At 40.3% G+C, this 72089-nt stretch overlaps 1 protein-coding gene across 1 annotated transcript; it reads right to left on the bottom strand.

Moving 5' to 3' along the window:
- Positions 1-19373: 19373 nt before the first annotated feature.
- On the bottom strand, positions 19374-71395 carry MYZAP (myocardial zonula adherens protein). The gene is given in 16 exon segments (XM_030228371.2): positions 19374-22623; positions 23444-23666; positions 24324-25016; positions 32478-32578; positions 33011-33066; positions 33069-33093; positions 42976-43081; positions 45234-45319; positions 47113-47241; positions 48100-48225; positions 50959-51111; positions 51968-52081; positions 54431-54523; positions 56832-56990; positions 65426-65515; positions 71268-71395. Coding segments are annotated over 16 exon segments (2376 nt in total). The 5' UTR covers positions 71352-71395; the 3' UTR covers positions 19374-22485.
- Positions 71396-72089: the final 694 nt, after the last annotated feature.

Genomic DNA, 72089 nt, shown 5'->3' with positions numbered 1-72089 from the left:
CAGATATAAGAACTTTCTGGAACTTCTATAGAAAAAAACTAAAGTTCAAAATATTAGGAAATAATACCATTATATTTCCTTACATGGACCTTAAAAAGTCAATTCACCCTGGCACATCACCTTAAGAATGCTGTGTTTTGTTGAAGTGATTTTCCAACTCTTGTTAAATTAAGTGTTGTTTTTTCCTCAGCAAGGTTTTTCCCACCACAAGAAGAGATTACTGGAAGGTACTAATGCTGTGGATTTAGTCCTAAGTACCCACTTATCTTCAGCTTTGGCTATTAAAGAACACAAGGACCTTGTTTTAGGGCCCTTACCAACATGCTTTACAAGAAAGATGCACCTCAGGCTTCATGCCATTTTATTGCCAGCTTTTTGTCGTTTCATCTGTGCATTTACTTAGGTAGACTTCCTTAAGTGAAATAGATACAGTATGTTCCTCTCCTATTTTTAAGTCCTCCAAAGGACTCTAGGTCTCATCCTTGTAGCTAAGCCTTGCAGAGATAGAGACACAAGGGAAGGAGACACAAGGAACCTCAGCCATTTCAGTTATGAAAGCACAGCTTTTAAGCGGTGAATAAATTAAATTTTTCCTTCCGCCATACACAGCCTACTGACAACAGCCAGACCTTCCACATACAGTGAAAATAAATTTTTGGCTGACTTAGCAGAAAGAACTCAACAAATGGAGTGAACAGAAAAAAAACTTTTGTAACAATATTGGCAGCCTACACAATCAAAGCTGACAAAAAGATATTAAGGGAGAAAAATGCTTGTATCTTCTGTAGGGATGAAAATACACATCTAAGGATAGCCAGGAACAGGGCCCAAAAATTAACCCTTATTTGCTTGCTGAACATAGCATTTCCCTGTTACTAATGTTACAATCAGAGATACCAGTTTACTTACCAGACTTAAAATTATCTGATTAATATAACTGAATATCAATTATCACAACTACCACCTGAGGCACACGTGGGAGTGAGGATGTGGACCTTAATGTCCAACAAGCAAACAAGACAGGAGTCCTCCCTCCACATACTGCCAAAGCCTGTGTGCCCCAAAAGCAGCCCAGGTGACAGCACAGGCAAAGGAAGGTGACAACATACAAATAAAAAGAATGAGCAGCACGAGACCACTGCCAGCCATAGTACTTGTACATTCTGTATTTCATTTCCATGGGTAAGGTAGCATGTCACTACCAGGAGCCTAGCCAGATTAGTGAACATGGTTTGCCTTTAATTCCATGCTTGCTAGGCAGAAGATGCAGAGCACTAAAAAACGCCTATTTGCCCAACTATGAGATTTTGCAAGGTTTAAAGAGTCAGGAACAATACATTGCACAACAAGGACTACTCTGTGAAGTTCCCTGAAGTCCACAGTAAAATTCCCATTGACTCAAGCAGAGCCAGGACTTCCTATCAATTCCCCAGAGGTCAGCTGAGTTCTCAGTGCTGAGAACTGTGAGCTGTGTGCATTGCAGAGAACAAGTATCACCAACCTCTCAGCTTGCACTCGCTCTTCTTGGGATGGTTTTTGCATGTGGTGGTTTCAGCTTTGTATGCTTTAGAGATCAAGAAACTACCACAGCGTTCTGGGTTTGTTTTATTTATTGCATGCAATAACAAAGCATGGTTACTTTCTGTTTTCCAACAGAAAGTGCTACAGGAATGGAAGTTAGAAAAACTTCATCATTAATCTGGCTTTTTACCATCTAGCTCTTTTTAAATGCCCTTTATTGCAGCTCAGTTACTAAAACTTCCCTGCTTCACATCAGGCTTCAAACCTTGCCTCTTTAGCTTCAGTTACACATTATCCACAGAGCTTAAACTCTTCTTACCTAATACATGGGTGGAATCTGAAGACAAACTTGGATTTGGATGAATTGTTGTCCCCATGGGGACAGTAGCTGACCCTGCAATTCTTTGACAGTGCTGCTCCTGACAGCTCCCACCATCACAACCTCTCCACCTTCAAAGCCTCCACAGCCACGTGACAAAGAGAAGACCAAGGTAATTTTCATAAATGAAGAGACCCTGAGCTATGGGAAATTTTGCAAGTTTGGTTTGCTCAGGTTCTTGTGAATTTTTCCTGCAATTTGTCTGTATTCTATGCATTCTTTTGCAACTCCTAAATTTCACTTGAGTTTCACCTTCGAACAAGAATGTTAAAAGCTCAAATTGAAATGCACTTGAAACCATCAGTTTTCACTTGCAAAACTGTAAGTTTTCAAAGGTGTAAATTAAGGAATTCATGTGAAAATTGCAACCGACACTTTTACAGCTGAATGAAAGCAGGCAAGCTTTGCGTGGCTCTGTAGGAAACATTCTACCCAGCAGTTCTCGGGTTCTGCTCTTATGGTGTGTGCAGAAATGGGCCCTTTACATCACCTAAGATGTTGCAATACTCTAATATGCCAGTTGACTTTTTCTTTAAACTGCTACTTGAAATCTCTCCTCCTTACTCCCTCTGGAGCTGGACCAACCCCAAGACCTTTGGGCAGTGAACTTTTATGCCCCAAAATCTTTTTCCCTGTTTTAGGACTAAGGGGTTCCCTGCTCGTGGTTATGCACCATCTGTCATTATCTACAAGGACTAAAATGCCTAGGATGGCCTTTGGCTGTCAGCTCTGCCCCTCTGAACAGGGTGTTACAGGATGTCTCATTCAGCATTTGCAGTCACAGGAGAGGGGAGATTTTTATTCAGAGCAGGGAATAGCCTCCACAGCTGCAGAGCACAGGAGGCCCAGGGAACTTCCTAAGACCAGCAGCTGTGGAAGAAAATTTTGGCTGGATTGGTCCATTATTGTTGATGCACATAAGGCCACAAAATCAGTGTCAGGAAATTGTGCACATGCAGAAAGGTCTGATTTTTCACATTAGGTATGCAACTGTGTAATAGTTAAACCTTGCTTTGATGTTATGTTCAGCATTGTTAGTACTAATAAAAAGTTATACTAGCTCTTCCAGTCAAGTCATATTTAAATGAAAACTCAGCCCTGCCATTACCTCCCTTTTCATCTAAACCAGTCCATCAGCGCAGCAATCATGAAAAAGTCGTCACAAGCATGATGTTAAACCAAGTCAGCATCTCTTCTTTCATACTACAGTATGCATGAAGCTAGGAATACTCATTTTTTACTGTGTGACTTAAACACCAATTATTTACAATCCCAAAACACCCAGCAGAATCACTATGTGCCCAATCTTTTTGCAAAAAAAAATGCAAAACTTCATTTCTTAGAAGTTTCCTAGGAGACCTACATGAAGACAATGAAAACTAACCCAGCGTTCAGCACTACACTTTATTTAGTACTTCTGGCTCTGTCATTATGCACAACCCCGAAGATGGGGAGATTTCCTGTCACTCTGCTGCCAAATTGCTTGAGCCTTTGTGTAAACTCTGAGCTAACTCATATGATTTTTGCACCTTGATTTCAATCCCTGTAATGTAGAGACAACTCTTGCCTAACTTTGCACAGGTGTGTGTTTAGCTCATGACCCTCTGATATTCTCAGATGCAAATTCTCAACATAATTAACAATACAGTAACCCCAGCAAGGGCTAGGAAGACATTTTTGCACAACCTTCATGCAGACACTAGACACAATTTTTCTGTTTTCTTCCAGTTTCAGTCTGAGATGAAGTAGCAAAGACTGCCCCTCCAAATCTAATGTTCTGCAAAGCAGCAGCTTCAGCATTCCCTACTTCATGCCCTGCAGAGCAAGCCAAAAGCTAAGAAACAGACTTGCTCAACAGCTGAACAACGGAGGCAGAAACAGATCCATTCAGCAAGGAGAGCCAAAGGAGTCAGAGAGAGAGCCAAAGCCACCAGCTTCCTCCTGCTGGCTATGCAAGTAAGAAAGAACCCCAGAACAATGGAGAGAGCAGAACAGCATTACACTGGGGTCATTTGGTTTAGTTCCTAAACTGCTGCTAACAGATGCCTTGAGGGAAAATTTGCTGTGCATCGCTGCTGCCTCATCACCCTGGAGCCATGTACCCCATGCTCAGTTTGGCAAACTGCTTCTCCTTGTCTGCTTCATCTACCCAGGCTGAGATCCAGGCATCAATGGACCCATGTGGGGGGCCCAAACTCCACTGGCTCCCCTGTGTTTTGGATCCATCCCTAGAACTAGTAATTATTCCTTTGGCAGCATTGGCCTGACACAGAGCATCTCCCAGCCACTCCATTGGGGTCATGAAAAAAGTGCAGTTAAGAAAAGGTTTGATACAGAATGGATCAACTGACAGGCAGAAAATGATCAAAGTCCACTTGATAAGGCCAGGAACAGAGGATTGTGAGGTGGGAGAGGTCACTAAAGAACACCAAAAGGAACAGATCATGGGAAAGGACAGAGAGTGGGGAACAAATACTAAGGGAATAGTAGGACAAAGTGGCCCCCAACCTACAGATTGAAGGCAACATAGTAAAGTTGCATGTGACACAGGAAATGAAAAGAGTCTGAAGATGGCATGGAAAAGAAATTACAAAGTTTCTAAGGGTGTGATAATTGCAAGTGTTATTGACGATAACACAGGTTGGGGAGCACAGCTCCATCTCCCTTCACTAAGTTAAAATCACTCCTCTTGACTCCCCTCCAAATTTGGGGTGGGGGAGGTGAGCTGCAGGGGTGTGTGGAAAATAAACACCCCTGGATAGAGAAGTTTGTCTCTGGAGCTAGCCAGTTCTAGCTGGCTACAGCATGGGTAGGCACACCCTGCAAGATAAAACAGTCACAGCCTATTTTCCTAGAGACAAGCAAATGCCACACAAAATGTCCCCAGCACTGCTTGTGGCTGAATTGGCCTCTAATTCTTAGTGCTGCTCATTTTGGTGCTCTGGCAAATAAGAGAGTGACAGACATGTGGGAAAGTGTCCAATGCTGCTTTCTGGGCTGATCCTGTCTCAGAGTAGGATCTTAACTTCCAAAAGTACAACTCTGCCACACTTGACAAGTCCCCAGTAAACCACAAAAAAACTTAAAGATTCCTGCTGGAGATCAGATGAAGGAAAGGACCCCTCCTATGAGAAACAAGATAATGAAATTTCTTCATTTCTAACCAAATAAACACTGGATTGTTTATCTTCTTGTCCCTATTTCATGTACATTGCAATTTTGAAATATTTCTGTTTATTTTATAATATGCAGCAAAATGAATGTTCCTTACATGCTGAAATAAACAACCCTTTTCTCTCCCTGCCATACACACACAAAATTCTACACATAAGAAACTTCCTTCCACATCCTTCCCTTGTGGTTGTGAACTCCTCTGGGGCTGATGGCTCCCAGCAGAGCCAACAGAACACTTGCCATTGCTTTAGTTAGAATGTGATTGCACACTTTTCTTATAGCAGGCAGAGAGTTAATTGAACAGAGTTGAAGACGTATTGTAGGAGACAGGAGTAAATCAAATTATATGAAAACATTCCCACGGTTTTGATTTACTTCACAGAAAGAAGCAAAATATTAGACATCTTATATTTCTTCACATTTGCCTGGAGGGCAAATGTGAGGTAAATGTTCAGAAAATTCTAAAAATGTAGCAATAAGCCCCTTCTAAGTTCTCTATGAAAAAAAACACATTACTGAGAATACAATATTATTTTAAGATGCTAAACAGAAGTCTCTAAACCCATTTCAGAGGGCAATAGTTTCCACTGGTTTAGACGGGATATTCCTTTGAATCTGAAATTGTGAACCAATAAAAATTGTAAACAGAAGGGCTCCCAAAGCGGTGAGCTGGGCAAATTTGTAGTGCTGCTGACATCTACTGAGAGAAAGCCGAATTGCACAACTCTGCAAAGGGATGAGCCTCCCTTGGCCCTTATTTGTGGTTTGCTCTTCTAGTTTTCAGATGCATTTTATGCCTTCTTGCATATTTATTAATTATCTTGTATCAATACTCACTTGCTTCATTTAAGATCAGTGAATCAACAGATACACTAAAGGAAACCAGGGAGGAAATAAAAGGGGCCTTCAGGAGAGGGCTGTATCCCTTACACAAATGCTGCAGACTTGTTACAGCTGCCAGTCTGAAGGCTCAGATTGACACACAGCATCTGATGTATGAGGATGCACTTCCAGTTCACACTGACTGCACCGAAAGCCCTCAGACTGGGGCAGCTGAAGCCAAAATCCACACAGTACAAAACACCAGATCTAAGAAATAGCGCTCCAAAAGTAATATCGAAAATATAGTATCATTTTGTTCCTATAGGAAATGAATCATTTAGCTAAACTATGCTGGAATAAAAATATCACCAGTATGAGAACTGTACTCAAAACACCAAGTCAGAAATACTTTTTGATGCATGTGTCTGTTGTCACAGTGACATATGGCAGTGACACTATTGAGGCAATTCAAGAAAAAACTTTGCTGGTATCTTGTGCATTATAAAGTGTACTCTTTCTCCATGCTGAACAAAGAATTCACAGCTATCCATAGAGCCACAGAACAACAACCACTACTACGGGTCTCATGTCTAGGGATTTCCTTCTACAACAGGAAAGGTATGTCTACCTCAGTTTGGGTAACAGTAGTTTGGGGGCTGGGGGGTAAGAAGCAACATAAAATTCTAATAAAGTTGGAGTGAGGGTGATCATGATTGAGGGCATGTGTTTCTCCATCTCTGGGGCAATTTTCTCATCACTGATGTTACACTGAACTTACAGGATTATAAATAAAAACTAATTTGGCAAATAAATATTTGCAACACAGGGCAACACGATAAAGCAGCATAATTGATTTTATTTCTACAAGAAAAACCTTCACAGTCAAAATTAAATATCACATTACAAGATTTGATCTAAGTTGTTATGAAATGCCCCTGTGACCTTGACAGGGCCAGGATCTCAGTGTCTGCAAGACATTTCACAGTTGTTTTCTGCAGATTCTGAAACAGATATAAACATCAGACCTTTGGCTCATGTATCTGTTGTATAAAGTATCTCCATCATTTATTTTTGGTCACTCAGGACTAAACTCCAACTTTTTTAGGTGAGTAGGTCCAATCAATAAAGCTGACACACACTCAGCTCCCACTTAGGTTCTGCACTGAAAACCACACATAGGTTCAAAACTGCAGCACAGGGTTGGAAACCCTCTCCTGATGCTCTCTCACCAAAGGAGCTATGCCTCAGTTATCACCTTGAATTTGTCTTCCTACCTAAAGCTTGGCTTCTCCATGCATTCTGACATGCCACATGGGAGGACTGTGCAGCTCAGCACTTACCAGCAGGATTCATGCAGTCATCACTAGTGTCTGATCCAGAATGCATTCCTATTGCTCACACTGGCCTCCCCAGAAAAAGCAGCTGCAGCCTTGTCTGCCTTCCTAGAGTAGGAAGAGGTGGGTCATACTGCTTCTCCACCAAGGTAATGCTTTGAAGAGCAATCAGAACCTGATCTTTCTCTTGAACACCTCAGCTAGGTTTGAAGCCATGTTCTCCCTGAGGTTTGCAAGACTGGGTAACAGCTTTCCCTGAGGATATCAGCCTGCACAAGTACAGAACAGCTTGTGGACCCCTGGCTAATGAACCTTTCCAAGACATTCAACAAACAGACTCAAAGGGCACAGGCTCTGCAATAAAAGGATTTAATCCCAGCTGAATTCTACAGACACCTAATCATTTGATGGTGTGATTTCAGAGAAATGACAGTCACTTAGCTTCTGAAAATAAATAACCAGGAACCTTATTTCCTTTCAGATTGCTAATCCAGAGCACCCAGAGGTATTTCCTTACTGATTCTCCTTTTGCTTTCTGGACTTCACACAGATCTTTCAGAGGGGACTTCTCACATATTTTATAAGCCCCGGCACTTAACTCATGGCTGTGCCTTTCACTCTGCACTCAGAACTCTAAAAACTGCATAGCACAGTGTTCAACACTGTTATATCTGAGTCTCAGAAAACCCCTTAATGAAATGCCATTTATACACTCATATCAATGCACTTACAATGGGCATTCAGGAGGGTTAAGGATCTAGTAAAGAAAATCCCACGGCCTGGTACTTGGATGGAGTTCTAACACGCTGTTATGTTTAAAAATACACAGATCAGAAATAAAGATGAGGGAGCAGACATATTTGAACAACTGTTCCTGTACAGAAATAATTTCCTTATTCTATTATAAATCTATTTCTGATTACCTAAAAAGAATGTTGAAACACATGACTGTCTAGAAAAATCTTGCTTCCAAAGATGAATCTCTGAAAAGGCTCATTCTGGCTAGCACTCATCGAAAACCAAGGCACTCAATATCAACATTTTGGCAATTCTAATAATAAAGACTGCCAAAAATATGTTGTCTATCAAACATACACGGAAGAAAGATGTTAGAATATTAAGAACAGATGTCACAGATATCTTTGCAAATACTCATGCTCCCCCAAGTACTCTGCAAGGCAATATGTACAAAACCTCACTGAAAGATTAAATTAATGCATCTTGTTCAAATGCTTCCAAGTGTCGGATATGTATTTAAACTTACTTATGTATGTAAACATAATAAAATATGTACCTTTAAAGCTGTTAGAAAGGAGGATTGTGTCATAATTTGATATGGCCTTGTATCTTAAAACTTGAGCTTTAACTGTTCAATAATACAGCAAAGACTACTTTTTATAGGATGTTATTTAAACCATTTTGTTGTGTGTGTTTGCAAGGCTTTCCAGTTATTGAATATTCATTTATTCACATTTTAATTAACATTCTACTGTGAAATAAAGTTTACCAAAAAATTCCTTTTAGAAAAGCATCTAAACAACTTAATGAAAGGAATATTTATATAAGAATAGCTTGTTCTTTAAAATTAAAAGACCACTTAGAAAACAAAATTATGTTAAAAGTTCATTTGATCAGGCACAGAAAATGCTTTCTTCCTCTGCTGTATTTATTTTCAGTATTAACAACTCTAAACAGTAAAAATCTAGCATATTTCCAAAGAGAAAATCATGGGAATTGGCTGATTTATTTATCTATTTGTAAACATAGAAAACACTGGATTCTTTGTAACTGATAGAATTAAGAAAATATTTTACCTTTAGGGCTGATGTTCTGGATTTCAAGCATAGAAACTCACCTTATACAGCTGAAGCCAAGATTTTCGTGTATGATTGTTTTTCTTTAACACTATCACCTGAAACAAACAAACACACACCAGCCCCCAAACCCTATTGAATATTTTGAAGTTCACAATAATGGGCAGTGACACCATTGTCTTTCTAATGGGATGACATTTTCAAGTAACAGCCAAGAAACCAGAGCGCAGCAGTTTGAACGAATGATTCTGACGTTTCACGTTTTTTCTACTGAAGTCAGAATGAAGAAGTGGATCATGGCTGTCTAAGTTTGGCCACCAGAGACAGGCACTCATGTGAACACGCAAAGCCCAAACAGACTTGTCTTTAAATAAAGTTTAAACGTGTCACCATGCTAAACTCAACTGAAGATTTGGTGAGGTAAAAGATTTGCTATTTGATGTTAAAATGACTGTATTGAACTCGGAAACGTCATGTTGTGGATGATGTAAGTGTAAGGTAATAATGTTACAGTAAGACAATACACTCCTAAAATGTAATAGTAGTAACAACACTGGCATTTTCTGTCCTTCAAATTTTTTAAAGCAGGGCTCATTTCTTCTTACCGCGCATTGCTGACAGGATAAAGCAACAGAGCGCTGACAACACAAGACGGTGCTTTGCCGGCCCAGGGCGCCCTCAGCGCCGGGCTGTGGAGCCCCAGCCATGGAGGCTGGGCTGGGCCGGGCCGGAGCTGCTCCCGGCACAGCCCAGGGAAACACGGGCTCTGTCTTTGGCCACCGGCATGTGCGAGGCCCTCGTGGCACACGGGCACATCTAACCTTCTTTTCGAGAGCACACACTGACAGCTTTTGCCGAACCAGACTCTAAAACACGATTTTTTTTTTAAAACCACCCCCTTACAATTAACAGATGTGAAGGCAAACTTGGCGTGTACAGATAGCTTAATTTTTTTCCCCCTTTGAATAACCTGGTTATATCCAGTTCCCGCAGCAATTGTAAGAATGTTTACATTGCGGGGTGTTGGGTTTTTTTGTGGTTTTTTTTTTTTCCATTTCCCTCTTTTAATAATAGAAAGCAGACGCGGCTGCCCCGTGCCCTCAGGAGGCCGCGCCGAGGAGGGCGCTGCCGGCTCCGCGCGGCCGCTCGGGCGGCAAGGGGCGCTGCGCGGGGTTATTTATTCTGTTCATATCTGCAGAGCCCGAGGGCCCCATTCCGCCCCCCCCGGCTGCGCTCCAGCCCAGGCTGTCAGCCAGGGAGGGTACAATACCTCCAGGCGATGGCCCATTTTAAGTTTTCCCTCAGCTCTCACTGAGCTCCTCGCAGCCCGGGGGAGGTCACACCATCCCCTCCGCCTGGAGCTGCCGCGGTTGCTGTCCCTGTGCCGCCCCTCACAAACGCGATCCCAGAGCCGGGCCGCTCCCCACGGCCCAGTCCGGGCTGGGGAGTGACTTGCGAAGTGTAACTCCCACTTCGTGGGTCTCTCCTCTTCTGAAGCTCTGTAAGGAGGTCTGATATTTAATTAAAATATCGGGGGAAAACTAGATATTTACTACATGATTATATCAGCTTGACTGAACATCACAAATCCACAGAAAATTGTGTTAGAGTTGGACTTGAGCCGTCAGTCGGAAGCTACAAACAGACCAGCTATATTCCTCAAGCAATGGGAGCACAAATGGGAGCAGGCGATGTTGCATATACCCATATTATCAATAAAAATATCAAAAGATATTTTCAAGCCCTCTTAATATCCAAACTTTATCATGGTTAGTCTATTGACACAAGGTTACGTAGCACAACACTGTTCATTAGCAGGGCTTCTTTAACCCATGCAGAGCTTGGTGCTAATGAGATTCCATTGCTTCCATCGCCCTGTCAAGGCAGGCAGGGCTCTGGGGTGCTGCCTGGTGCCACACTGGTGCCTCATGGCATTACACCAGGAGTGCATTTATTACACAAAACCCTAGTTACAATTTTCAAACCCTAAAACAAGTCCCAAAAAAGGCCGTTTTTGTTGGAAGGAAAAAAAAATTGGTTTCTCTCTACCTTAGATTTTAAAATTACTATGGCAGCCTTGAAACATTGGCATAACAACAAAAGCAACTAAATGTCTTGTATGGCACAGCTCTGCAGTGGCGAACAGGGTGATCACAGAGGGGACATCGACTCTTCAGATAGAAACAAAAATTGGAACTTTCCTGAGGACACGGCTCAGTCAGACATCACCTGGGGGTTTAAGCACCTAGTCCAACCACAAACAAAGCAGGTGAAACAAATACCTATGCTGATTCAGACTGATCACATACATCTCAGTTGTTCCAGCTGTTCTGGAAAACACTCTTCCCCTGGCAGGCTGTGTGCCAGATCCAGTATTGTCCTTACACAGCTCACAAAGAATCATAAAGGCAGCATAGCCATCACTCTGGAACTGCTCCAGCTAAATAGAAAATGTTGCGTATCCACATAGTAGCCTGGTTTAACTAGTCAGTACTAGTTGGTGGATCCTGTACTATACATCTCCAGCTTTGTTAACAGTAAAACCATAACCTGGGAAAACATTTCCTGCTGCAGTGGCAGGCTGTAAGTGGGTCTCCTCATGCTCCATGGGCTAGACATGGCCCCGTGGTCCTTGATCAAAGCCCATGTACAATGTATTTAAATGCTATTTGATCCAGGGCAGCCCTGTGACATATAGCACTCCTACAAACATCCTGTTGCATTACTACCACAGATATCCATCTAACTGCACTGTCCAGGGAACAAAGTATGGATTTCATATCAAGTTCTGTGATGAAGTGTAACCTGACTCTCGTGTCTCCTCTACTCCACCAGTAAAGCTATTTACTTAGACATCAATTTAGCAGGGAACCTAAGTATAGGCTAGGTTTAAGAATGAGTGTCATGCTGTCCTTCCTTACACATCTGGAAAAAGTATACTGGGTTTTCATCCTAATCTCTACATCGCAAATTCTTAGTGCCTCCAAATATTGTGGAGCTATCCTTTCTTACACACGAAAGCACAAAAAAGAGCACACAAAGTCCTCTGGAGCACTTCCCTCCAAAGATGTGGCAGAGAGTTATGGACCACATACACAAGTCAGACAGATGTGACACAGACTGAAATGCAAACTGCTGCTCTCTCCAGACCTATGAAACTTTCTCTCTCCTCTCCCTCTTTTTAAAAGATAGGAAGAGTGCAGTTCAGGTGACTCTCCCACAGACCCATTCCACAAGTAAAAGCACAATCTGATCTCTGGAGAAGAGGGGGAGCACCTATTCTAGGAAGAAGTGTGTGATACTTCATAAGACAGGCATAATGGATGAAATATGACATGGCACTTTGCCAGTTACCTTTATTCTAAAAGCCAAACACAATTGATAACCATGAGAACTGTTTGCAAGATAGAGAACAGAGCTCTTCTTAACATCTGTCTAATATACCTGACCTGTACTCTTTTCTGCAAGAGGATTCTGATAACCTAATAACAATACATGCTCTTTGCTGCTTTGGTCTCAGTTGTGGGGTTTGGTTGGGTTTTTTGATTGTTTGTTTTGAACAAAGTGCTATTGATAAAGAAATTGAGAGCTTTTCCATCTAATGAAATCTTACTTGACTTTTTTTCTACATCTTGCTTTCATTTTTCAAATTTATCTGCATATAAGAATGTGGCACATGAGCACAAAAGTCAGCTTGTAATGTATGTACTACCTAGAAGTTTGTTGTCTTTGGATCTCTACAAAACTTAATAATCCTTTAGGAAATAAAAACACTGAAATAGAGAAATGAGTTAACATTTTAAATGTGCATTATGTCAAGTGTCTCAACAGCCATTAAGTACAAACCTATAAACTTAATTTCCTCTCTACTGTGTAGCAGTTTGAGTCAAATGAAGGGTCAAGATAGAGCTTGACCTCTTTTGCCTTTAGACAAAGCACAAAAAGAATGCATAAAGAGAATTTTCATCTGCTACAAATGATTTGAAACTAATTTTATTACTGTTTTTTATCAGCATTTTTCCTCCTTGGGAAAACATAAGTTGGAATAGGGCAGCACACACAAAACATCCCCACATGCCAATTATCCATTCACCTCTCCAGTGCAGAGCTGTTCCCTGCAGTCAGCACTCTGAGAGCACCTGCAGATGAGAACTGAACACATTCCCATGGGGGATCATTCAACAGATAATTCCTCTGGTACAAGAGCTGCTTAACATTCACAACCTACATTTTCCCCTTAAATATAACCATTCTGCTTTTTTCTCTGTCTTTGCTCAAGTGCACCTCTCCAAGTAAGAAAACTCTAAATAATTTGTCTTCCTCCTCTGTTTTCCTATAACAATGAATAAATTAAACTGTCTGAACTATAACACTACAAATTTCCAGTGCATAGTTTTAGCAATAAAGAATTAGGTATTATAATAAATACACAAGGATAAAACTAAGGAAAATTAATTACTAAGCTATAGATCAATGAGCAAGAGCTGGAACTGCCAAAGAGATGCTCTTATTAGGCTATCAAACTCAAGGCTGATTTATAGCTTTCACTGTACTTCCTTATCCATCACTTTTATAGTATATAGAAAGGGTTACAAAGCACAAATTGCCTTGTTTTAATTAAGAGTGAAGTTTTGGATAGCATGGCTATCCTGATCTGAGTCCAGGTTACTTTTTTGTTTTCAAAATATGAAAGCAGAAAACATACTTTATTAATCTGAGAGAGCTGTGACAGAACCAAATACAATACAGCCTACAACTTCCTGACATGCTTGCCTAGGATTTACCCAGAAATGACAAGCTGTGGAGCAGCCCTGCTGAAAAGGCCTTGAGGGTCTTGGTAAAGAGCAAGCTGCTTGAGCCAGCAGTGTACCTGTTCAGCTTGGAGGAGACCTCAAAGGGATTGAACAGCATCCTCCAGTACCTATAAGGACATCAGCAAAAGATACAGCCAAGCATAAGCTGAAACAAGAGAGGCTTTGTCCCTGGCCTCACAGGAGGACAGCCATACTTGGGAACAGGTTATCTTGAGAGATTGTATGGTTCCTTCCTTGGAGGTCTCCAAGACCAGTCTGGATTAAGGCTGAGCAATGTCTCCTGGCTTCAGAAGTGACTGCTTTGCACAGGATCCTAGCCAGGAGCTCTCCTGAGGCCCCTTCTAACCTGAACTGCCACAAGAGCCCAGCCTGATGCAGGAACAACTTTGTCAGCCAGCACAAGAGAGACTTTCTGAATTGCACTCACTGATGTCTGCCTCTCCCACCTCTGAAAGGGATGATGACCTGTAGGTCAGAATAACACAGTAGTCCCCTAAAACTTTCTTAATCCAGTGGTATAGCACAACTCGGGCAGTGAGTCAGTAACACTGGCAGGCAGTTCACACTTGTGCTCCTGCTAGTGACAGCCAGGGGAGGGAACTGCAGAAACGTGCTGATGTTGACAGGCTGGGCTGTGGGGAAGTACAAAATAAACTGAAAGTGGAAATTGAAGATTACTAAATACTGAGTACATTTCAGAAGAATTCCTCATTTTGTCCAGGGCCCCCAGCAACAAAGGTACATATAATCTCAAAATAATAAATATTATTATTATTTTAAAAGCATGAATAGAGTAATTTTAATATAATGTGGAAATAACTCTTCAAACTCAGTGACATGATTCACTCCTCCTGAAATAAATGGTTTTGCAATTAGAGCCCACAGTAGAGGCTTCTCTAAAGAATATAGAGAAAATACAAAAATTGAGCATATTTTTGCTAGCCATTGACTCCTCACAGTTGTAATACTAGGATCAGATCTGGGCTGCAACCAGTATTCCATTCAGTCTTGTAGCTTCATTACTACCTTTTTAAAATACTTTGGTAGATACAAACATCTCTTCACTATTTGTAAGGGATACCACATTCTTAGCACTATCACGTTACCAAAAGTAAAAGAAGATAAAGGAAATATCTTCTAAATATTGAGAATAACTTTTAAAAAATATTATTTATCATTTTCTTTTCAGCACAATTTAAGTGGTTACCATAGCTGGACTGAAGTACAGTGCACTGCCAGGAATTTCAGAAAAGCTCCTTCCACCCCAGGAATAGTTCAGTTGCATTCTACTTTAATGGCTTCTGGCAAGCTTGCATTATTGTTTTTGTACAAACAGAAGTAAGTTTGGTACAAATAAAAAATGGAACTTTATGTGAATGAAGCAACCATCAAATTCCTTAATCTTCAAAAGAAACTGTATCCCTGAATAATTAACTATGATATATTTATAAAACTAGAATAATTGAAAACAGAATTCTAAGTTGATTCATGTGGACTGCGCTGAAATATTTATTATTCCAAGTCCAGAAGATCTGTCTGGGTTTTGTCACTGGAAATGTCTAAACTCAGTGTCCAGATGTTTATTTAAGTTGCTCCCACATAGTTCTAATGTCAATTACCAGGGGTTATCAGAGAGCATCACTGTGTATCTTCCTTGACTAATATTCTCATTTCTTCTGCATCTTTGATGTTTTCTTTCATTAAAATTCCTGGCTCACAGCCACAAAAATCTGCCGTGCAGGCAAAAAAACTGGTCTGTAGACATGACACATGATGATGCCCAATGTCTGTGCACGGATAATATTTATCATCAGCTACCATTTAAGCAGCTCTATAATCAGTACAATGCCAACTTAAAGCAGTTCTGAGAAAGACACATGAAACCAAGGCTTAGGAACTTCTAATCAATATGGGGTCAGTAAAGAAAATCTTATTACTTATAAGAAAGGCTTTATAAATCTGTGTGGCTTGGGTTTGGGGTTTTTTTTCCCCCCATAAGGAAGAAGCAGGGAGAAAGTCAATGACAAAATAATTTCACACATAATTACAAATGGAATTGATGGATCTGTAACTCTGGAAACCAGAATTACATCAAGCCTTTTATAGTAACCAGGAGACAACACAGACCACTCGTAACAGTGACTTAAACAGAAAGAGCTTATCACAGAGTCCCTGAAGGTTTCATACATTCAAATACAAATAATGGCCACAGAGCCCAGCTTATGTTTAAATATATGTGTACATATATATACATTATCTGTTACCCAAAATCAGGGGGTTCATTTCATTGTAGGCAAATTCTGGAAGATTCATTTTTAAAGATTTGTAAGAAAACAGAATAAAATCAATGTTAATTTAATATAAGTGGCATTAGAGCTATAAGATGGCTGAAGGAAAGAGCACCAATGGCATTTCATGTTTTCAAGTTAGTACCCAGGTACTAATACCAGGTTCCTCTCTTGGTGAGGAATTTTAGTTCTCATTGATCTATAAGAGACAGGCACCTGGCAACTTCAACGGAAAACTGCTTCAATGACTTGGGACTGTAAATCTCATTGACTGCATAATTTACTCTCCTTACAGTGTCAGTTTGGGAAGGTGCATCCACCTACCAGGCAAAGCCCTAACAGCTGAGCATTCAGCCTTGCAGAGTCTCCCTCACCAAGATCTCCTACAGATGGTGTCATTGCACCTCCAGACTCAGCTGTGATTCTGCAGTACAAGGTTTGTCACAGTATTTGGGCCCAGGGCAGCACAGGTTGGGCAGGGCACATGACAGCTTCGATTCAGAAATGGGTGCAGAAGATCTTGTGCTGTTAAGCCAGAGCTGCAGTACTCCCACCACTGTCTGACTACTCTCTGAGAAAATTTATTGTGTATGTTACTGACATCAAGTAACAATTGAGAAAACTTTTTTTTTCAGGGAAAAGAAAAAAAGAAAGAAAAAATGTACAGAAATTTTACAACTGAAATTTCTATTTAGAAGTATGTAAAGATTATCTCCTATCTGGTACTCAGCTTCAGAGACTCAGCAAACCTTGGACTGCAACCACTTGCCACATTATATCACTGTCTTTATCTAATAAGCAAGTACATTAATACCAGCTGTGTGGAAAGAGGGAGGAAATAGGAATATATTCATTAAGCATTATGGCTCCACTTATATCCCTCAAGATTTCAGTGGAGATTTGCCAATTCCTGTATGACACAATTATGCTCTCCAATATAAACCTGAAAGAAAAGCAATGAGGGTGTCAATACAAATTCCTACAAATTTTCCTGTCAAGAAACCACTCTTAAACTTACTGCTGCAGGACACATTCACTCATATTTAGGTGATTAGAAATGAAAGGCTTTGTTCAATGATTCTAGCAAGTTGAAAATCAATTTGCTTCCCACACACATTTCACTGGGTTCATTTGTGTCTCCTCACATCCAGTAACTGCTTCACAACTCTTATTCACAAATTGCCTTGCACACAGAGATTAAACAATACACAGAGCCAGTATCCCAGTTCAACAGAGCACTTGCACATAAATGTTCCTAGAGGAATCCAGCTTTGACTTCAGTATTACAGTGAAGCTTTCATGCTTCACCAAATCAAAGGGCAATTTAGTGAAAGCTTAATAACCAAGTGATAAGAACAGTTGCTTTAAACAAGAGATTACTAAATGCCTCTAAAGCTTTGCACACATAATAATAATAACAGTATGGATTTACAAAGGAGTCAAATGCAGTTGTGCATTCATATCCCATGAAAAGTCAGTGTGATTGGAAAATGTTTGGGTTGTAGTCAGCTAACATTTGCCCAGCATAGTGCAGCAGTGACATTGCACTGCAGAGAATGAGAACAAAATACATTCATTAGCTGACTGAAAAACAAACAATACTACAACAAAACAAATGTATTCACACAGGCGTCTTTTCTACTTCCCTTTCCGTCCCAGAACGTGGGAGTTCCCAACCTAAATCCAAACATTAGGAGACCAGGAAATCTCAATGGTGATCTCCACACATACCACCTAAAAGCAGTGAATTTGCAAAAAAAGCTGTAAACCACAAACTAAGGGAATCTAAGGGAGAGTTAGCAGCTCCCTGGAACAAGGCCACAACATGCAACACCTACACCCTGAAAAAATTTGTCCTTACAAAACTCTTTGGAGAAATTATGCTTCTTCCTTATCCTGCTATGAAAAAGAAGCAGAGCTGGGAAAGCTGGGAAAAGCTGCCTTGTCCTACAGCAGAGTTCACAGGATAGGACACAGCTTTGCTCCAACACAGTACTCTGATTGTCCTCTTAAAGCCATTCATTTTCATTTGTAATAAAAGGCCAATAATTCCCCTGGCCCAAGTACATTCCTTGCAGGCACTAACTTGCTAAGGATGTTAGCAAGAAGGTGAGCCAGACACCACCCAAACTGTGCCAGAACTGGATCCTACTACGGATCATTTTGACTGGCAAACCCCGCACGGCACATGACTGAGGCTGCAGGCTCCTGGATGCCGAGCTGGCTCTGCAGTGGAGCTGCCCAGAGGAGCAGAGCAGCAGCCGCAGGCACAGCCACAGCCGGGGCTGCTCGGGGCCCGCCGCGGGGAGGCTGCTGAAGGCTGCCAGCTTGTGGTGTGCCTGCAGACCCACACAGAAACCCCACACTGCTGCTGTTCATGCACCACGGCCAGCTCTTGCTAGGGCTTCCCGCTCAGCTTTTGATTCATCAGTCAGTAGTGTCTGGGTATTGTTCTCCCTGACTCCTGATACTGTGTCCCTGGGGCAGATTCAGGAATTCCACAGCACAGAGCCACAGTTTCAAAGCCCTCTCAATTTACCGGCCCCGTTTCCTGCATACAGGAGCTCACAGCTCGCTGATGGTTTTGATCACATGGCCCTTAGTAGTCCACAAACCAGAACACTCTCAACAGAACTCTAAAAAACAGGAAAAGCATCTGTGTCTTTTCTACCCTTAGCTGTTCTCAAGTCTGCCAAAAATAATTAAAGTCCAGCAGTATTTAGGCTTTTCTTCAAATGTTATTTTTTAAACACCTAGCATAAATTTTTAGGTGGCTAAATCCTCTAGATGATGTTATCACCATAGCTGGCAAACCAGACTACATGTTCTCTCCCTCAGGAAAGGTTAAAGCTGCTGCACAGAAAATCTGTAATAGGGCTTTTCTTCTGAGCAGTCTGGGAATCAGATACTCCAGCAATGCAGAAATCAAGGGCCTACAGCTGGTGCGGCACAGATCCTGCCTCACATGCTACAGCTCTCTGACCCACAGGCCGCGTTTAAACTGTGTCTCTGTGCCACCTCTCAGACCTGCAAGATTGGCCAGCTTTAGGTCTCTCAGGTCTTTCCTCATCCATTTGCATCCCTAGTTTTCTTTTCCTATATAGGAATAGTTTCTTAGCTCCATCTCCATGTTTTCCTTGTAAAGCACTGAAGCAAAAGAGTTCCAATTCTCTTCTAAATTTTACATGATCAAAACAAAACATTATTCACGTGAACAACTTCAAAAATATATTATCCATTCTTTATTTTTACTGTGTTAACAGCCCATTCCAATACAGCAGCCCATTCTCAAAACAGAGAATAAGCTCCTCAGCTCTCAATATACATTTTGACATGATCTGGAACTGGGAAACAATGAAATACAGAACAGTAGTACCATACCCAATCTGATTTTTTTTTCAATGTGACTAAACCATTTAATGAGTCATCCTTTCATTATCCAGCAAATTCTTTCATGATCCTCTTGTGCTCTAACCATTCAGACTTCAGGATTGCACGTCCTCAGCATAGGACTCCTTCCTGATTTTGCTTTCTCATCATTCACAGAATCTTAATTCAAAGTTCATACCTCTGCTCAGATGTAACAGCCCCCAGGAAAGCTTCTAGGTTTTGCAAACTTTGAAATAAAAAAATAAAATTCATACCTTAAGCTTAGGTTGGTATTCACACAAGACTCTCCTCCATACGAACTCCCCAAAACTGCACTGACCAGCTGCTGATTGTTTAACGAGCACATAATGAACTTCACCTGTTACCACAGTGATTGCCACCCCACCCTACCTCCCCTTAAAGGGGAAGTTTGCCCATTCAGGGTTCATTTTGGCAAAAGCCCAACATGTTGACTGCTATCAAAATAAAGGTCAAGAAAACTGCCTCTGATTTACAAAGTTTAGAGAGCAAAAGTATGTGTTAATAGCACAAAAAAAAAAAAAAAAAGGAGTTGGTTTAGTTAGCAGAAATGTGTGCTCAGCAGAAGCCTAGGTAGAGGCAAATTTCAGTACTCTAGAAAACAAGCCCCTAACTGCATAGCTTTGTGTGAATTCCTTCAGCACAGAAAAGCCAGCAGAGAAAAAACACACACACAGCATCTCACAGAGGTGTGACAGCACAGTCAGTACAGGAAAAGGGCAAGGATACCAAACAGCATGGAAGTGGCAATTTATGTTTCATGAAACAGCAAAGGGAAAGGCAATACAATTCTGAGGCTGCTTGTCCTTGAGCAGTACAAACTGCAATAATGGGAGGGCTGATGACAAGATGCAGCTGGACAAGCAGGTGGCAGCATGGAAAGCATTGATCTGAGAGATGAGCTGCACCCACACGAGATCACTCCTCTGGCCTGTGAGTCAGAGCCACGTGCTGAACAGAAATAGACACAGCTGAAATCCACTGGGTCGTCAACAGGGATGCTGAGGGATCAAAGAAAATGGCTGAAAACAAGCCAAAGAATTGTGCTGACAAAGGCAAGTGATGGTGAGAAGCTGGGAGGATGAAGAAGGAGCACAGACAAGAGAGGAGGGAAAAAACCCTAAGTATGAAAAGAAGGTAGAAGGGTGAGAAGGCCTGGAAATGACAAAGACCTGGACAGTCTGAAATCAAATCAGGAAATAAGGAAAGCCTCAGGAGAGCAGTCATGGCAAAACTACAAAGATATTGAGGTCTCTGTGAGGTGTTCAAGGGACTGAGGCACGGTAGGAGGTGCACAGCTGGTATTTAGATGGAGTTCCAGAAAGCAAGGTAAGATAGCAGTGGCAGGAGGATGCATGACACATGGCAGGAGTCAAACACAGACACACAGAGCAGAATGTCATTGGAAAGTGAATGGGTAGTGCAGGGAGGCAGAATATTGGGTTTAGTGGCAGCAGGTAAGCCTAATGAGAAAAGGGAAGAACAGCTGATGAGAAGCCAATGGACAATGAGAACCAGAAGGCTGCAAGAGGAAAGGGTTCAGGAAAGAGCAAGAGATGACCTACTCAAAAAATATCACAGGTAGCTTGGCAGCAGTTCCACTTGTCCACCTGCAGTGCCAGGGTATGGACTGTGCCACAGGGACTGCCCAGGAGGGCTTGTGGAGCACTTGGGATAGAGTTCCTGCCTGCTAGGGAAGTGCTGCCTGCACTCAAGAAGTGGCTGAGACCTTCCTCCCACATTTTCATCCCATGCAGCCTTTTCAATGTCTTGCAGCTGGAGCAGCCTTGGTTTCCAAAGACATCATTCCTGCAGGAACATCCAGGGACAGCCCTGCACACACAGCTGTGGCAATATCTTGGAAAACAGGTTGCCAGCCTATACAAGGAATCTCTGAGGTTTGTTTTAAGGAACTGAACTCAAACTAGGCTCAGAAAAATCCCAGTCCACAGTGAAAATACCATTGTGAAATACTTTTCAGATGTGTTCCTTATCTTTCAAAATTTATATTTTCATATTCATGGTCATGTAAGGAAGGTTGTTTTTTTTGTCTTCAAATAACAGCCAAAACTTAAAAATACACACAACACTTCCTCCAAGAAAACCAGAGGGTGGATCTCTTAATTTACAGTATTGTACTATGAAAAACAGTACATCCAAAGTATGAAAGCAGTGTACAAAAATACAGAAAAACATAAAAATCTTTAATAAAAATAGTAAAGTCTTCAGATGAACTTGATCTCTTGATGTGCTTTGCCATAATAACCAAACACCAAACAGCAGAGTCCCTTAAAGCCCAAACAGAATTTGAGTTACAAAATAACTTTAAATTTTTATCTATTTACAACATAAGGGCAGCAAGTGTTATTTTAAGGTGCAGGCAGAGAAGCAAGTTCTCATGTGGTAAGAAGTAACCTTACAGCCTAAAGATTTACTGTAACTCTCTGGGCAGGTATTTTCACCATACCATGAAAGGTAGTATTAAATAGGTAAAAGAAGTAGCTCATTTATCCAAGACAAGAGCTTTCATACATATGAGCAGTTCACAGGCACCTCAGCTTTCTTTATGGACATGTTTTGTGCCAAAGCCCTTTGCAATCACATTTCTGCACAGAAGAAACTTTCTCTTATAGCTGACCCATCCTAGCCTGCAAAATTGTATTAGAGAGCTTACTTTGCTAAAGCTGAGAACTGTGGGGCATTCCACAAGAATTAACTGCCCCAAGTGCTCAAACAACAGTCCCCAAAGAAGACTGATAAATAATTGTGACATGTATATTTATGATGTCTACACTGAACCCTTCCTGGAGCTGTCATGTGAAAATTTTAAGAAAAAAACTGACTAGATGAAGCATTCTCAATATTCAGGTTTGGGTTTTAAGAAGTACTGCATAAAATTCACAGCTCATCCACAGACGCCCTTCCATGCATTCAGTCTTCTGCTGAAAAATAATCTTCATCTCTCACTTCTCTGTACTGCATTGAGGCCTCCCCCTCTGGTTCAAACCTGAGCATTTTTATATTCAGTCTCTCTGCAAGCTTCTGTGCTGCAAGCTTGGCTTGCATTTCCTATGTCAGAAAAAAAGGACACAGGTTAGAAAAAGTGTTCATTTGTCATTCTCATTAATAAACTAATATACTAAAATATAAACTTGGAAGAATGATAATAATAATAATAATAATAATAATAATAATAATAATAATAATAATAATAATAATAATAATAATAATTAATAATTCCAAAGTGGGCTTAATTAAATGTTTTAGCAACTAGCAAAGAAATTTCAGGTTTCTTTTCACACTTATACATAACTATGCTATTAATATTTGACTCTTTTTAATAAGAGTAGAAATTCTCCATGTGGCAGCCCCCACCTGTGATACAGTAGTGTCATTTTTAACAGAACACTTTTGCAATAGTGTTTAATTTAAACATTAGACTGACACTACCTGGAAAGTCAAAATCCGTTACAACAGAATTTGCAGAACCTCAGAACCTGGATTCTTCAGACACAGCATAAAAAAAGGCAAATGTAGATACTTGCATATTTTAAGAATAACAAATACTGCTAGGCCTTCATTTATGCAAGGACAAAAGCTCTGTCATCACTAACAGGGAAGGTGTACATTTAAATTTCTATCAGAGGTGAAGTGAGTGCAATAAGGTCAGCATATTAACCCACATTGTTTTTTTAATGTGGGACTACCACTTTCAGAGAGCAATAATACATTCTTTAATTATATCATTCAAAGAATCAAATACAAGATAAAGTGACTTTCCTCAAAGTCTTCCCATCTCAATTCACCTTTATGAAAAGATCCCTTTATCTTTTCTGTTTAGAGAGTGATCCTGTTTATATAATTTTCAGACCAGACTGTAAATTCATACCTCATAAGCTTCTTTTTGCTGTATCTGAATTGCTATGGATTCCTCTATGGATAACAGCTTGGCAGGGGAGTGGTGAAGTGGTGGCAGTCGAGCTGCTGTGATGTCATCCAAATGTTTCCTATCTCTGAGTCTTCTCTCTTCTGGGGGAACTGGAGAGCCAAATCCCCCAGGTGATCGACTGCATGAGGAACCATGAGATGATCCACTCTGCTCTCCTGATAGTCTGGAAGACATAAAACACCTATGTTGTGATCCAAAGTTGCATCACAAGGTTGAACAACTCCAGTTTCAAAACTTACTTTTAACACCTAAGAGCTGAAAATAAATCTGAAGTGCTATGGAAACACAAACAAATAAAAAGTAAACAGCACTCAGAGAAAACAGAACTATTTCTCTGCAGAGAAACAGTATCAAAAGTTACTCCTGACAATGAACCAAACTGCTTTGCTGATTTATTAGCAAACTGAAGTAGCAATGTTGAAGGAGTCACACAAGGCACAAACTGTTACTGCTACCAGAACAGACAATGTAAACTGTAATTTTCCTTAAAGTGCAGAAAAAGCAAAACACTTCCAGCTATTGAAGTTCTACGTGTTCTAGAACTGATCCAAAAGTTTTACCAATTGTTTAGTAATTTTGCACCTTAAGCTATGAAATTCTATGAAGATTCATGACAATTGTTTTAGATGGGTAGAATGAAACCACTGCTGAGCACTGAGTCTCTGTGGCATTTAAAGCTACAGAGCCAACATATGAACCTTGTGTGTCATGAGGCTTTAAATCTCTTTAATCATCACTAGAAAACAAAGCCATCATGCTTGTTCTGTACCTTTCCCATTTTATGCACATACAAAACGTTTTTCTATGTCCCAATACTCACGCGTTTGTTTTAAATTTGGGTTTTTTTATGATTGGATTCTTGGCTCTGGCCTCTAGAACTTCAATATAATGTGGTGTCTTGGGATGCTGGCTTCCAAATACATTGCCCTTGTGTTTTGCCACATCCTGCTCTTTCTCCACTATTTCTTCACTGTTTTCCCCATCTGCAATTGTAACTCTTTGAAAGGCATCAACCAAGGCTTTACTACTGTCCAAAGCAGCTGTACTTTCTGTCCCATCCTCAGTATTGCTCTGGGACACTTGCTGATCATTGTTCAGGTGATTGCTTGTGGCTGACTTGGAGACATCTTCACAAAAACTATTCTGATCCTTTGTAACAGTCTTTACTTTATTATTTTTCCTCTGAGTCCTTTGATTTTCCAAAGCTGTATTTGTGGCATCTTCTTCAATATATTCTGCCTCCTGCCTTTCAGCAGAAGTGTCAGAAATGTCCTTAATGTTAGAGTTTTCATTAATGACTGAGGAATCTGCACTGTTCACTGTGTCCTCAGTTAGGACAGCTTCCTGTTTGCTTGTGTTGATCTCCTCCTGTTTTGCCTGAAATTCCAACCTGACAGCAGATAACAGCTCAGCTGTCCGGGCTACTTCTTCCTCTTGGGAAATGGCAAGCTTCAGCTTTTCAGCAAAATCAGAGATCTTCTTACCTTTATCTGGAAGCCGAGCAATGAACTTCCTAAAACAAACAAACAAACAAACAAAAAGTATTATAAACAATCCTATTTCAACCTGAGATACAGAAGTTTTATTAGAGTGGCTAAATGGGGCAGGTTTCACATTGCAACATCAGCTTCCTATTTACATACTAAACTGCTGAAACACAGCAAGATGCAAAGCACTTGCAGCACAGCACTACCTACAAGTTGTCAGTGAAACATATGAGCCATGAAATGGTTTGGGTGGGAAGTGACCTCAGAAATCACCTCGTTCCACCCCGTGCCGCAGGCAGAGACACCTTCCACCAGGCCAGGCTGCTCAGAGCCCCACACAACCCTGAACACTTGCAGGGACAGGGCAGCCACAGCTTCTGTGAGGGTGGGCAGCCACAGCCTCCCCACCCTCACAGGGCATAATTTCTTCCTTCTGTATCTAATCTAAATCTACTCTTTTTCATTTGAACCCCTTCCCTCCCTCGTCCGTCGCGACATACTCCTGCAAATGGTTTTGCCCCATCGTTCCTGTAAGTTCCCCGCAGGTTCTGAAAGGCCGCACTTAGGTTACCCCAAAGCCTTCTCTCTCGCAGGCTCTCCTCACAGGACAGGTGTCCATCCCTGTGCCAGCGGGCAGCAGAGCCACACGGCCATGTACAGCCTGAGCGCTGCCCGCATCCCCGCCCGCTGGAGCCCGGGGTTACCCGTGCCCTCCCCGGCCCCGCAGGCGCTGAACGGGAGCGGGCGGTTCGTCCTCTGCCGCCTGCAAGGGGACGGGAGAAGTCGGCGGGAAGCCCGGCCCGCTGCTCGGCGCCCGCGCTCCGGCTGCCCTCACCGGTCGGCCAGCAGCCGCTCCTGCCGCCTCAGCATCTCGCGGAGCTCGGGCAGCGCCCGCCCGCGCAGCCCCGGAGTCGCCGCCATGGGCACCCGGCAGAGCCCCGCGGGCCGCCATCTTGCCGGAAGTGACGGCACGGCGGCGGGGCCCGACTTGCTCGGAAGGCGAAGGACGGCGCGGCTGCGGGACAGCCCTGAGGGAGCTCGGGGGCTGCGGCAGCGCGGACCCGCCTTCGTCCTGCGAGAACTGCAGCGGCAGCTGGGAACGCTGCGCTCTGTGCCCTGCACGGCACGTGTGACACGTGCGGAGCGGCGCTGAAAGCCTGTGGCTTTGAGTTTGAGAGCAATTTGACATCTTTTAGCAATTTTTTGGGTCAGCACTGCGGCAGACTCTGACTTTTCCCCCTCCCCGGAGACCAATCTGGTATTCTGTCGGTTTTTCGACATCTTTTATCTGTTGCGCACTGCCTGGATCATCTGTGGAAAATCCACAGGAGAGTTTTGCCTAAGATTCAGGGAAATCCCTGAGTTTTTCCCAGCAGGAGATCCCCCGCAGTTCCAGGACAGGAGTTCATTGAATTGTTCATTGAACCTCTGTTACACAGGTTTAAGTCACGCACCTGTGTCACATCTGTGCCTCTTGCAAGAAGGGACACTCGATCCTGCAGGTAGGAGAGTGGGGAACACGGCACGGGACCCGCTCCTGCCAGCGGGAAATGACAATCTAGAAGGAATAAACTCATTAGACCACTGCTCTCACAAAATGTTAGCTGCTTTGTGACATACAGAAAAGCAATGCCAGTGTTTACAGTGGATTCAATTTATGTGCTCAACTGCATAATCACAGAAAAAAGTAGAGCAAAAAATGAAGAGAATAAATTGTTAATAACGTGGCTTCTGGGAATCACACCGGATCATTCTGTACCTCACTTGGAATACTGTTCACTAAGTCTGTATTTGTCCAAGTTCACTGGAAAGGAATATTGTTCATCTTTACAGTTTGGGAGTGTTAAATTTTGGAATAACATTGTCTGTTTACAGGTAGCCCACAGCTCCAGAATGATGAAAAAGCAGCTGAAATTTGGAAGGTGCTGGAACAAATATAGTCTTGGTTGTGAACAAGAGGGCGGTATCTAGACACCGTGCAACAGAGACAGCGTCAACTTCAGTACAAACTTGAAGAAGGAAATATAGATGTAGTAATTTAATATTATTTCTGCAAGAAAAGTTGTTATTTTCTGCTTTCTTCAACTTTATAAAATGTTACTTCTTTTCATTAGGAAAAGGAGCAAAAGAAACTTTAGATTGCAGGGTTTTTTTGGGGGGGGGTGGGCAGGAACTATCTTTAAAGTTTCTCTGCTCAGGAATATTGAGGAGGAGAAGAAACAAGTTCCACATACAATGCAAATCGCCTCCAAAATGACAAGAAAAAATGATATGAGTATTTGGAATTAAATTGAATAAATTTGACTTCATTCAGGAAAAAAACTCATTTCTTATCAGCATGATGCACCTTTATAATAATTCATTTTATTTTCCTTAAAAAACACAACTCCTCCCTTAAACTGATTTCTCAAAAAAAAAGTCCCAAACACTTCAAAAGCAAATCTATCTGTATTTATACCTATCAATGTACTGAGAAGCAACCATCAGATCATTGCACTGCCTACATACCACATGCCTTTACAGAATATTGTAACTTCACAGATGTTCACTTCTATGTATTTTCTCTTTAAATCAATAAGTCCCTTTTTCTTTTGAAAATATTCACATACCTTGAGTTGTAAATGGCTCCTGTGTCCTTCTTTTCTTGTGCTCCTTCTATGTTGTGCTTGAGGCAGGGCTGGAAGGGCCTTATCTCAGGTCTCTCATGCACTTTTCTTCTATTACACATGCAAATAGCCCCAGGGGCTGAACAAGAATGAAGTAAAATGTAAGTAGAATGAAACTTTCAGCATGTACATCTCCATTCTGTGGAGCAGGGATTTCCTGTGCAGAATTACAGACTTCATGCACAGAGTACTTACTTCTCACCTGTCCATATGCAGAAATTTTCAGATGTCAAATATTTAAAGCTCTCTGAAAAGCATCTGTATCCAGCTCCCAGAATCCCATGCTGTAGGTTCAGGACCAAGCACTGCCCATCTCAACAAGATTTTATCAGGGCTTGTTGGCAATCTGAGCTGAATACACATAAATAGGAAAGCATTATTTGAGTTAAAAACTTGACATTCTTCCTGGGAGCATTACAAACCCGTGACACTATGATTATTGTGTTCGCTCAACCTCTTCTTTAGCTGACATGTATATTGCTTTATTTTTATAGTCTTAAAAATAAATCTCTATTATCAGTAAGTGGATATAAACTGTAAATAAAGATGTGCCACAACCGTCCCAGTCTCATCCTGCTGAAGCCTGGAAAGCATCATCCCAGATGGATTCAGATGTTATCTGGATGATCTGAAGCTGTTGGGCTTTTTTCCAAGAGCTGTGCTGCCCAGTTTTTTTTTTATCCTGTGCAAGTCAATAGTTTTTTATTTCATGAAAGAGTTCATCTACTTTTGTGACTTGGCTTTGAGAGTCTTTAGCCAGGGAGTGCCTTCCTGTTCTCAAGAGCCCGTGTGCCAAAGGAAACACCGACTAGAACATCGAGGCTCTGCAGGAGCCGCTGTCCATTCCCACATGTTTGGAACAAACAAGGTTGTGAACAGTTGGAGTCTGCAACCTTTTAAGGCAGGTTTATTTCCAAAAGACTGTTGACACAACAGAACAACAAGTTTAAATACAGTGTTTATTGCAATTTATCCTTTTTATGTCCTACATACAGGATGTATTTAAAGCATACAATGTAATACATCATTTGTACAGCATATATGAAAAGGGTATCCCAAAATACTTTCCAGAGTATCTGGAATAAATCAAAAAAGAATACTTATCATGGTACAAATGTAGTCATACAATTGACTTATGTTTAATGTACTTTCTGGGACCTTCCTATATGGCTTTTATTGGTGTTTACACAAATTTTACTTCTTTCTAATGTGATAGTACTAATTAACTCAGTCTCAAATTGAGAAAATTTATTCAGAAGTGTTACAGTCTTTTCAGTCAGGTTTGTTATTATCTATGCTAGTTTACATTACTGCTCCTTTGACTGGAAAGCTCTACATTTTCATGTAACACAATGATATAAATACAGTTCCTCTCCTGTTCTTCACACTTGCAAAATTTGCACTAGTAGTCCAATCAAGTGATAGTCATCCAGCTCGCTGCATGTCAAAATGCTCTTAAAATACATCTTTGACTTTAGTCCTTATTTGGTTTAGAAAAAAATACTCTATTTCATCAAACAGTCAAGACAAAATTTACACAGAACACCTTTACAGTAAAAACTTAAGGCCGTGCTGCATTCCTCATAAAGTCTTGAGCAGATTATCATAATGTTGCAAGTCTCAGAGTTAAAAACAGCTTGCAGCATTTTCAGGAGATCCTCAGGAGTATGTTAAAAGTAAAATGAACTACCTTTGAGTCTGTGTCAAAACAGTATTTTGATACTTACCCTGCCCTCTATTACCATTCACTGAGCATCTCACAGTCATCAGGCTCTGTTTTTCGACTTCTGGCCAAAATCAGAGGTAAAGGATTTTCACTTTTTTAAACTTGTCAGTTAATGTCTTTTACAGCAACATGCATTTCCTTTTATCTAAAACTACCACATTCATCCATTCATCTTAAGTTTGAAAGTAATTTTCACAAAACATGGTCCAGAATTCAAGTCCTGAATTACAGAGGGACTGTTTGGGCACAGAAATGCTAAAAAACATTCTGTAAGACCTAAAGTTGCATCCCTAATGGACATTAATATACCTGTTGGGATTAGTCTTTTTCTTCAAAAACAGATCCTGTCCAGATATTTCCTGTTATCAGCCACTAGATGGAGATAAGATTTCATGGGTACAAAGCTTATACCTGAAATCAGAGTTATTATTCATCTTTTTGTGTGTTCAACATTATTATTTTAAATACAACTTTAGTAAGTGTACTTGATTTGAGTAGACAGGACTGAATTGCATTAGGCTGGAGATAAAAGCAATGCCTTTGTGAAGTTCTGTGGCAGGGGGAGCACCTCCTGGGATTGACACTGCATGCAATATTGATCATACAGAACCTATGTTGTTTGTTTTCTGTTGCAGGTACTGTAATTAGAAAAAAAAAACCAAGGTCCTTCATTCATGTTAACAGAATTTAAATAATATATTCCTACTTCATTTTAAACTCACTAAGAGTGGAAGATCAAACCAAGATGTAAATAATACCCTATATATATATTTAAATTAGTTCAGTACTAGATACAGTCACTCCTGCTGCTACTTGGAAGCCAAAGATAAGATTTTAATTGGTCTGGACAATAAAAATAAAAAAAAAAGGTACTCAAAACCCCAAATCCTGATTCAGGATTGCTATTGCTGTTGGAATTGCAAGGACTGCTGCAGGTTGTAGTAGGCAAACTTTTGTTTGATGAAAACTCCTTCCTTGAATGGAAAAGTAAATACATAAAGTGTCAGGGATTTTCCTACATAATTGCTACTGAATGTGTCACCCATTGTCACTCTGTCCCATGACTGAGGAAGTGCAAACCAGTACCTCAGTCCAACAAAGCAAATTCCATTATAATCTGCTCTATCCCTTACTGTTTTGAGCAGCAAACACAATATTCATCTGCCATGTGTTGAGGGAATTGTTCTAAGCAGCCCAGTTCATCTCTCCCTCCCAGACAAAGAGTGCTGGGTACAAAAGAGCTGCTCCCAGGTGAAGAGAGCCCTCAACTGCCCCAGGTCTCTGAGACAGGTGTGAGCCACCCTCACTTTGGACAGCTTCAGAGCTTCCACACAAACTCCCTCTGCCAGCACAGCGGCAGGTACTGCTGCAGTAGTACTGACAACAGAATACATTAGAGCTTCTTACTTAAACAGAATTACAACACAATAGAAGGAAAAAAAACAACAACTGTACAGCTATACAAGTCCTTACAGGCATTTGAAATGACACATTGCACTAGACAGCTTCTAAAGAAGCAATATTGCCTGACTGCTGCTTCTCTCAGCCTGCTGCCTCCCTATTCCCTCACAGTTAACATCAGTAGTAACTTCAGGTACAAAGTTACTTAAGAGCTGCTTTCAAGATAAATTTAGTAAGACTCCATGCTGCTGCTCTCCTCTAAACTGATAAAATCTTATCTAACCAAGCTGCAAAGGCGCCAAGATCTGCTCTTATTCGGAAAGCTGGCTGAGCTGGGGTCTCAGGAGGTACTGCTCCTTGTGCTGAATTCCAGCACTCTCTTGAACGGCGTGTACGTCCTCACCGGCCTCGGGCTTTCAGGAGCTCTGTTCTCAGAGCCTGTGCTGTTCAGGAGACAAGAGAAAGCTTACAGTGTAAAGGTCAGAGTATCACACAGCTGTAATGCCATGGCAGTGAACTTGTGCCCTTGTGTTGATATTGACAGGCTAAAATTAAACTTATCAGTGCATTTGGTATGTTCTATATTTCTTTTCTATAATGCCACAAAGAGTATTTGATAAAAACTGTGGCAGATACTGACATGTTTACAGGCCAGCATTTGCTGGTGCTCACAGTGGAAGGGCCAGCAATAAAGTTATTAGGATTAAGAGTCCTGTAACAAAAAAAGATAGTGATATTGCATTTAAGAACAGAATTAATCATTAAGAGTAATTCCATGAAATCTAACCTGGACAGAGGTGCATTCCTCATAGAGGAAAAAGAGGAAAAATATCAGATAAGTAGGGGCTGTGCTTACATACGGAGGGGCCCAAGAGAGGGCGACAAAGATAGGTTTCTATTGACAGTCTAAGGGAAAAAACAGTGTATTTTAGGTTCCAAAACACATGCCATTAAAATATGCTCTAGGCCGAACTCCAAAATGGGTGTATTTTTAAATTATGAAGGAAATTTTAGTTTGCTTGCTGATTTCATATGCTAATTTACATTCCTTCAAATGAAACAATTCAATTTGGAGAGTGGTTACAATGAACAAGTTTACTCATTGGTAATAAAAGCAATGTGAAGTGATCCTCCTTATTTTACTGGTTTGTTTCCTGTTTTGACTTTCCCTGAGGGGCCTTGTGGGGAATCCTAAAGTGCAAGCACAGAGCCCTGCTCCCAGGGCTCAGTGCCCTGCTGCAGGCTCTGGGCAGACAAAGCAGGGGAGAAGGGGAGGCAGCACACCAGGCTTTGCAAAGCCAGGCTGCAGAGCCCCTGGCACCACACCAGGCTTTGCAAAGCCAGGCTGCAGAGCCCCTGGCACCACACCAGGCTTTGCAAAGCCAGGCTGCAGAGCCCCTGGCACCACACCAGGCTTTGCAAAGCCAGGCTGCAGAGCCCCTGGCACCACACCAGGCTTTGCAAAGCCAGGCTGCAGAGCCCCTGGCACCACAGAGCAGCCACAGCGTTCCTGTGCAGCTGTGGCCATGTCATGGCACTGTTCACCTGGCAATCCTCCACCATAAATCACTGATGTAAACTGCACCTAGGAGTGAAGTGCTCTTTTAAAACTCCAACAGTTCATTAGCAAAATGGAGCACTGATAATGGACATTATGAGGAATTTTCCTACAAACAAGCAGAAAAAGTAAATACCTGTATGGAAGATCACATTCTACACCAGTATCTCTGGTCTCTATATTGGTCTTTTGTTGGTTTTCCATTAAGTAGTCCAGTTTATCTTGCAATTCTTTATTCTGGGAAACAGTAATTTTCATCACAAGTTTATTTTATTTGTGGTAATTAAACAAGGAAATAAAATTGCACAGTGCCCTTTCCCTAAAAGAAACAGTGTAAAAGTATGTATTGATAAAATAAAGGAATCCTTAATTCTGGAAAGAATATAAATTAAACCAACAGTTTTATTCAGAAGCTTCTGGTCTAAGTCATTATAAAACCATTAGAAAATTGTAAGTTAAGAAACTTAGACTGAATATTGAGACTTTATTACACACAATCCTGACTGTATGACTGGTGTCATATGTTTAATTTCCATTTGAAGAACAGCAAATGTATATTAGTACATATACTAATTGTACATCCAGATAGCACTGGATGACATTGGTTCAAATTAAATTTGCTTTCATAAAATAATCACAATAACGTAAATTTAAAATGTAATGCCTTACCTCACATTCTAAGAAAGAGATTTTGTCTAAAAGCTGTATTATAAATAATTCCTTTCTTTTACTTTCTTCCTTAGCATTTCAATCTATGAAGAAAAACAAAGACATTTAGTCTGATGGGGATGGGAAAAGGAAGAAAAGGATAAAAGGATCTAGGTATCACAGGAAGGAAACTTATTTAATATTATTGTTCAGAAACATCTGAATACCTCTAAGTATTCACAAACGGCTTTAATCCCTGGATTAGCTACCAGATTTAGTAGACTTTTACTAAAGTGAATTCATTTTGCAGAACAGCTAAACTGAAATCAAGGAACACTCAGAACACATTCATTTTTTTCTGGTAGTCATTGCAAGAATGACCATTTCTGAATACTCTGGTCAAATTTTCAATGTATTCTCACCAGTCACTTTTTAACTCTGTACATTACAATCTCTGCCAAAGGAGAAGGATAAAATACTCAAGGCACAATTGTGAAAACAATACTCTCCCAAAAATTTACTGCTATAAATTATAAAATATTTAAACAAAAACATACAGAACTGTGAAAAAAAAGAAGCAAAACAAATACACATATTGAACTGAAAAATGAAAAGCTGTAACACCAACTGAACTTGAATTCAGTCTCCATTACTTTCAGGTATCACATGTCACTGACACAATGATCAGTAGTTACTTGGAAAAGCTAAGACATAAAGGCCATACAGTGTTTTCAGCTGAACAGTTACAGAATACAGGAGTGGTCATCATCCATCTTTCTCTAGATCAGGTCTTTCCTTTTTTTCCTCTTTCAAAGGCCATAGAAAAACTACCCATGTCATCTAAAGCTATTATCATTTCAGTTTTCAACTCACAGAAACACAAAGCTTGTAGCATTTTCAGAGAATCTTAGAACACACCTTGATCTTCATATTTAATCACAACTTTGTTTAATAGTGTGACAATTCAGTTATGTTTTCCCTGGTTCAGTAGCTTCAGTCCTGCCAATAAACTCTACTTTAGAAAAGATAAACAGTTCTCTTAGGACTTTCAAGTGGTTCTTCTCTATTAATATTCTCCTACTGTGCATATAAGGAAATATTACTAACCAATAATCAGTGCCACACAAAGAAGCCCAAAGCCAAGCACAGCTGTGTGATCACACTGGCACTCAGCCATTCTTGCTTGTTATTGAAAATAACTCCATCAGCTGCCTAGGCTGGTTTTTACATCAAACATAAAATATTTCTGTTTCCAAATAAGTGATCAAACTATCTGTCATCCAAAAGCAAGACAACTTTTGTGTTTCACATACATTTACTTTAACTTATATTCATTCTATGATAGAAAGATTCTAAGATGTGAAATAAACTGACAGTAACCAGTATGTTCACCAGTATCATGTAAAAATTGATTTTGTGTAAGTTAAAATTCAAGTTCTGCTTATTTTTCACATTGGCTACAGAAAGACAGCTCCCTATGAATGTTTTGGAGTTATTTTAATTAAAAAAGTCTGAAGGCAAAGATAAGCATGGATGCCTTAAAATCTAACAGAGAATACAAAAAGGAAGACTTGGAGAAACAGCTTCCTCCCCTTCCCAAACACAGAACTGAACTCCAAAGAGACATTTTGTATTTTGGTGAGGATGCTCTAGGGACCAGCAGACTGAAGCATACACAACAGTACCTCCAGGCTCTCTGTAACATGTTTACATAATACCAGACAGAACCCATTAAAACCTTGCCCTTGCCCCAGAATTGCACCAGATTTTTAAAATCAGCTTCTTTTTTTTCCCTGCAGAGAATATTGTACTTATCAAGCTCTGTGTCTCAGTCTAGCAGTCAGACAGAATGGTGTGGTTAGACCATGTAGGTTACAGAATGATTGGGCCGTGAATTGTGTAATCTATATAAAACCTTTTGGTGGCTCTTTAAACATTAGGAACTCAGACACAGCCACACATCCCAAATGCATTTCAGGAGAAATAAATGCAGCAGTGAGGCTGCATTTGAGGTGCTAAAATGAGAGGCTGTTTCAGCACCAGGAAAATGTCCTGCTGTTCTGCTCCCTGGACACAGCAGAGCCCCTGTGTGGTCACTGTGAGGTCACTGCCGAAGGAAAGCAGGCTCAGAATGGAGCAGGAATTCTGCACCCCCAGACACATGGCCAAACAGCTGCCCCAGTAGCTACTGCAGGCCAAGGGCTGAAACATATGTCCTGACACAGATGACACATCCCAGCACAGTAATTTCCTATAAAAATAAGTTTATTTACTGAATAAGGACATGAGTACACATCATCTTATGCCATTAACATCAGGAACAAAAAAGCTGATTTCATTAATCCTTGAGAGGGTATGTCACAGGGAACCAGGAAAAACAGGAATAACTCTAAGAGATTATATTAATATATTATTAAAAATAAATTTTAAAAACCCACAAATCCACATCTTGAGAATTTCTTTCTTTCTAGAAGCTGCATAAAGCAAGGGAACATCTCGCAGGTGTCAGAGCAATAGATTTTGACTTTGGGTTGAATACAAAATAAGGAGAAGAGGAGAAGCAAGATGGGTCAAACACAACACTCAACTCCAGGCCTGAGTGGTGGCCAGAACAGTCAAAGAAATCCGTGCAAGCCAAAGACTCCCAAATTCCAGGGACTGACTCTCGTATCCAAATAATTTCTGGACTGACTTCAGGATAAAATTATCATCAAGATGTTCCTATGTTTTCTTTGGTCAATGCTCATAGTCTACAATCCGCCTCATCCTTGCTGTGTCTGCAGACTTCAGGAGTTTTTGCTCACTGAACTCAGCAACTTGCTTCCAAGCCTGGCTTTTGCACAACTACCCTCTCAGATTTATTAATAATTTTCTACAAGCACTATTCAGGTGCATCCTTCAGGCTCTCTCTGCCAACCTTTCCAGAAATGTCCAGACCGACTTTCCCTAGCCCTTAATTCTTGACCTGATATTGTTAAGACTCCACATTTCTACCTGTATTTCTATAACCTTCCTGTCCACATTGAGCACTCAAAACTGGCAACCTACTTGAGGCATGCCATGCTCTCAGCCCTTCAGCCATCCCACCTTGATTCCTGGCATTTCCCTGCCAGGCAGAGAAAGGGCACCAAATCTCTCCCCATCCTGGCACGATCCATGAAGTTCACTGCCAGTGGTGCTGGGTGGGCAGCTTGCCTTTCACATACCCACTGCAATTTCCAATGGTCTGAATCAGCATGCAAGGTCCAACATGGAATGTGAATCATCCTGAATTTATCCTCTGACTCAGGATTAATATGGTCGCTGACTTCCTTTTCAGATTTCTCATCCTTGTTTCTGCCCTACTGCTGTCACCACCTCTGCTTTTGCCCCCTTCAGAAAACTTTTCTCGAACTGCCTCAGATTGTCACTTTTTCTTGCTGCATCTCCCAGAAAATTCAATTCTTCTTGTCCATCCCATTGATGAAGATCTCTTTCTTTCTCATTTCTGCTCCTTACAGATTCTCCAAATACCAAACAATTGTCACGGTACTTGAATGGGCTGTGTAAGTACTAAACTTTGCTTCCCTAAGATGGAAAGTGAGATGAAACAGTCAACAGCATTAAACTGATCTCGTGGACAGAATACCTAAGAAGAACAGTCAAGAGAAGAGTTGGAGAACTGCAAGACCTAAAAGGAAGAGTCTGTAAAGAAATGCTGGATATGTGACTAATGGTATTAGATTGAAAAGTCAACAGAATTACAAAGCTATTAAAGCAGAAGGGAAAAGCATCTTGAGAGAAAACTAAAATTGTATTTAAATGTAGAGTCTTTATAAAGAAAGCCTGAAATAGGAAACTGTTTTATTCTATATAACTCAGATACAGATTTGGAGACATCAAACTATACAGTGATCTCCTGCATTGGAACAGATCCAGCTATTAGGAAAACTCAGTCACCATTTACCACTTAATAGTATTATTCATTCCTTTAAAATATTTACCAACACATAGTTTTAATATATATAAGTATCCTATTATTCAAGTATATCTATATTTTCCTTATTCATCCACCATTAATGAACTGGGCATCAGTAACACCAATACAGAGACAGGAACAAATTAGTCAGAAATATGACTGCACAGGACAAACAGATGCTACACAGCATGCACAAAACAAGACAGACAAGACATTGCAACATCAGCCTGAGCTCACAGAGCTAACTGCTGTACAAGGAGAACAGGATTTTCCTCGGTCCTGTATTTCACTGGACCTTAACTGGTATTTATGGAGGCTAGACAAGAGTTCAAACTTTTTCAGGGAGCATAATGCAGTGAATAGGAATGAGCACCTTTGCCTTTTAATCCTTCTTAAATCACATGAACAACTATCCACTTAAACTTACACTTTTTAAATCTCAAATTGCATATACAGAAGAATTAACAACTGATTTAGATTAATGCACCAACGTAGAGACCTTCCTAAATGAATGAGCTCTATGAACACATTATCCAGTGGTTGATGTCCATGTATTGCTAACGCAGGGGCTGACATGTCCTAATGAGTTACAGACATTGGCTCATTGTCTGCACATCAACCCACCTCGTTAAGCATTACCTTAGTAATGGGCAAGTTTCTAATTTATGACTTGGCCTGGCAATTCCCAGCTGAAAGTGCTGATGTTGTGCCTATATAAACCCTCTCACCAAACACCAGCAGTGGTTCTACTTCTGCCAACAGATAAGCATTGGACTGCTTGCTCAAGTCCACTGAGGAATGCTGAACACTTGTACTGGGAAGGGGGGGAGGAGGGTGTGGGAAGTTATTAATGTTCTGTCCTTTGTCTTCTTCCTCCAAGATCCCAAGGTGTGTTTCTCTTTCTACATTTCTTGTTCTGCATTTTTGTTGTTGTTTTGCTTTTATAGTAGGTACTATGCAATGCAGATTTTGGTTAATAAAAGTTTGGCATCTGTTGTTGGTAATTCCATCTTCTCCTCCTTCTCTGTGGCTTCTCTTGCATGACCTTGAAACTGTTCTTCCATATTAAAAGAGGGAAATTTCACTATATATCTGAAGTTGGAGTGTCTTGATACAGATGTTTTCAGATGTTTAAGTCTTTTTTGGAAAAAATTCTTCTTTTTATACCCCGTTTGTGCAATACAAAGTATCTTCTGTATTTGGGATATCATTGGCTCATTAGCACTGTGTCCTTTCATGCAAGTATCCTCCCCGACAGAACAGGAGACAGCTTCTCCCTGGTGTCTGGTCACCATTTATTATCCAACGAATCTGAGACTAAAGTTGGAGAACAGCTCATGGGCCATGACCTAGAGACAGTTCAATTCAGTAGTTAGGGGAATTTCATGTGAAATCTAAGTTCTGTAGATAATTTCTTGGCATGAGATCAAATATCCTTTTTTCTTCAGATCCCTTCAGAACAGCTTCCTATATCTGCATCAACCCCCTTGCTTTGCTTATAAACCGTAAATGCTAATTTCCTTCCCTCCTCTGCTTCTCAACAATGAAACAACATTACATATAAAATAAGCTTACTGTGCAATGAAATTGCAATCTATTTCAAAGTGAACTGCATAAATCTCAAAACTAAACCTCTCTTAAATCTCTCCAGGTTTGAAATTGAGATCATGCCACAAAATAATTATATTGCTAATTTAAAATCTATGTTTTGTATTTCATTTATCTTACATGAAAGTCTCATTCCCTGCAGTGGCACAGACAGGATGAACTGGTTGACCCATCAGACAGATACCTAGAAGAGAAGCTTTTACCTCTCTCACAGAACAAGAGCAATTTCAGCCTTGAAGGGAACAGTGAGGTAGCAGCTTCCCATGCCCTCCCATGGTGCCTCTGTGCCTGCATCTGTCCCATCTCTGCAGGGGAAACTCCTCAGTGGAAGGGCCTGAAGTTTGTGTGCCTCTGCCTTTCACCTGTAAGTCTCCCTGCAAATTTTTCCTCTCATCAAACTGTCTTTTACCTGGATTGCCTTTGCTCTACCCAGCCATACTTTAAGACAGCTATAAAGGCAAAGGCTAAAAAATCTGAGCCTTGGGTGACCCACTCTGGTCATCTGTCTCTCCTTACTTGCTTTTTGAAAGCCTGTGATGTAAAAATAGTATAAGAAAAGGGCTGGGTTTCTAAACACCTGCCAAATGCAAGTCCTGCACTTTTAACTGCCATTACTGCATTTATAACATACTACACTAAGCTGTGAACAAATAGATTTGTTTAACAAAACAGTTCAACCCAGGGATAAATCTGTCAGCCATAAATCATCTGCAATCTCTCTCTAATGAGAACATGAGGCTTTAAGACAATGCAGGATAACTTTCTGCTCAGCTGGTGCACTAATGAGCAGCAATTTTTGCTCTCACAAAAAAGAATCCCTAAGAGGATGAAAAATGTGTGTGCATGAGAGCTAACACACAGAGGTGTTGTAGGTCACCATCTCCAGAAAATTTCCATTTTATTTCTCCCATTTATTTTTCTTCTGAAAGTTATTTTCTATGCTTCTATTTAATTTATGACTAGTTTGACTAGATCAAGTTGAAAAAGGTTTTATTAATGCCTGAGATGGAAGGGTTTCTTTTCAGAGGAAAAAAAAATAGAAGCTTTTTTTTTTTTTTTTTTTTTTTTTTTTTTTGCTAAGGAGTATAAGCACACTGAATTCTGAATGTCCTCCTCTGCCTGGGCTCAATTCCCTGGATCACATAATCATTGCATTCAGTACCAACATGATGAGATCTGTGAAGAGGAAGGTGTTAATACTCTTTTCCTCTGTGGCCTCCTACATCTGATGCTTCTCTGGCAGCATCCCCTTTCCTGCCTAAGTTAGGACTGGCCACCACCTCCTAACACATTTTTAAATGCAATCAAAATAGCACCAGAGGTGTTAAGAGTTGCCTGCTGCATCACAAACTCCATTCTAAAGCTTCTCTTTCACTTCCTCCTGGCTGTTTGCTGTTCCTTTACAGAATGCCCTGCATCTGTGATTTGCAAACGATCCATCATCTTTCCCAGAAACCACTTAAGAGCAAACTATTCCGTGATTTTTTCCAGCCAGGAGATTCATCTCAGTACTTGTCCAATTTTGACAGTTCTCCATATGAGTTTGAAGCAGTACATCTTGTTTGTTCAGCATCCCTTTGAAGTGATGTTCATTTCTCCAATTTCTCTGAACTGGAGATGGTAACAGCATAAACTTGCTGTGATTTGCACTGGAAGAGTAAAGCCCTTATTTATACTTCAAATCTGTGTCCAATATATGAAGATTCATAGTAAAAAAAGCTCATCCTGTAGTCAAGCAAGTTTAGGCTTTGTCACCTAGCAGCTCAAACAGTAACCCTGTTTCAGCTTCAATTTCTGCTGATAATTTTAACTACTTCCTTTCCTTCCACTTCTCTCCTGAGTTTCCCAGGTTAGCCTGTTCTCACTCTATTGACTGCCACAGAGAAGCTAAGTGTTTCAGAAAGCAAGTTTTCTAGCTTTTGAATGATTTGGTTATTCTTTCTTAATTATTTAAATGCAAGTTATCAATATGATTAAAATACCCTCATAAACCCTAAGATGGCATGTTACTTTGCAGTATTTTCATGGCTGGTATATGTAATGAGTAACAGGGCAGGTTTTCTTTACATTTTTCTTGATATCCCTTGCCATTACATTCTGTAATCAGTTAAATTTAGTGTAGGGAGGATGTGTGTTTAAATATACTCTGATGAACATGTCTTCCGGGACTTAAATAGTAGTGCAATCTTCCCTATTTGCTCTAGCAGATATTTTTAGTGCTGCTGCTCACTAGTTTTCAACCTAACTTCAGAACAGACTCTTCAGATAGCATTCCTTTTCAATATTTTTGTTGCCAACTTTTCAGCTTCTATGGCATAGTTAGCAAGTGTTTGCTTAAAATGAGCCAAAAAATACTTGTCTAATATTATGAAAAGCACAAAATTATGAAAAGCACCCCATGCTTGGATAGTTGAGGACATACATATCTGCAGTGTTTTTTCTCTTGCCCCATGGTGAACTCTTCTCTATATTATTAAAACTGCTGGTTTTAGGCCTTTAATTAAGAATCTAGTTTAAACCAGGGCATGCCAACTATATTATGGATATTTTCTCAAACACAGTAGAAACACAAGCAACAAATAGCACAAAATTAAGAAAGAAAACCCCAAACATTAAATGCTTGATGTATTTGGTACCACCTCACCTGATCAAACCTCTGGTACAGGAGTCTGGCTAGCTCACTAGTGAAAATATAGATGTAACTACACAGGTGTTCATGCAGAAGGAAGCTGAATTAAAATAAAGATTAAAACACACAGGGACTAAAGGAAAGAGCAAAAATATCTACCCTATGGCTAGGTGGCAGTCAAGACTGACAGAGGTTTAACTGAATCTGAAAAGCAGGCAGTCAGATTCAGTTAGAAGCAGACGTGTTTGACAATGAATAGTGACTTGGTCACCTAACACTCGTTAAATAGGATAACCAGATGGTCTAGAAGGGCTTTCTGTGTATGTGCAGGCACCAGCAGAGATACATTACAAGTAATTAGCAAGCTAAACTTACCCACTAAATCTAATATTAATGAATAATAATCATTGGCTCAAGCTTTATATGTGGTTTTATTCCAAAACAAAACATAGAGCTGAAAGGACTTGTTATACCAATGCAGCCCACTAGAGGTCAAGTTAGAACCAGAAGTTTAAAATGTATTTAGTAATAAAGGGCAAAATTTAGGCCACCATCCTCATGTATTACTAGATCCATTCAGGGTGCCACATATATCATAAATCCTTCAGAAAAAAACCTCTGGTGTACAGAGATACAAAGCAGATTAAATAATTGTTCCCATAATCCATTATATAAGTGTTCCCATAATCCATTAATTAGATGGATTGGATTATTGGACTGGAGAAACTTTCTTTATTAAAATACCATGGTATGAAGACTGTAAATTCTGTTTTAGACCAGCTTAAAAACAGTGATAATGGTGAACTAAACTAAAACCAAAACCTCAAGACTTGATATGTCTGATACAACAGAAAAACTTTAATCCCTCTGTGTAAAAGGCACTAGCATCACACATCTGCTCATACAGAAGGGCTGCATCAGAATCTTATAAAACAAAGCATGTGTAAATGCATATAAATACAAATGCAGAAAGAATGCTTTAGAATTGAGTGGTTTCTAAACATTTGCTATCTTGAGGGAATGATGTCCAGATACAAATCAAAGGTCTCATGAACACCCATCTGTGCAGTAGGAGCCTCATCTAATAGAGCCATCAGCTTTGTAAAGCTCCAATTTAAACTTATCTATTTCCCATGTCATTCTTCCCACTTGGACAAACAGAAATGTTTGCAATTACAGCCTTCTGATCACAGAACAGTTTCCTGACACACAGGTAGCCTATAACCTAAAGCATTTATCCAGCAAAATTCCACTGAAAATTTTACAGGAAATGGCAGCAGCAAAGATAATGTCCCCAGCCCAGGGTAAGAAGAGACGAGCAGTGAAAACCTGTGCTTGCTCACCTATTTCTGTGAGGAATCATATTAAACAAACAAACAAAAATGTAAGCAAAATCTCCCAAAACCAGAAGAACAAAGCAATAAAGGTCAGCTTTTGCCTTCCACTTCTGCACAGGAAGGAGACTGTTAACGAGTAGAGTGAATCATATCAGAGGTACCCTCTGAACCGTTCAAACTGAACTGAGCTGGAAGTTGTGTAGCATTTCCTGAACACCCATGAAGAGGCACAGAACTAGTGTCAGCCTAAAGATCACAGTATATAACCCACAGCCAGTGCATTAAAGTGCTTTCATCTACTCTTTCTGCTTCACTGGCTCCAGATGCTTAACTCAACTTCCACTGTAACAAAGGTGGCATAAGGCAACTACACAAAGAACACAGTTCTGTTTGGATTATGTACTAAAAGAATTAATGCTCCCCAAAGACTCTGAGGTGTTTTACTACATCTCACCTCCTCAACCATATGCTTGACTTTCTTCTGCTGGCAGTGGACCATGTCATCCAGATGCTTGATCCGCTCTCTCAAGCTGGCTGCTACCTCCTCCAAATGCTGTGACCTGGCAAAACATGCAAGGCTCAAGCCTGTGAGTGGGGAGCTATGCAGTGTATGCAGAACAAGAACAGCCCCCACAATCCACCATAAATCAGGACGGGCAAGTCAAATTGCACTGACAGATGTCAAATTGTCCAAAGTACATTTTAATGTGATCTTAGTCCAAGTGGCTGTCTCCACCCAAGTCATCTCACCTTTGTCTTGCATACTGACATGCTTACTCAGAGCCTGAAGTGCTGACAATTAAACAATGTGACACAACTCATCTCAAGGTGTGTTTCCCTTTAGTGAAAGGCTTTCAGACAGCTAGATCTTTAGCTTCAGAGGGACACATTTAGCCTGACTTACTACTACCTGCAAATATTTTGGAAATGAGTGCTAAACAAAAGCCAGGAAGCAGGTCTGCTTTCAAAACTGTCTTACTGCAGGGGAGCCTTGAGTCAAGAATTTGGCAGAGCTGCCAACAGCAGCAGAATGCTAACTGGAATAGTATTAACTCCTCAGCAGTCAGCAGGAGTGCTATGAATGGTTTAAGTTTGTGCATACAGCTCTTCAGATAGATTCTGTATTTCTTCAAATCTTTTTAATACAGAAAGTGAACTCCTACAGAACTCCTGCCACAAGTTGGTTTGGCAGCTTGTCAGAAAAGTAGCTGTAGAATATGCAAGGAAACCAGAGTGAAGCTTTTCCATAAGTTTTTGTCTCTTTGGTCATGGGAGTCTCCATTTTTATCTGAATGTCCAATTCTTAAAATTTGTCAAAGAAAGCAATTTCTTGCCTACAAAATAAACTGCTGCACTCCTAGGTTCAGGACTGGACAGAATTTGAGAATGGGAGGAAGGGAATAAAAAACAAAAAGGCTTTTTTCATCTTGGTCTGTGCACAGCAGAAAAAAAAACTGTTAAAGCTGCAAATAGAAAAACCATTCCAAGACAAAGCAGCAGATGGCAAACTGTAAGACATGATTCCAGTGAATGACTGAATTGTATGCTGTTTCCCCTCAAAAGAGTCTCTATTAACAGTGAAGTACTCTGCAGAAATGTAACTGCAGCACTTTGACAAGGACTCAAAAATTTCAAAGCATTGCTGCAGGTTTTTCAGTTGTGTGTATTAACATCTGATAAAACTTTAATTTGTATTGTAATTGCAATCGTAGCACATATTTTGTATCTCATCGGAAGATTCAGGATCTTAAGCACTGAAAGCAATGGAGAAATGGAACAGACATCCTTCCTAAGGTGGAGCTTGAGTGTCTGATAAGGTACAGACAGGTAAAGACAACTTAAAAATAAACCAGCATCATCTGAACAAGCATCATCTGAACATAGATTCATGGCTTGAATGGCAGAGACTGCAACTGTGAGCTTGCTAGCATTGCACAAATTCCTGCCTGAACACTGCCTTTACCCTTTTACTGCAGCATAACTTTTCACACTGAAAAGGATTCACTGAAGCAAGAAGTGTCTGTGTTATTCAGAGGTAAAGGAAAACAGCAATTATCTTTCATCTCCATATTCTATGTTGTATGTGAGTGACATCTGTTCACTTGAAGTTATTAGTTTAACAGGCTGCTGTGAAAAGCCATTCTTGCTCTGAAACCAGAGAAGCTGGTCACAGATCAATACAAGGCACTGAGAAGCTCTCAGCAGGAACCTCCTTTCATGTTTATGCTTCCCAAAAAACAGCAGGAAACCCAAAACCTTAAAACTTAATTTCTGGGTGCCACAGAACCATAAGTAGTAATCAAGTACTATTTTTCAGTCTCTGGTTATACTTCATCTTTACCCACTGAAGCAGTGTCATACAAACCTTTGAGTTTAGATAGTGAAAGTATTCATAGTCAGGATCATACTCTTCTGAATTCGGGAATGCATGTTTAAGAAAAATGCAAGCTACAGATATGTCACAGCTTGTTGACCTACAATGGACTCTGCACATTTGCAAACAACTTTTCAGAAAAGATGCATGAAGGTCATCATTCTTGAAAAAAAAAAAAGTCTGGATATTATACATGTCAATAAACCTACATTCAGATGGACAATCCCTACCAGACTGCAGTTTTAAAGTTAGAAAAGGCAAATTTCAGATGTCTACAAAAACAAAAATCCCACGTTTCCTAGCAATAGTAGAATTTCCACAGGCAAGTTATATCTCACCTTTCACTGTCAGAGTTGTTTTCAGATTTTGCTCCAGATATTTGTAGTTCATTTAATTCAAGTTGTTTTTGCAGCTGGTGACGTTCCTAAACAAGAAAAGTTATCATTCAGTTCTCTATGTATCAAAATGTAAAGGCTTCACAAAGCATACTTCATTGCAATTCAAAACATAATTTGTGAAATTAAAATAGAAACTGATTAAACAAAATTCATGCATTTGCTATAGCCAAGGAGGACAGAATACATAATAATAAAATCAATTTCCCAGCTATGCACGGAAACAAGATCAGTTTTCAACTTCCTGTATGAAGATGTACGGTTGTACTTCATATTGAAGCTTTTTCAATAAAAAGATGAATCATCAAAATCTTTAACTACATAAAGTCAAATTGTCCACATTATCACTCCAAAAAGATCTCCCAATCCAAGGTTGAGTTAAAAGGTACCGATGCATTTTCTTCCCCAGAGCATTCCTGTTTATTTTTAAGTGCCCACCAGCACAGTGCTTGTGAAGATCTGTGAGGACTTAGGGTCTGAGTCAAACAAGTTAACAAAGAAGTGTAAGTAAGTGTAAGTAAGCGTGTTATCCACCTGGAGGGCAATTTAAGAGGCATTCAGTCTCACTGGGTGAGTATGAGCCAGATAAGAGCAGATTAAAGAACTAATGTGAAGGAACTCCTTTGTACTTGTGAACTGTACTGCAATCCTACATTCACTGCATGATACTTAAAAGTTGTAGGCTGAAGACCAGATGAAGTTAATGGAGCCACTAGAGGGGCATATTATTAGGTTGAGTAATTTCTCAGTGTAATCATTAATTCTACTAATGAATTTGCAAGCATTAGACAAAAGGGACTCAGTGCACATTAGACTAACCGCACAAGCCAAAACGACTGGCTTATAAAAATCTATTTCTCAGTAGCTACTGATATTTAATATGTACTACAGTAAAGTGAAATTAGAGAAAAAAAACACTTCATTGGAAAGAGCAGAAGATTGTACTCCCTCCCCTGACTAAAACACTCTCTGCTCCTGTGTTAGAGATAGTGAGGCATGAATCTTCAAAGATGAGTTGCCTGCTATTGAGTAAAATGAGAAATACCAAAGTACATCCAAGACCATTTCATAGTCATTGCAGCCAAGGCTGCTCTTGAGCTTCACATTCCCCAGCAGCTCCTCCTTGTTGGTGACAACAAGGTCTAGAATAGTATCTCTCCTCACTGGCTCCTCTATCAACTGGAGAAGGAAGTTATCATCAACACATTCCAGGAACCTGGATTGCTTATGCTCTGCTGTGTTGTCCCTCCAAATGATATCAGGATGGTTGAAAATCCCCATGAGGACCAGGGCTTGTGAACAAGGGGCTGCTCCCATTGTCTGCAAAGGGCCTCATCCTTTCAGTCTTCCTGGCTGGGTAGCCCCCTACTCTGATGTCACCTGTCCCTGCCCCTCCCTTTAATCCTGACCCTGTAGGTTTTCCATCAACTTCTTACCCATCCCCAGACACAGCTCTGTGTACTCTATGGACCTACCACAGCAACATTTCTTAGAGACTCTGGGTCATTTATGATTATTACTTGATTAGGCTTAAGACACCTTGCACACTGGAGAGACACTGGTTTTTAAATTCTCTCTTTAAAATAATGATTCATTTCCTAAATAAATGCTGTCCTGTAAGGACCACCAGGAAGATAGAACCACCTCCTCATCACAGAGTCTCTGTGGCAATCCAGGTGCATTTACTGATATAAATACAGTAACTAAGATGCAAACAGCAATGGTATGGCACTGAGCAGGGAGCTGAGCAGCAGAACAATAACTGGAATTTCCTCCATGCACTTGGTGCATTTCCTGTCAAGGCAGCAGTCAGCTCTCCTACCTCTTCCATGCGTTCAATCAGCCGGTCCAGCTCACCAATCCTCTGGTCTTTCTCCTGTATGGTTGTTTCTGTAACCTGCATCTTCTTGTTTGCCTCTTCAATAGCCTTCAGAAGCCGATTTGTTTCCTCCTACAAACAAGAACATTTACAGTCTCATTAGCATCTAAGGTATTAATGAGGAATATTTCTTCTTCTTTTTGGATCTAGGGCCAGGCTAACAGCTTTTAAAGAGCTCAAAGCTTTTCACTACACCTGCTCAGAAATCTGGAAGAGTTATGACCCTAAGAGTCAATTATATAGAGCAAAAGACTAGGGGTACTTTGAAATACACAGGTATTAGTAAAGCATCACTATGACAATCCAAGAGAAACTTTTACCCATTTCTTAGATAGCTGATTTCCCTTCCCTTTCACCAAAGATGCTTTTAAATTACAGCATGAGAAAAATATGCTGCTGCAAAAGACCGCTTTCTAAATACATAGCTGGCCATGTTCAGCTTTGTACTTGCCTTACATGTAAAGCAATATGAATTAAAAGGAGCATCCATCTTCAGTCTCCATCATTATCTGACTCTATAATTTTAAAAAATGCAACAACTGACTGCTCATGGAAAGGTTTAACTTGGGGGTGGAGGGAAATTGGGGGACAGGAGAGTTCGTGCTCCAGTAGCACACAGTGAAGTTGTTCCCTTTCTCATTTTTAAACTGTCACTTGTTAAAATTGGACATTATGTTTTCCTTTTTTTAGAGAATCAGAAGTTTAAAAAGCCTAGTTATCCTATTTCTAGATTTTGAAATCTGGATTATCATTGATATTACTATGTTTGAACACAACTCCTACAACCCCAAATGCTTGGAAAGCTTAATAGCTATGGCACAACTAATCACAGAGACAGAAGTGAAGGAACTTGCATCAACTCCGGAGTATGAGGCGATTACAAAACAGCATTCAAGCTAAGCACTGCTCTTGCAGACTGGCTCTACATACCAGGAGCATTTCTTTCTCAGCCTTGTGTTTCTGTTCCTCCTCTCGCATTTTTTCCTCATACTGACTGTACAGCTTTCTGGTCATCTCTCTCATGACTTCAGCATTGGCTTCCTGTGATGATTCCACCTATGAGAGAGGAAGGTTGCCCCATCAGTAAGTACAGTATTGCTGGCAGAGCAGGAGAAAGAGTTCACATGATGAGAAGATAAGAGTTTGAAGTTAAACTCCCCCTTGTTATAAATCTGCATTGCAAGAGTAGATTTCCATTTGCATCAAGACCATTTACAGCATTCTGCCAGTATTCACATAATTTCATCTGTAGAAGTTACTGTTCCATAAAGGTCCATGTTGTCTGAATTGAGCTCATTTAGTCATTGCTGATCCAAGATCAGGCCATGCCTCTAAGTCACTTGGTTTGTTTCCCCATTGAAGCAATATTGTCTCCCCCTGCTCTACTGAAGCATGGACTAGAGATGGACTAGACTCAACTTCTCTTTCTAAATGACCATGAACACCCAAAGCAATACTTTATTGCAGTACCTTCCCTGTAATCAACCCAAAAATTAAAATTCTCAGGTGTGTGGAAGGGTTAATTTTTAACAAGAGAACCAGAAACTTTACTAGAGCTATGGGGAAGAAGGCAGAATGGTAATCCAGAGACAGGATTTCCTGTGTTGGCTGAAAACACTGACTGAACCACACCCTCAGTAATTAAACACCAGATAGGATCTTCACAGCTTAGGTCCATCTACTATGTAAACCACAATAAAAGTGAAGTAAAACAGCTAGTACAGAACTTAGTTCTCCTCCTAGAGATGCTGTGAATCAGCCAAGGTTATAGTGAAATGCTGTGGGTGCTACAAAAGTGACAGGAAGAGGAGGAATAAAGTGCTCCCTGCTGATCACCACACAACACACAAAATACAGACTTCTGATGATTGAGGTTTTGGCTTGGATTTTTTTTCCATTTCAAGGACCAAAAGGTTTAGTAAACCCTTGGGTACATCTTGCATGGCAGAAACAAGCTTGTTTAGTACCCTGTAGAAAAACAACAGTGTGTTTCATTCTTTGAAAAGGAATGAACCCTGAAGGACTCCACTTGTACTGCAATTGTCCCCTCTGTCATCTCATCTAGGCCAACCCTGGGGCACAGGTAGTGACCTGCACTTCATGAGAGGGTGAGGAGTTAAATGAACCTTCCACATTTAAGGAAGCCTGAAAGAATTGTATCATTTAGAGAAAGCCAATCATTAAACCTCAGATTCCTTAAGATACACTGAAATGGAACAGGATCTCTGACCTTTTATCTCCATAATTCCTTCCCTTACACCTTGAGCAATGAGGACAGTAAAAACAAGCATTAAAAAAGTGGCTGTATCAGGGCATCTGTTAAAACACACTTAAGCAACATCTCCACTCTAAGTTATTACAGATTTATAAATAAACCAAACCTCTTTAATAAGCCCCACAGCTGTGTTCTCCACCCAGGGTGTAATCATGGTACACAGTAGTTACTGCTTTTCAACACTAACCTCCCAGATGCCACACCATCCCCTTACATTCACTCCCAGAATGAATTCCCAGAAGTCTTGGCACCTTTTGAGACTCAATTTTATATTTAACTGTCAAAGACAGTAATGAGGTATATTATTCACTAACTTGGTACTAAAACTGAAAGTGTGAGGGCAAAATTTACACTTTTGCTGTGTAAATGCAGGGCATGTATTCTGCAGAGCTTGACATGCTTGAAGATAAACAAATCCTTATGCATTCAGTTTAACTGAGACTTAAGCTGCAGTTCCTTGCCCTTAGAAGCAGACATACCTTTCCCTGACTTGCTTGGGCATGTCATTAATATTATAGTGAAGCCCAAATTTCTGTTTTAAAATCTGAATTGCATCATCTTTGCATCTGATACTTGGATTTTCCCTCTTTCTATTTCCTGCAGACAACAACAGGTGCAAAATACAGCTACTTTTACAGCCTGTAGAGCTTCACTGTGAGAGGAAAGCAGAACATGAAATGCACTTGGGTTTTCTTGTTTAACCGTTCATCATTAAGCACGAGTGCTAGTCACTAGCAAAACAGCCAGAAAGAAATACCTTCTCCCACAAGATTAAACATGAATGTAGCTACAGTCGCCTTAATTTCAGAAACTTTAACAAAAATAGAAACAAGTTTTTTCAAAATTTGATGAATATAGTACTATATCCCAATTGGTCTACTTTGAGCAATTTTCACAGAGACCAAGGTTTTTGGGGGGAGAGGGTATTCTTTGTTTTGTTTGGGTTTTTTGTGGGCTTGGTTTTTTTGACATTAAAGGAATACATTTGGCTGATGAGGGGAGAACATGGTCAAGCTTTCTGTCATATTAAACCTTGCAGTTTGTGTTTTATTCCCTTGCATTTCTCTGAAAGAAATAGCTTAATTCTCTTTTGAAGATGCTTGCTGTTACCTGCTGACCACATGCTCATGAGACTAAACAGACTACCTATTAAAAATGGTGCAATACCAAAGAAACTCAACACCAAGAAATTCAGGTGCAGAGTTGTAATATTCTTTCAATGTGCAGAGTTGTAATATTCTTTCACTTAATAATTATAGATACTAATAACCATTTAATGGTTTGAATTTTCACCTGCCAACATCTCTGACTCTTATGTTACATCCCATGTTTTGGGAAGACTGCCTGTCGCCAGCTGAGATTCTTTTTATTAAACCAGTATTGATTCACAGGAACCAGGGAGCTCAAGGGCATGAAGAATGAAGAACCCTTTACAGATAAGGCCAAGGAATTTATTTTAAATCCACCTAATGCCCTTACTGTGCAGTATTTTTAGGGGAGTTTATAAACCATACCTTTAACTTCAGTAATTGATTTTCAATTTGTGCTGTTTCCAGTTGCTTTTGCTTCTCTCTCAGCTTTTCCATAGATTGCTCGTGTGTATGTTTTAAATTCCTTATTTGTTCCCTTATGTCTGTGTTCTCCAACGTAACATCCACTAGAGTTTTCTAGAAGAAAGAGGCAAAGCACATATTAAAAATCAGAAACAATTTAATGAATTAATACAGGCAAGATATTATGAAACAGCTCATTTAAAGAGCTTTCTGACATATTAATGCAGTGTGAACAGTTTTGCAAGTTTTAACATTTAAAATTATAGCTTTTGGTTTTGCTAGAAGGTGTTTCTGTGAGGAGCATACTCAGTGAAATTGAGTCCTGGAACACTATTAAAAAAAAAAAGGAACATGGATACATTTCAGCATGAATAATCTTCCCTTCTCTCTGAGGGCCATGCCATACATACAAAATGCAGTGGACTGAAAACATGAAAGTAATGTACAAGAACATAACATTCTTGTTACATACAAGAAAGCAGGGACATTAAGTTGTTTAGCTCAGATACATGGGAATTGAGAAGTCTTTAAAAATTAAAATTCATTCCCACCTCATCCTTCCCCCTGCATTTCACAGGTATGCAAAATCTCACAAGTGTCTGGCATCCAAACATGCCACTTCCTTTCTGCTACCCAGTGAAGGCAGAACTAAATCAGAAGATGCACCATTTTGCACTACACAGACCAAATCACATTTTCACCTTAGATCCTTCATAGAGACATGACTTATGGTATTAGTCTGCTGCATATCAGTATCTCTTTATTGTACATTATTTTGAATTTTTTTAAACACAAGAACTTCTGGAACGTTTTTCTTTGTTTCCTAAATTAGGTGCTTTAGATATCCAAGACAGTACTTTATGGTGTTCTTAGTGTTAGAATCTGTATCTGTCATGCATGTTTTCTGTATGCTTTGAAATGCATGTTAGCAAAGGCAGCTGGGAGCTGGGAAGCAGCTATGAAGATGTACCTGCAAGTCTATTGATGCTGATGTCAAGGAGCTGTTCATTTCGCTAAAGCTATCTAAGGCTGCAGCCTGCACTCGCACATGATTCTCTAAGGATTCCTGATGAGCATTTGTCACCTGAGCAGGGAAAAAAAAAAAAGTTTTATATAGAATAATGACCAAGTTTACCTATTCTTTCCAAGAGAGCTACAGAAGAAAAAGACACCAAGGTCGTTTTCACAGTACTAGGATGCTTAAAATATACAGGCCTCAAAGTATAATCTTACAAACAAACAAACAAAACTTAAAATTCAAATAATCTAACAGAAATAAGACATGAGTATCTAAGTTTATTGTTAGTCTGCAATCACTGTATAAGCTGTTCCTTTTGAAAGGACAAGAGGACAATTGGCAGCTGTCGATTCAGACAGATTATATACATAGAGTGGGCAGATTGTAAAGATTCAGAGTGAAAAGCAGAAGAATGCAAGAAATAAGGAAATCTAGAACTGTGAATTGTTGAAGAGCCTTAATTAAGAAGGAGCTGACTAATCAGGTACATAGAGTAGCAACATCAAGAAGACATAAGGATGAAACAGTACAAAGCAGGAAGGGGAAGCCAGAGGGCTTTGTTGAGTGAAAATTAGTCATTTTTGATAGGTACTCACACACATGCTTAAAAACTGAGAGGGGGAGGGGAAAGACACAAAATTACATCATTCAAGAAGAGACCAAAACTCAAACAGTGTAAATAATTGTGAATGATCCAATAATAAAGAGGAAAAGAGTGTTACTAATAAAAGTGAGGAATCTCACATTCTTAGGGGGACCAGATTTGCTTCTTGATAAAAAGAGAAAAACACCAGGGACTGATACAGTGGACAAACATGTAGCAACCAAGCCATACACAGATGAGGTCAGCATAGGGAGTAGAGGCCAAGTAGTCACTGTTAACCTTCCATAAATGTGTGCTCAGGTAAAACAAAGGAAAGCAGAAATGCTTTGGATGGATTAAGAAAGTTACAAGGTAAGAACTTGTGAGAAGAAGCCCAGGGCAGGATACTGGAAGAGCAAATTTCAACCAAACTTTATGAACAAAAAGTTGTCCTGGAAATTGGAAAGATAAAAGCACAGTGATTGAAAGCTGAAGCAAAGTATAGAAAGGATTTTAAACAGGATTCGGAAATAGCACAAAAGACAACAGTCATGTAAAACCAAAATCAGCTCCCAAATAACTGACCAAACAAAAAGCTCACATTCTTAAGAAGAACAACACTTGTGCTTCCTTTCAGACAGTCTAGAGAACTAAAAAAAGGGAAGGATGTCTCCTAATATGCCATTTATGTCTGAAGGAAGCTTCATGAACTGCTAATTTGCTGGAGAACTAGATATTCTGTCAGAGCTGGTCAGAAACCCTTAATTAAAGAAGAATTTCTGACTCATGCAGGATTTCTACTGGTCTGACAGAAGTTCTGGAAGTGCAGGATATCATCACTGCTATTCAGTAAAGATCAGCAGCAAAGACAACAAAGCTGCACCTGAATCAGCATTTACCACGTGCATGCTGGGGAGAGTGAGTCTTGTGGGCAGCACTATGATTATTTAACACAGTTTGCAGAAACTGAGTTTTTTCTCTCTCTTCCTCTCAAGTCAGGGCGATTTTTTTTTCTAATTTTGAGACCAGTTGCACAGAATGAAAGTACCAGTTTACAGTAAGTTCTGATTTTTGTACCTAATACAGCATGCAGGGAACTGACAGCCTCCAAATGAGGATGGCAGAAGGGCACAAGTCAAGGTCCCAGTCCCTTGAAGTCAAAACACTTTTAATGGCCAAAGCTTCCTCTGAACCAGAGCTGTGAAAATCAATGCTGGACATAAATTCAAAGCAAGTTTTCAGGGTGATTTTTTGGCTCAAACAACTCAGCAGTTTAATATGAAGGCTATTTACAGAGTGCAACAGCTTTTATTGCTAAAGCAGCATGTCAGAAGAAAGACAGGTCATTGAATGACCATTGAAATGTTCCATTAAAAACCAATAGGTTAAGTCATTTTTAGCACTTCAATACCAATGAATATTGCTACTTCTTTTACTTAGTGTTTAAACAACTGAGTCAGTAAAACAGAGCAAAGTGTTGAAATAACTCCAAGTTATCAGTTTCTCTTAATTATCAATGTTATTTATTTGATTCACCTGCAAGCTGTTACATCCATATCCATTAATTACCAATACCCACTGGCAATGGTATCAAAATCATTCTTTTATTTCCTAGAATTTCCAGCCAGTTAGTAGTTTCATAAGCAAAGGCATCCCTGTCCTTCCTGGATGGAAAAATAAATAACAAAAGAAAACTACAGATGTCACATAAACCAGTGAATTGGAGTGGTTTGGGAGATTAGTTCTGTTCTGCTAAAGCAAAAGAAAAGTTTCTGGATAACACTGGGACAGTTATTCCCATATGCTTTCCCTGCAAATGGATGGGTACTTACTTTCAGTTCATTTGTAAGCTGCTGTATTTTTCGTTTCATTTCATCATATTCACCATACATTTTCTTTCTTACTTTTTCCAGAGTTGCTCTCACCTGGTGTCAGAAAAATCAAACACCTTTATCAAACTTTTGGATTATACTGTTCATATAGTAGGACATGATTTTTTCTCTATGTTCTTCATTGTTACTTTCTATAATTTCCATTGTTAATCTACCACTGCATAACAGCAATTTATTCTCAAGAAAAAGACAAAAACTTAAGTCTCAAGACTTGTCTACATAGGGATGAGACAAATAACTGTCACTATGAGTAATTCCAAACCTCTCTGTACTTAAACACTTGTAAATTAATAATTTAGATAAATTAATTTCAATTAAATATCCATAAGTAATTCTAACCTGATTACTAAATCAATTAAAAGTAATTTTAATTTGATCATGTATTGTTTTATTTCTGAAAAAAGGCATGGACTTAGTGTACCTCCATACTTTTAAAAGTGGTTGGTTTCCCCTGGGTATCCTTTGCAGATAAACACTTTTAATTTCAGTCTTTTAGACTGGTATCTAACTAAACAACAAACTAGCTTACATTTACCAGTGCAATTTCAAATCTGAAGAATGGAGAACTCAATTTAATTTCAAGAACTATGGATGCAAATTATTCTTTGCCTTTCTAGGAAAAAAAAAAACACTCAAAACCCCCCCAAGTTGTCTTCCAGTTTGGTTTTACATGCCACTGCAGTCATGTTTGCCTGCAGCCTACATAAGTCAACCTCATTTTTTCCCTTCCTCACCTCCACCAAGCACAGGCTGCTTGCAGATCATTTAGGTCAGTGAGTTTACTGTGTCTGCACAGTGGGGTGAGGGCAGAACTTCAGCAGATGTTTTTAGCAGCTCTGCATGGAATTCCCCCACTGCCTCCCAGAAAGAGAGGCACTGGCCACCAGACCTATGCAAGGAGGGCTCCCTACCCACGGGCTCCCTTTGGGATGAGGAAGAGAGGAGGGAGCTGACTCCTGCCCAGCACCTCGGGAAAGCCCCGCTCGCCCTGTGCCTCCCCACGCACAAGCACAGGCACACACCCTCCTGCAAGATGCAAATGTGACTCAGGCAGAGGAAGCTGTCAGCAGCTCTGACATGGCCCATCATTTTTGGTCTATTTGAGTCAGCAAATACATGGCACAAGCTGAGGACTCTTGTTCAAGGCTCTGCTTTTAAAGACTCAAGCAGACCAAAGATCACAAAGTAGCAGAACTGAACACGGCTTCCAGAAGACGGAAGAGCAAAAGTCAGCGTGTCTCCTCCCCTGTCTCTCCCACTTTTACCTGCAACCATCAGTACAAGCAAGACATGTAGTTCACGTGATGTGATGTGTCCCTCCATAAAGGACAGACAAGGGCAGAGAGATGGTCGCAGCCCAAGCAACCCCCAGGTACCACAGACAGTGCAGTTTGGGGAGCTGGCCCTGCTGTGTGCCAATTCACCTGTCCCTTGACACCGTCCCAGCAGGGCAGAGAAAATACCTAGGCAGAAAAACAGCAGCCAAGGCAGCTTGTGTGTCTCAGCAGCACCACAGCACTGACAGACCCTGCCAGTCCCTAACCTCAGCTCGAGAGTGGTGAACACCGGGAGCAGGCAAACTGGGAGCACCCAGGGAGAGAAACAAGTGCTGACAGCCACAGAGCAGGCAGGGAAGGAGCACACAGGACTACAGTGCTTTACACTGCTCCCTTGACTCAGGGCTCCTCCCTTCTCTATCAACTCAGTTTGCACTTGAATCAGTGTAACACAATAAACTCTGACCAACAGCCTCCTGGGTGGTGAAGGTGGATGGAAAAAGGTCAGATTATTTGCCATGAGGCAATTAGGGTGTTAGTGCCACAGCCTGAGCGTCAAAGACTGATGGGCAAAGAGATGCTGAGTTTCAAGAACAGAAAAAATTCAAGCAGGATCAGAAATGCATTTTTGTTTTTCAGGCGATCTTCTGCCAATTGTGACAAATGAGCAGGCACAGAGAAAGTAGTACAAAGACATCCTTATTAGGCTGACTATTTTGAGGCTGCCCCAAAATATACCCAAGTGACTTTACTATGTCACCTAATTTAGAAGCCTATCAAAGCTGGGGATTTTGGGTTGGGGGAAGCAGAGGAAGAGAGAGACTATCCTTTCAGGTGTCTCCTTACATAGCTTCTTCCATCAGCAAGCACAGTTCCCAGGTATAGAGCTTGCTTTTTTCTCAACTCAAATACTACCAAGGCTTCAGAGTAGGTTTCCAGTTCCAACTGAGATGTTGGGCTAGACATCAATCATCCCATTATATTATCACAGCTCTACATATATGGAAATATATGGATATATTGAAAGGGTATTTAACAAATTTTGAGGTGAAAATGTAACTCACTTCTTTAATGTAATTCATCTCCTCTTTCAGCTGATCAGCTGACCAGCCATAAACCACCATTTCTCTCTTATGGTTGTTGTCAGTTCGGTGCACAACACCGTACACCATTCCATGAGAGAGCTTCCCTGGAGACATCCCATTTGGTACATGGTAGAGCTCCTAAAAATTAAAAAAAAAAAAAAAAAACAAAAAAAAAAAAAAAAAAAAAAAAAAAAAAAATAAAACCACAGTAATTTAGGGCCAGGAGAGACACCAATTACAGTGAAAGCACAACAGTACATACGAACACTAACTCCCAAACATTTCGGAATCAACCTGTGAGCCTTTATGTTCCAGGAAAGAACAATGACCAACTTATAATTGATAAAGAATACAGAGATGTCTAATTACCACTGCCTTCAATGGAAGTTGTGTAGGCACAGCTAGAGACAACAGGCTGATTTGTACAAGGAGAGGTAGAGGCATGTAAGAAAAGGTTAAACTGGCTTATTTTCATTCACCACCAGATGCTACTTTTCTGCATTCTTGCAGAACACTGTCAGGTTTCTAGTTCCCTCTAAACTCTTGCAACCAAAGAAGTATCCCTCATTTCCCAAACTCCGTGCAGCAGGAAACAAAAATTCACACGTCTACTCAAAAAACATAGAAAGTTTTAAGAAATTGAAATTAAAGCATTTAGGCAGTGCTCTTTAAAAGAGAAAATATCTGTTTCTCTTGAAGATAAAGCAGAATTTGGAAACACAGCTGTTACTGATAAGCTTTACACATTTTGTTTGAAAGGTCAGTTCTAGAAAAAAATCAGGCATAGATTGTTTTGCTGAACTTACTTCTTATGCTGAATATACCAGATCCAGGTCCACTTGAGGACATGTACTACATTGACTTTAGAATATGTTTTGGTTTGGTTTTTTTATTCTAAGCATTGTCTAAACACCCTCTTTGACACAAACAGAGGTTTAAAGAGACAAAGCTCAGCATCTTATATCCATCTGCAGCTGCATCCTAGAGACCTCCAGTCCTTACCATGATGGTGAAGAGAGGACACCATCAGCAGCCTACAGCAGCAGTACTCTCAGTTTTTAGGAGCCAAACCAACACAACTATGCTGGCAATATAAGAATAAATACTTCTTTAGGTAGGGGGAAAATTAACAGGAAAACTTACTTGTATTAAGAAAAATTGACAGGCATTTGTTTTATATTGTGCCCTTCCCACATGGCACTGACTGATTTTCCTCAACACTGTAAATCTTACACGCTCTTTTTTATCACATCATTAATAGTTTATGCATGTTGCTGAAGCTCTCTGTGTGTGTGTGCAGGGCTGGGAGAGGAACAATCACAGAGCAGACACCCAATAAAGAACATTTCAGGCAAAGACCAACAAAGCTGGAAGCCTTCATTTGAAAAGAAAGCTTTAAAACCACTTAACGAAGAAAACATTGGGCAACCAGCCCTACCTATATATGATGTAATTGTACACTTTGAAAACATTATATGCAAAGCTTTATATCCTCAAAATGAAATGTTTCATAATTATGTATTATTGGAGGTTTTGTTTTGCTGTTTGGATGTGCACAAACAAAAGTTCTACACCTCATAATTAGAAACAGAGAAATACAGAAACCAGATGGGGACGTGACCCAAAATTATTTTGTGCTTGTTTGCTTCCAGGGTTGTACAGTTTCTTTCACAGTTCATTGCAGCTCCTCCCCTGCATCTGGAAAAAGGGATTACACACAAGTTTCCATCTTCCTGATAACAGAATGAATAATCACTTTGATTGTTTAGAGGTTACCAAGGCACCAGACACAGAATTCATAAATCCATACCCTTTGCCCATGATCACCCATTTTTAATGAGGTGAACAGCTGAATACCAGCAATACCAAGGTCCTTTGTGCCTCTGAAACATTAGCAGAATTGTCTAAAGTGCTGTTTGCACAGCTCTGGCGTAAAAATTCTGACCAAGTTCCTTATTTTTCGAATATTATGAACACATTCCTAAGGAATGCTTTGAAGGATGCCTCCTGTCCCAGCCCCCCCACTCGCCAAGAAAGACCTACATATTCAGACCAATGGGTTTGCAGCTGGAGTATCACCCATGGCACTGACGTGTGTTTCAGAGATGAACAGACACTTAAATTTACATTATAATGGACAGTACATGCAGGATTAGGTACACACAAAGGCAGACTGGTTCCGTGTCTCTTGCAACAATACTAAACTTGCCTGTTATCTGTATGTGCACAAGCCTCCTAAGATGCCTTTGTTACTTCTTTAATCTTTTAGAAGATTAAAGGATTCTCCATCATCTGTTGACTGTTCTATGAGCTACTTAAAATACAGGACATTGTTTTTACCCTCTCCTTATTCTTCCTTTGTATCACAATCCCCAGACAAGTGCCTGTTAAAATTTCAGCTCTTGCTTGTTTTAAAGATGTGTGAGCCAACAGCTACAAAGGAACTGTTCTCATGTTTCCTTAACCTTTTTCATTGCTGTTCCATTCCAGTCATGCTTACCTTCTACTCACCCTTTTCTGTTTAGTAACTCTGAATTTCTTCTCAGTGACCACTAGTTTCAAGGTTCTGTAAAAATAGCCCAAAAAAAGGGCTCACCTGATGCAGTGTCCTCTTAGGAGAAAGGTTACAATCAGAAAACTCCTCTGAATGCAGGGCTGAGATGGTTGCTTTGTTTGTTGACTTACTTTTTCAACACAGCTTTGCCTCTAAACAAGGCCTTGCTGAGTAGCTCAGTTCTCAAATATCTCCACAGAACTGCAGCAGTAAGCATGCACTGAGTACACTTCTGCCAGTTTGCCTCCTCTCAAGCTACTTTATTCACCTTTGTCTATTATTCTCCCTTCACTGTTTTTTCCATTTCTGCCTTGTTCTCTCTTCTTCATCCTCTCTCCCATGCTTCCTCTTTCACAAATCCTGGATTTTTCACTGCTCAGGAACTACATAACAGTATTTTAAAGTCAAATTCTTCCCATTATTTTCCTCTGTGTCCCATACATACACACTCCCAGAACTCAGACCAAGCAGGTCCACAATGGTCTCCACTCTTATCTGCAGCAAGGCATCTCAGTGAAGACAGCAGTGTAAGTAAATACATGCAAGAATTTAGGAGCAATAAATACTGTAAAGCTAACCAGAATAGTGCTTTAAGATGGAAGGGTTCCTTAGATTAATCAACCATTGCTGTTTAAGGTCAAAATATCAGCCAAATCCCTTCTGATGTGAGCTCATGATCTGAAAAGGCAGAGTTAGCTTAACCAGTTTGTGAATATTTCTCTGCACCTATGGTCAGTTCTACGACAGCCCAAGGTGACAGCAAGGACACCTGCTGTGGATGATCAGTCTGCAGGAACATGCCCTGTCTGCGTTGCAGCAACAGCCAGCTGCACTTGGTGTGATCACACAAAATGCACCAAAGAAACACAGACTGTCTTCACCCACCTAATAAATATTTAAAACAGTAGCCTACACCCCAAGGTTGCAAAATTCTTGATAATTACCATGCATCCTGTTTATGTCTCTGTCCAAGGAGGCAGCACAAGTAGCATGAAAGAGGTGATGACATTACAAAACTAAACCCTAAATTTAAGTTTTTATGTTTTTTCTATGGCCCATGGTTTTATTTGCATTACATAAATAACACTGAGGGATGACCTGCTTCCTAATCTACCAGTTTTATAAATGAAAGTCAGATAGGCTCATATATTGTACTTCTCCCTGCCCCAAAATTGAAAGCAAAAGCACAGAAGACATCTTTTTTGAGAAAAAAGGACTTCTAATGTAATGCTTAACACAAGTCTGTGTTAAGTATCCCTGTGCCTGTGGCCTTAAAATTTTCCTGACTCATGATCTTCTGTTTACCTACACCATCAAAAAACTTTAAACAAGAATTATATCAGTCAAGCAAAGCTTTATCTTTCCCTTAACAGCCACATTCCAGGCGTTTCTAAAACATCTAGTTATCTTTTACCTGTTCACTAGTTACACAAGGAACAAGAATATTCACACTGTTACTGAGGTTACATATTTTCTGTTCAGTAAAATGACACATTTATAACATTGAGCTCACCAAGAAAAGTTACTGTGCTCTGACAAAAGGTAGCTCTGGTTTTATGTCTTTTCATGTTCCTCTACAGCCCATAAAAATCATGTTACACTTAGGAATGTTTTACATTAAACTAGTGTTACAATAGGGAAAAAATGCCACAACAGACATGAGTGTTCTTAAATTAATGAAGAATGCAAGAAGCATCGGTGAACACATTCCAGCTTTGAAGCTCCTTGGGTGTTTTAGGTGTCCATCTCAAAAGAGAAATGCCAGACATTACACAAAGTGATATCTAACCCCTGAAATCTGTACACAGAATGCCAGTGTTTACACATTGGGATGCTAAGATACAACAAATACAGCAGTAACCTCAGAAGTCAGCGGAATTCTTTCTGCATTTTTTATGTAGTGCTGGTTTTAACAAAGGTGTTGCTTAATTAGTCCGAGTCAAAAATCAAGGGACCAGTGCTGGAGAGGCTGAAAAACAGTAACATCACCTGTAGAAGATGAACCACATTTTTTCAGGTACAAGTTCTACTCTGCTGACAGGAGTGGGCTGGCAGCAGCAGAGAAAATAGCACTGTCCTAGATTCCATGTGCACCACAGCCCCACACTCACTGCACTCATATTCTTGAACCAGGCCTGACAAAAGTTTCTGCTTGATTCTCACCATGATGTACAGAAGCAGATTCCCCTTCTGGCTTCTTTACAGCCTACCTTTTTTTGCTGGGAAAAAAAAAAGTTTGCTATGCTCCTGTATTCTTGCTTAGGAAGTAAAAAGAATTCCACTTCTTAGTTGTGATGTTTAAAAAACCAAGAAAATTAAAATGTTTGAAGATATATGCAGCCAAAGTACCAACCTGAGTTTAAGACTAAGCACTGCTCAAACTTGGCTGAAAGCCACAGACAGTAAAGTGACACAAATTTTCAGAGTGTTATCTCATTTTCATTCTCTTGTCCATGTATCCAAATGAAAAAGAAACGTCTGTCTATACATATCTTCACATTCTGCCCTCAAAAACTTAGCAGCAGCTTCCAATGACACTTCCAAATTTAACCATGGCAGTGAAAAAAGAGACTGATGGATAAAAACAAGCCCAATCCCAAACAGGGACAATACAATTGTCTGGTAGCCCTTTATTATGCAAGACAAGAGAGGCTTCAGGATATGCAGATTTTGCATACAATCAGCCAAGCACAACATTCCTTTGTACTTGATGGTGAAGTAAACAGCCTCACACTACTGTCACCCATTGTCTATCATGGACAGAAATAATGGAACAGGAGCAGAATAGTTTGTGATTCTCTCTACCTAAAGTACTAACAATTCAAACAACCCAACCAACCAGCCTCTACCTGTGGGTTAAGTTCTCATATGCTTCTTTCAGGGTCTCATATCCTAAATATGAGTATAAAAAAATTCAACCTGACACAAACTCACTCCCCCTTCAGTTTCTGAGATCAGTCTCTAACTCTGTACCATCTGCCAGCCTTTCACAAAAGGCAGGGAGAGGCCACCCTAGTACAGTATTGCCTGCAGCAATTTTCTTGCAACAAAACCACCCAGATCCATAATTTCATTTTTAATCTCTTACACTAGTTCATTTTAATTCAATGGATGCATAGCAGTAAAAAAAGTTAATCTAGAAACTTACTGCACTGATACAAATTGAATGAAATACAGCATAAATTTCCTGCCAAGTTTGGACTCCAATGAAAAAGGCTAAGGCACGAGCTACCAACATAACTGATAAAGAATCCCTTCTGGTCTGATATCAAGCAGCAAAACAAGTTATTGGGAGGATCAGCACTGGCAAGAGCTGCTGTAGTTCATTACCTGATTCTGAACTGAAACACCTCCTATTGGTACTGAGCTTGAGAGATGCAGAAAAGTAACAAACACAGTGACCCAGCACCATGTCACATTAGGGCAGCTCAAAATCACCTCCTTCTAATGAAAGATTTCAAAGAGGAGATTACAACCAAATGTCACAGGGTGGTGTATTTATAGCTTTCTGGCATTCCCTCCAACACTGCAAGGTCTTTTCTCTCCTCCCTCAGCAGTAGAGGCAGAGACTTGTCCTGCCCAAACAGGAGAGCACCTGCAGCCAGGCTCTGACCGCCTGACTTGGCTGAGAACTCCGGCAAAAACTGTGCAATCCCACAGATTACCCCTGCAGTTCATTTCTGTAAGTCACATTAATGTATTGTAAATACCAAGTGCATTTTTCATGTTCCCATTTTCTTGGGAGTCAGCAATTAAAGTCAGCACAGAACACTAGATTCCAACAAGAGATCTGATGCTAAATTTGATTCTTGCTGAAGCTGGATTTTTTGACCCTAAATTGTAAAGTGCAAGGTAGAAAACAGAGCAGTTCCCTAATTTCTATTATCCCTATTTCCAAAAAGGGGCACAGTCCTCACAGGACTGTGTAAGGATTATCTAACATTTTTAAAACTTGTTCTCAAAGTGCTTTAAGCTATTTCATTAACATGAAGTCAGCTGAAAACAAGTGATCAGCAGATACATGATTACTGTTTTTAGGAGGTTTTTAAAATTAAACTGTGCAGTAAAAGCATCACAGCATGACTAATCATAAGGTATGTGTGCACTGTAAGTTACTGTACAACTAATTCAAATAGATACAGCAATTGATAACACAGACAATAAAAATCTACATTGCTGTCTGACTTTGGAGGAAAACATGAGGAAAAACCAGTTCATGAGCAGTGATTTTTTTTTGTAGCTGCTTCCATACACCATGGCTATACTATCTGTGGGGTGTTTATCACACAGAAATTATAAAACACAACTAGTTGGCACAATTCCTCTGTTTTTTTTTAATTGCCATGAAATCGGCTGAGTAGATCCTATCCAACTCTGAAGCCTGACTTTTAAGTCTTTTAATTGTCTCAAAGCACTGAACTTTAGAAACTAGTCAGAACATACAATACTTAAATTGCAAATTTTTTTTTCTGGTCTCAGCTAATAAGAACCCATCTCTTAAACATCACTGTTTTGCACATAGAATCAAATAATGTATTTATTATCTTAATATCCTCTCCTTAACATTCTCTGATATAAAGCCCTCTTGCCTTTACTGTTATTATGGGGAAAATAACAGCTCATTAAATACAAGGTCCCACAGAGAAAAACATTGGTTACATAACAAAGTCACTACAAATTGTCCAGCCCTAATCCTTAACAATTCTTTCTCATTATCACATTACTCAGAACCATAAAGTGAGTAAGGCATGAGTAAATATCTATCCTCCTCAAAAGCAAACTCGGATTCCTCTTAGGGCAATGGGCCCATGAACTTAGGCCAGTCTGAGGGTTGCTGCAGTCAGACACAAGCTGACAAGAGACTGACAGAGAAGCTACTCCAAGTGCTACACCTAAACACCTCTGTACAAAATGAATTATTACTATATAATGGTGGCCCAAATTTAGTTTGCATTAAGGTCTATTTAAACAATTCTGTAAATAACATTTCTAGATCCTGAAGAAGCAATTACTCTGCTAGACCAGTGTATGAGAACCTGAGTGTATAAAAGATTCCAGGACAAAACCCAACCGATATGGAATCCTGATCTTGAGAATTTTACTTTGCATTTATTTTTATTGCTTAGAATGCCTTTCACAGTAATTTTTGCCTTTAAGTATGTCTAAGAAATTATTTCTAGAAAACCCTATTGCTGTTTTTCTTTCTATTGTCATACTTCCTATTGTCAGACATTGAGTCTGGCAAACTTCATCAACTTGTTTAATTTTGGTTTATCAAAGTATAAATGTGATGAAGTTGGGGAGCCCGTCCAGCTTCCCTTTTTAGTCTTCATCCTAAAGTCCAATTAAACATCATCTCTTGCAGTGAACAGTTCTTACAGAACAAGTTCTGCACCAAAGCAGATTGTAAATGTTTTTTCTGTGTGCACACTACTCACTGCTGCAAAACAAACGGCCTTCTGAACTCTTTTAAGAACATGACCTTCAAAATTCCTTTCACTTCAGAACAATCTTGAATTCTTTTATTTCTTATTTGTCCATCACCCTTTACTGAAATTAGCTGGCACACACAAACATCAAGGATCCCCAGCACACCAACTATATTAATGCTCAAATCTTGCACATGAAATCTGAGCCTACATGAAATATAAAATGCTCTTTTAGGATAAAGAGGATCCTGATCAAGATCCTGTTTAATACAGGACCATGTTCATAGTAGCAGTTCTCTGCTCTTTGATACATAAATATGAAATAATCAAGTTTAAAGGCACCTCAGTCACAAATCACCTACAATCTCTGTTGTTCCTCTACCACTGCTCTATTTTGCATGCAGTTTTGCCATCCCTAATTCCAAAGCTTAGTCTCAAAACTCACACCCAGCTTGATGATGTTCCACATGTTCTTAAATCTTCTAAGATGACTGGGCTTTGGGCTGCCAAAACAACAAATATCAACATCTGTGGAGGGCAATGTTTACTTCTTATTTATAGAGAATTTAACTTTGATTTTTAAAACTTACACTTTTCTTTCTCTCCATTTCCTTTGGTCCCTGTTCAGGCTGTGACACTTCGTCAGGTGGCACTGTTAAGCGTAGCCTACACACATTCATCTGAAAGAACAAGATTTAGGTGTTACAAAAATGATTTTAACAATTTGCTTTACAGAATGAACTGCACCGAGATTCAACTTTGAAATTACTATTTTCTTTTTTCTACCACACAGCTGACAAAATATTATCTTTTAAAGGCTAAAGGGTTTTTAGCTGGCAAAAAATAATTCAAGGGCATTCCCATAATTACATACCTGAAATACCAAAAATCCATTTCAATCAACAAATTGTTCTTAGGTACTTACAAATGACACTGAGAGCTGAGATAACAGAACAATGAACATAATTTTCTACTTTCTGAGTTTTGTTTGCTGATTTGGCACACTTTTATTCTTCAAAAGGGATTATTTAGAAACACAGAGTGTATTTTCGAGTAAATGCTTCTTTTCTGCTCAGCATATAGCCAAGTACTTGATCCAAGGATACCTCAGTACTGCAACTCCACTACAGGTGAAATAGGAGCATTCTTGAAATCTGGTACATACAAATGGTTTGTAAAGCTTCAAAACACTTCAGAAAAGTTAAGAGGTGTTGTTTCCTATCTGATTTTAGAGCAGCCATTCTCTTGGCAGCAGGCATGGTACTGTTCTGTACCCAGCTGCAGTTTGCCTTGCTTTGGGCTGAGACATCTTTGGTTTAATTTTCCAAGCAATACATTTCATACAAGAAACTTGGTTAAAACTTTCAGTCTTAGTCCTATTAATGAAACATTTTTGTGGAAAACAACTCTTAAGTCCTAAGCAGAGCATAGCAAATGATGAAATGAGAAATTTGGCTGTCCAAGTTCAAAGCTGCGTGATACCTTCCTGTAAAATCCCAGCTGTCTGCTGGCAAAAAAGAGAGCTCTTAAAGCTCTTCCTCAAACCTCTTAAGTATCTCTTTCATTACTGTGGGCCAACATCACTGTTCTTCTACAGCCCAGCTCCTCACTGATCTGGATCGCTCCAGTTTCTCCTGGAGTCATGCTGAGTGTGTGTCTCTCTTTCACACCCACCTTCCCACTGCACTTGTCCCAGCGAACAGCTCATATCTTGGTAATTACAGCACCTCCTTTTGCCTGGAAAATGGCTATAAAGTTCTGCTCACTGCATTCAGAGCCCTTCCCATACACCCCAAATGTTACCATTTCACAATTCATTGCTTCCAAATGTCTTTCAAATCATTTAAGTTGCCTTGACTGCATTTTCAAGCCTCTTTGCAATACAGTTTCCTCAGAGACCACTATTCAGCATCACAACATCACATCCCTATTTTCTGTTTCCTGACAAAAGACCTTTTTCAACTTTTCAAACAGGCTTTAACTTTTTCTTCTTCCCAGGCAGAAACAATTGGAAGAACTATCTGCAACTTCACTTTTTTTTTCTGGCATTTCTTTAAATCTGTTGAGAGGACAAATCAGTAGCATTTAGACTACTGGTATGTTGTCAACTGTATTTTAGAAATATTAGGTACTGCCTTCCATCTTCCTCTCAGTTTGATCTTTCAGGTCTGCAAGGCCAGTAAGAAACAGTGTCCTGAGATAGATAAAGTTCTTATAAAATATGTGAGATGTGTCTGTATTATAAAGAATAAGAAGGGGGAAAAGTCTATAAGAAGATCAAGGTGAAATATAACCTTTTCTGTAGACATATCTGTAAAATCAATGTTTTGTGCAGTGGCCTCCTCCCTGTTAATTTATCATTCATCCATATGCTAGAAAATCTAGAACAAGAAGCCACAAAGTGACATAAAGCCCCCAAAACTTTAAAGTGTTTATGCTTTCATATTTGCTAAAGAATATTGAAACAATGAAATGCATTTTAAAATTATGAAACTTGGTACATTGGCTTTTGATACTGATTGGCTGCTATGTTTTTTCTAAGAACACCAGACTGCCCCCATATACTAGTGAAGCTGGTGGTACTTCCTACTTACAGATTAGTTATCCAGATAATAAAAATAAATTCCTCATCTTTAGAACTCATTGATTCATAAGGTAATTAACTTCACCTTTCCTCATCTATTTCCTCGTGCCCTTTCCTCCCACTAGCTTATTAAGGCTCTTTCCTCTTAAAACATTCCTGTTTACAACAAGAAGGGAAACGCAGACTGGCATTCCTCCATGTAGGCAAACAAAGCCCAGAGCCATAAATAGGATCTAGAAGTGAATTTGTGCTGTGCAGGAGGTGATAGATGAAGCCACCTTTCTGGACAAAAAGGAATTAACATATTGCTAGGATAAAACATTAAAAATGCCTGAAATAACTAGAAATAGTTAATGACTGGCAACTCAAAGTTAGGAGAATGAGGCTGTGTATGATTCTCTGAAGCAAATAACTCGCCTATTAATCAGTACAAAGCTAATTATAGCTAACAGAGATGCACACTGCAGTGATTGTAAATAAGTAATTATCCCTGTAACCTGTACACCAGTGAGTGAACCACAACTGCCCTTCACATCACAGGTGTCACAGGACTGCTATGGAGGAAATCACAGAAGTGCAGTACAGATAGCAGTCAAGTCATCACAACTACGCTGGAAATATAAATTAACAACAGTCATTTGTTGAGACTAAAACCACTGTACAACAAAAGGTTGTCATCATGTAAGCTTTTTTTTCTTGCCCTTTTAACCTTGCCTTATCTACTACCCCCAAATCACTTACCCCACCCCACCCCACCTGGCAATCATAAGCCTTGAAGCTGTGCCCAGCAAGGCTTGTACAGCAGTGGCACAGTACCACCCAGTTCCTTGCTAGAACAAACTTACACAGGCAGTACTCTGCCATTGTTTACAACAATGGGACTTCCTCAGCATCCCTGGGGAAACGGCAGCAAATCTATAAAGTAGCCCTGCAGTCCAGCTCCTCCTAGGCACCAGATGATGCATTCTACCTAAGGACAGCACTACAGACCCATCTGCTAAAATTCAGAAACACTATGGAGATTGGAAAGGAAAAACAACAGGCACTGCTTTTTCCTCCAGCCCCCAGAAGCAGTTCTGAACACTGTACATGCACTGTTCTTGCTCTGCAGGGCTTCCTGAAGGAACAACACGCTGTGCCATTTGTCGGTGAGTTTACTGACCAAATCAATGAGCAGGCTCACATGGAAATCACAGCAAGCCCTCCTCCCACAGAAAACACTGCTGTAGTGATGCCTTAAAATGGAAATGAAATCCTAACAGGAAGAGCCTCAACTCAGTGCCAAACAGTGGCAGGATAACATGCAACTGAGAATGAAAAAGTAATTTCCAGAAACAAACTGGGCAATGCAGAAAGAAAATGGGGAGGAGAATGAGAACTATTCAAACAGGGAAAGAGCTGCAATTCAATTTCCTTCATTTGCTTACTGACAGTAAGAACAAGTGAGAGAAAACAGGGACAGACATGATTTCCAACTTACCTTCATGTCATTAACATTGTAACTTTGTGAGCATAAATTTTAAAAAGAAATACTAGGTAGAAGAACAAGGTATCTTTCTAACAATCCTACAAGACTGACTTCTGTTTAAATTGCAGCATCTGCAGCTTTAGCAAGTCAACATTATAAATAATCTTAATTGTGCCAACATTTTATGCTCGCTCCTGGCTTTTTGACACCAAGAACCCACGAGTGGCATTTCCAAAGCTCATCTGACATCATTTGTGAAACAAAGACACAGACAGGTAAACAAGGACTGGACAGGTTCACCCCAACACAATGCCAAACCACAGAGGCTTCCTGACAGCAATGAAAAGTAAGAGGTGAAAACACGTTTTTTTACTAAATTTCTAAGAGGCTAGTGGGACAGCATAGAGGAGAGCTACTGCAATATGGCAGTTAAGAAAAAAACCTCAATCTAGTTTAGTTTAAAATGTTGAGAATCCATGGCCCAGACCCACAATCCACGTGTATGTTTACTATCTTACTCAAATCACTTGGGTGCAACTTAAAACAAATACAGATGACAGATTCAGTTTAAATAATGTTCTTCAGCCTCTTCTTCCCTCTTTCCAAAAAACAAAGCACCCAGAAAGGCATTAATCAGAATTAATTATGGGCTGAAATAATTACAGATTTTTTCACTAAAATTAATTGTTAAATTAATGAGCAAGGCTGTTATAGAATAAAAGTTACTAGTACAGCAACAGAAAAATACAGGCTATTCTACTAGCAACCAGTCTCCAAGCATTTTACAGGACCCCCTCAGAAAAAAAAGATGTGGTTCAATATTGATCTAGCTTCAAACCAGCCCTGGAGTTCTACATCACCAGAATTTAATACTGTTGATACTGACAAAAGAAATGGGGATAACATGTTTGTAGAGTAACGACCTTATCAGCTCAATGGCTAAAAATCCATCCCTTTGACTTAGGTCAAGTGTTGGCTTTAGACCTTTGAAGGTGAAAGCAGAAAAACAGTGCATGTTTAATTTCAGTCCTAAAAAGCAAAGAAGAAAGTACTTTCTTTGGTCATTTATCTGTTGATTAACCTATTCTATTTATGAAATCTCTCCCATGAGATTCCACACACAATTAAATGGCACTTTCCTGTGACCACAGGCACACAGGAATGTGACACACACCTTCCTTTTGTTCAGCAGTTATTTTAATTGTCTCTCTTCCCTTTTCTAACAACCCACGGTAAGGGAGCCATACTTCACTAAAAAAGGAACAACGGCTTCCCAGTGGGTTGTAGCCACAAATTAAATTCTTACCAGTTTTCTTAAAAGAATGCATCAAATGCAGTTCATCACTCCAAAGAAATCTATCAAGGGGATTAAAATAAGAAGCTTATCACCTGAACAGAAGTTCCCTTACTGTTACTTCTTTAAGAAATACTAGAACAGGGAAACTCAATGTATAGGTAACATAACTATGATTTTCAAGTCACTGTAATTTTTCTTATGCATGAGCAAATTCATTTTTTATGAAGACCAGGGACTGTTTTGTCTGGAAGACCACTCTTTCTTGTTATCATGTAAAACCAGAGCAACACTTCATCCATAATTTTTTAGATTATGAACTCATGTTTTTGAAGCATCAAAACAATAACTGCATAATTCAAGAAACATCATGGATGTATTTTTGGTAATGATAAGATTATCACTTTTTTTGATTTCTTTCTTCTCATGTGGAAACAACATTCACAATGATAGCAGTGTAGTTACAGAAGCAAGAAAAGGGCTATTTAAAGCTGAGTGGCTGTAGAGACATTCCTATCATATCTGCTTTAGTTTTAACAACTTTTTAAAAGCCCAACAGATTAAGAGATGGTTCTTATTTAGTGCATTTATGAAAAATTTCTTAAAATCAGCAAATTAAATATCTGCATTTGAAAAACTGAATTAACAGTTGAATTGCTATTGACATCTAAATCATTACAGTGAGCTTTCTCGGGATAGGATAGGCGAGCTCGCATTGTAAATATCCAGACACATTTCAATGTGCGGGGAAAGTCTGGCAAGAAAGATGCAAGCACACCTTCTTCGCAGGTTTACAGAACAGGCCAGGGTCTAGAACTATAAAAGCCTTGCAGGACTCCCCAAAAACTCTTCATTTCCCCACACCTACAAACACCGCACAAAAAGATGCTCTCGCACACCCCAAGCTTCACCTGAAAACACCGAAAATAGGGAAAAGGGGTGGTGGTGGTGGTGGGGGGGGGGGATGGTTAAAAAAAGAAAGGCGCCCCGCAGGTAACTACATGAGGGGGGATGTCGAACCTCCGCTTCGCCCCGCGACCCCGCCCGCGGGACCTCCCCGCCGCCCCCCCGCGCTGCCCCGCGCACCTTCCGCCGGGAGCGGCCGCCGTCGCCGGGCGGCCTCCGGGGAGTGGTGGCGGTCACCGTGAGTCCCGAGCTGTAGCGCAGCATCCCCGCGGGCCGCCGGGCCAGCGCTCTCTGCGGCTCCTCGGGCCGGCGCCGCCGCTCCGCCCCCGCGCACTTGGCCGCGGGCGGCCGCAGAGGGGCCGGGCGGGGGCGGGCGGGGCTGCGCGGGGCTCCGCTTCCCCCTCCGCCCCGCGGAACTCGCGGCCCCGCGCCGGCTCTCGGGACACCGAAACGCCCGATTTCCTCCCGTGGCGTGACACTGGGCAAAGTCGCTGTGGGACGCTGAGGTGCCAGTCCAGGGTGGCATTCCCTCTGCTCGCGGGAATGTTGCGTGTCGGGGTGCAGCCTGGGGAGAGGAGCTTCGAGCGGAGACCCAGAAAGGTCCATCTGTCACACAGCCACCCCCGGCACTGCAAAACGGGGATTAGGGCTCGCAGGAGCCATTGGCGGCCGCTCAGTCCCGATCTCCGGCACCCACCTCCGAGCACTGTAAGAATATTATGTGAAAGCTGAACACTGTCCTTCCCTTCTTTCCACAGCAATTCGTGAGCCACCCAGGCTGTCAGTTGTTGTCTGTGCCCAGGGAATGGGTACCAGGCTCATCAGAAAGCACACAGATCCCAGCCTCGGGGTTGACAGGCACAAAGCCGGTGCAGCTCAGTACATGAATAACAGCACCCACCTCAGTGCCAAAGGTCCAACAAGGTGAGTGTGGTCTGCCCGAGCCGGCTGGCCCCGAGCCAGAGTGCAGGTGTGGACTTCAGCATTTCAGATGCTCAGTTC

The sequence above is a fragment of the Serinus canaria genome, chromosome 10, assembly GCF_022539315.1.
Source record: "Serinus canaria isolate serCan28SL12 chromosome 10, serCan2020, whole genome shotgun sequence".
Taxonomy (NCBI): Eukaryota; Metazoa; Chordata; class Aves; order Passeriformes; family Fringillidae; genus Serinus; species Serinus canaria.
The sequence above is the reverse complement of the archived record's forward strand: the minus strand, read 5'-3'. Positions and strand labels throughout refer to the sequence as shown.